Genomic DNA, 72,089 nt, shown 5'->3' on the forward strand with positions numbered 1-72,089 from the left:
TGTTTCTTTTTCTTTTGCGCTACCTTTTTCTTGGTCTCCTTGACCTGCTTTTTGCTTTTCTATTCTTCCCCTTTTTCCTCGGTCTCAGTCCTATCAATGGACCTCTCTTGGTGTTGGTGAGGGGGTGACCTGTTAGGTGTTTCCCCCTCCCCCTCTTCTGCCTCCTATGTCTCTTTCACGGCCTCCTGGATGAGTGCCGTTAAGATGCTCGCATAGGTGATGAACGAGGCTTTGGAGGAGGCCTTCTTTCTTTCTGCGGCCTTAGACGTTGGGGATTCTCCTCCTGCGGGCATGCTTTCTAAGGCTAGCACTCTAACTGCCTGGTTGATGGTTTTGCGCACATAGCCATTCCAGTCGACTTCATGCAGGGTATGGGCCGCCACATTCTCCACTATCGACACACTAATCCAGTGCATCAACGCGTTGTAGCGCTGGCTGGAAAAGAGCACATGTATGAGTTTTGCCTGCAACCTGGTCTCTACATCGGGGATGTCTTGGATGCTAATGCCGTTGTTTGTCAGCATGTCCTCCTTTCTCATCCCCAGCATGGTGTACACATCCCTCTTCTGCTTCTTTTCCACTTTTGGTTCTAGTCCCAGTGCCTTCTCCACCAAGGCTGGGGTTAGGCGAACCAATACTTGCTTGGCATTCTGTCCCCTTCCCACTGTGACGGTGCCGCATTCATTGTCGGGGTCGTAGGACCTGAGAAATTCCACACAGCTCGTGCGGTCGGGTTCTTGTGCGAATCTTTCCAGGTACTTCTTGAAGTTGCAGCTTTCCACGACTCTCCTGGCTGCCTCTTCCTTGGCCACTAATCCTTCTATGTTATGAATAGTTCGGAATTTTAATTGGTTGTAGGCGCGGCTCTCCAGGGTGATGTTGTACTACGTTCTCTTCTCTTCCGTGAACGGGAGCCGGTGGGCTCAGTCTTGCTGCGACATTTTTCGTTCCTGTCATAAACCGAAATTTTCATTAGTGCTTTCCACATAGTAATTTGCTGACTGCTGAAAAAGAGAAACTCCATGCTTTTTGAATGAATTCATTAAGAACCATTGTAGATTTTCATTTTCAGCCTTTAACTTTTTGCCTATTTTTCATAATATATGTTTATGTGTTTCACTAATTCCCCCTCCCCTTCCAGCTTGAGAAGAATCCTTCCTAAGATTTAGGATCAGAAAGGCAAGGGCATTTGGCATGGTGGCATAGGATTTACTTGTGAAGGAGCCAATCATAGAATTGGGGGTTGTACTCTAAGTGAGCATCGCAGTCCAAATCAAAGGGTTTAATCCCCACTTGTGTGATGTATGTCAGAACATCTGTTAGGAAGTCACCAGAGTTGACACGGCTAGCAATGTGTAACTCTTCCTCAGTCAACAAGCGGTCGAGGTAGGGGTGTCCTTTGATGTGTTCTTCTATGGGATGGCCCCGAAGAGTGGTTAACACTTGACATGAGGTTGGTGCGACATATGTGGGGTCGTATTCTGCCATTTTGATAGCGCAGCGCTGCTCAACGTTGGTCATTATGCAGTACCCTTCGATTTCCCATTGCAGCCTAAGAGTGTACCAACGCTTCAAGAATGGGGAGCCGGTATCAGTGAGCTTTGATAATACTGTGATTTCTTGCTCAGTGATCATAGAAGTGGTTCGCTGATCGTATGATGTGATGAGGCGCTGCTTGATGGCTTGCTCTGTGGATATCTCGCTGTTGAGCAATTCAGCCAACGGAGTGAGAAGCGTTTGAGAATGCAAATTCAAAGGTTTCCCAGGAGCAGGGCATGGTTTGAACTTTAGTTGCAAAGGGTTCCTCCAATAATCCTAAGTCCAAGAGGTCGTAGCTTAGTGCTAACGAAATGAAGGTGGTGTCTAGTCGTTAAATGCATTCCACCACGTCATCCCCGATGTCCTCCGCGAGGTCAACAGGCCAGTGCTAAAAATGATTTGCGTTCATAGGAGGGTGTAAGGCCGACGGGTGGTCGCGGTTTGCTAGAACTAGCGCTGGTGGCAATGATGAGTTGTGGTTGGGTGTGTGTTTGAGTTTGGGGTTGAGCTGCACGGTTTATGGGTAGATTAGGGGCAGCCACGAAGAACGGGCTACTGCATTCAGGATGGATTGGAGGAGTCGGGTTGACTTGGTCGGGTGATGACTCATGTAACGGAGTCTGTTGTTTGGGCCGATAGGCTTGTGTAACTTCCTGGGTCGGATGGCTATGGTTTTGGAGGGCGCTGCAGCGAATGGTTTGGAGGGTTTATGGGACTTGGGTTTATCAAGCTTGAGGGCGGCGTATGAATAGCGCCTTTGGCCGTGTAGGCCTTAGGGATCCACAGCCAGGTGTTGCCTATATAGTAGCCTTGCGCGTGCAAGAGGGTTTTAGGAACCCATCTTTGCTTGATCATGCGGCGCTTATTGTGACTACGTCATGGCCTCTTAGATTTAGTATTTTTGGTTTTGTGAGGATAGGAGCGGCGATTCTTAGGTGGCGATTGCGGCTACTTAGGTTGCCATTGAGATCTAGGCTATTGGGCTTTAGGTCTTCCTGTTGCGGCCTATGATTCATGAAATCTGGGCGGTGGTGGTCACGCACTACCCCCCTCCTGGGAGTTGGTTACGAATATTTCTACCTGTGGCATTGTGGACAGTGATGAGGTCGCGCGGCCCTTATTGAAGGCTGTGACAATGCGAACGTTGCCTATTGCGAGGTGGATGCGCTACAACTCATAATCAACATTGCAGTGAGTCTGCTTTTTGAAAGTTCGCCCCAGCAGCGACTCCGTGCCTGCATGTTTAGCATTCGGCAATACGTAAAAAACCATTGGAACAGTCTTAGACTCGATAGAAACGGCGGCTCTGCACTTGTCGAGAAGTGTGTAGGAATGGGCCCCATATAGGCTTAATTTTGCATTAGTGGATTGAAGTTGCGGTCTGCTAAGTTGAGTCCAATGATCGTGAGTTAAGACATTGAAGTCTGCTCCCTTGTCGATCAAGGCGTTGAAAGCACATGTTTGTTTTGCCTTGACCGTAATATGGAGGTATGCGGGCTTTACGGCTTCCTCATCCTCATCATCAACCTCCGTGATTGTGGCCACTTGTATCTTGACAGGCAGTTCTAGCATCGGGGGCTTGTGCAAAGGATGGGTGGGGGGGTAGTACTTCTTGATACGACTACCATTGAAGAAGCCTATGCCCTCACCATCTAAGGTCTCGAGCTCGACATTGCCTGTGTGACTGATTGCACAAACCTTGAAAGGTCCAAGATCTCTAAATTTCATTTTCTATTTGTGCCTCTTAAGTGAGTAGAGGAGCACACTGTCACCACGTTCAAAGTCACGCTGCTTGACATACTTGTCAAACCAAATTTTGCATCGGGCCTTCTCACATGTAAGCGCATGGGTGGCTAGAAGGTGAGTCTCTAAGAGGCGCTCGAGTTCGACCAGGCGTTGCGTCCATGTCTCCTTTCCTTCCCATTGTTCTTGAAGTACTATTCTCATGCTAGGAACAAAGAATTCTAATGGTAGAACCGCTTCAGTTCCATAGGTCAGCCTGAAGGGGGTTTGACCGACAGCCATTTTATAAGCTATGAGGTAATCCCACAGAGCTACCCCATCAGCTTGTTGTTCCAGCCGCTGCGTGAGGCTGAGACCACCTTGGTCAGGACATTGATAATAATCTTATTCGTGGATTCTGCCTGGCCGTTTGCCTGAGGGTAGTATGGCGAGGATTTGCAATGGATGATGAGAAAGGTGGACAGGAGATGTGCTATCACTTCGTTGATAAAGTGCGTGCCTTGATCACTGACCAGTTCGATAGGGCAGCCGAATCATGAGATCACCTGCTCCCATAAGAACTTGGCAGTCGTCCTAACGTCGTTTTTCCCTGTCCCTCTTGCCTCTGTCCATTTTGTGAGGTAGTCCATGGCCACAATGATGTACTTGGCCTGTGAATACTGGGCAGCAGGACTGATGGGTCCGATGAAGTCAATTCCCCATTTCTCGAAGGGTTGTCGTGCAATAACAGGGGTCAATTCCATCTGGTCCTTGCGAATCGGGACTTTTGTCCATTGGCACTCGTCACAATGCTTGACGAATCGGGCTGCATCGCGGAAAAGCATGGGCCACCATAGTTGAGATTGCAACATTTTTTGTGCTATCGTGTCTCTGCTAAAGTGCCCTCCAACAATGCCGTTGTGCGCTTCTGAGAGCACATCGTGTATCTCATATTTGCATACGCATATGCGCAACAATCCGTCTTTTCCTAGCCTGTAGAGTTGGCCTGCGATCAGCTGATAGGGCTGGATCTTAAGGATCAATCGCCTAAGTTGAGCTTTTTCTATCGATCGATCAGGTAATCCGTGTTCAAGCACTTGGACTATATCATCCTCCCAATATGGCGTTAGATCAGCCTTGAATAACTCTCTCCCGCTGGACAGGGTAAAGAGATGGGGGTCGAGCAATTCGTCAATAATGCCTTGTCCAGCAGCCTCTTTCGTGGGAATGCGTGACATATGGTCAACCATGTAATATTGTTTTCCTTTTCGTACAACCACAGAGAAGTTGAATTCCAAGAGTAGAAGGAGCCACCGAGCTATGCGTCCTGTAGCGCAAGGTTTGTTTACTAGATAGAGCAAGGCTTGATGGTCCACAAAAAAGGTAAAAGGTGTAGCCAATAGATAGTGCCGGAATTTCTTCACAACAAACACCATGGCTAACCCTTCTCTTTCTATCGTCAAGTATTTCATTTCCATCTTAGTGAGTTGTCTGCTATAAGAAAGCTCACTGGATAGTCTAGGTTGTGTTCGCCAAGTTGGCACAACACTGCCCCCATGACAAATTTAGAAGCATCGATATGCACGTGGAAAGTAATGGTCCAATCTGGGGCTTGTAGAATTGGTGCAATGGTTAGAGCCTTTTTCAACTCTTCATATGCTCGTTGGCATGCCTCGGTCCATTCGAAGACGATACAAGGGTCTCGCAATCAATGCATAGTTCAGTACAAACCGCCGATAATACCCCGTATGGCCTAGGAAGCATTGAACTCCCTTGTAGTTGATTAGGGGTGGAAGGTCGACAATAACCCTGACTTTCGAAAAGTCTGTGGCAATGCCGTTCTTCGACACCACGTGCCCTAAGATGCATCCATGCTTTACCCAAAATTGGCACTTTAAGGGGTTCAAGGAGAGATGATATAAGCGACACTGCTCAAAGATTGCGTGGAGTTTGTCTAAGTGTTCAATCCAGGTTGAGTGAACACAGAGGTTGTCAACAAAGACCTCCAACTCCTTGTGAAGCATGTCTTTGAAGATGGCACACATGAGGCATTGGAAGGTGGCAGGGACATTTGTCAACCCGAAGGGCATGACTATGCAAGCAAAGACGCCCCACTCAGTGGCGAAGGCAGTCTTGTGCCTGTCTGCGGGATGCATTTGCACGTGGTTATACCTTGAGAAGCTGTCCAAAGAACTGTAGGCTTCCTTGCCCACCACTCTCTTAAGCATGTGCTCGGTGTACGATAATGGATAGTTGTCTCTCTTAGTAGCAGCGTTCGTCTTCTTGTAATTGACGCATACTCGGATTTTTCCATTCTTCTTCATCACAATGACTATGGGTGACACCCAGTCTGTGTGTTCAATTTCGTAAATGAATCCCTCTTTCATCAGCTTATCAATCTCCTCTTTGACAGCATGAGCGTGTTTTGGATTCATAGGGTACGGTCGATGCTTGACCGACGTCGCATCAGGCGTCATGGGTACGTTCTGAGTCACGACACTCGAATCTACCCCCTTAAACTCGTCTAAGGACCAGGCGAGCACATCCATGTACTCTTGCAAGAGAGCGACAAGACTCGTTTCTTCTTCCTCACTCAAGTCATCGGCAATGAATACAGGTCGGGGTGTTTCCCCTTCCTGGGCTAGGTTCATCTCCTTGACCTTGGCTGGTCCCTCAATTGGTTCGCTCATTTGCCCTTGACACTTGGCACCTAATAGAACTACTACCCTATCCCCTTTTGTGAATTTCGTAAATCGTCTAAGGAGGTCCTGCGGTTTTTGTTGTTCTTCTGTTTGCGTATCCTTGGGTTGTTTTGCCTTTTTCTGCCTCAATCGTCTACGCCTTAGGTGGACGGGTAGACCCCCCTTGGTGTGTCTAGCCGTAGGCAGCCTAGGGATTTCTGGGTCACTATTCGAACTAATCTCAGACTCGGAGTTGAACTCCACGCCGTTGACTAGAAGAGGTGGTCTCCCTTGGTGGGTGTAGTTTGGACAGCGACTCTGTCCTAAGCACTGATGTCGTTCCTCTTACTTTATCCTGAAGATACTCTTTTTCTGCGGCTTGGAGTCTGCTCGTATTTGCTCTATTTCTTGCCCCTCTGTGTCGTATTTCACGGTGTCTACCTCGCCCTCGCTTTCGTCACTGAAGGATTAGCAATCTTCATATTTGTCGTGAGAGTCCTCTCTGTCAGACTGCTCGTCGTCTCCTAGGGCTTGGTATATCTCTTGTCGTTGGTCAGGAACTAGGGCCCACTTATACATGAGTTTTAAGTCATGCACTCTGGTCCATTGCCACTTGGATTCACCCAGGAGATCCTGGAGTGGTTTGAAGTTGGCCGCTGGATTGTTGCCAGCTAGTTTGTCCGTCAAGTATTCCACTATCTCCTGAAGTTCCCTTTTGTTGGCTGGGGCTTGGAAGTTGACAGGTTTAGGTTTCCCCCGAAGGGTTCCTACCATCATGTAGATTGGTGCGGAGGATGTGTTGTTAGACTTGTCGATTGTTTTGATGGTTTGCTCATATGCCTCGTGATCGGAGAACGGCAGGTCAATTGTAGCAAGAACGTGCATCCAATCCCACTCATCCTCTGGGCATGGGATATACTTGGTCAGGGGCCTATAGGACTTCTTAACCCGGGTGTTACCCCTAAGCATAGCAGAGATGGCGTCTAAGTTGATTGTGAGGTCTCCCAAGTGTCCATCTCTATTCTCACGGCGTCCGTTCTATTGCCAAAGAAGATCAAGTCGTTACCCCAATCTTCGATGACTCTAGCGTTGCACATCCAGGGTCGGCCTAATAGGATATTGTAGTCCACTCCCTTCATGACTATAAAGTCCACAGAGAATTGGATGCCTGCGATCTTCACTGGCCAATTCTTAAGCACCTCGAATGGCTTGACTCTCATACCATTTGCTAATGTGACATTAAACCTAGCAGTTTTGGCACGCGGGTTTCCCCAAGTCTGAAGCATTGCGTGGCTAAGCACACTAACCCCAGCTCCCGTGCCCACGATTCCCTTTCTCATTGTATCGCCTAGGGCTAACATCGGTAAGACCACATGCATCTCGGAACCTTCCCAGAAGGCATTAATGTGTAAGGATTTGAGCATAGAGTGTAGCGTCAAACTCAGTATTTGCGTCTCTGCATCATGGTCATGAGGGTCTGTCATGACCTGCTCTCGTGACCCTTCAACCCACTACTTAAGATCTTGCCATAGGGTAGGGTGTTGCCTAAGAAAATCTCCCATGCTAAGTGTTACAGGGGTAGTTACCAATGTGGTCATGAGATCGTTGGGTGCTCGTCTCTCTCCTAACCTGGATCGTCCTGACCAGTGGTCGTGATGACTGAACCGCGGCCCTATAGCACCAAGGCTTGGCCTTAGCGGCACTGCCTGTGGTGTAGTTGCTTCTCCCGACTTTGGTTGAGGAGGTGAGATTGGCGTGCTTATGTTGGAGGGATCATCGATTTCGTCCTCTAGGATGGGCTCAACATCTTTTAGATGCTCTTGAGCCTCCTTCACCCATTCCTTCACTTTTTCTATGGCCTCTAACTGTCACTTCGGATGCAGGTATTCCCCTACCTTAGCGCTTTCCTTTTCCGCCGTCTTAAGGGTTGAAGTCTCTGCCTCTGCATCAGAGACCTTCTTTCCAGCAGTAGGCAGAGTTGTAGCACTCTCTGTTTTTAGTGCGATCTTAGCTTCCAAACTCTTATTCTTCCGCCTGCGACTTTTCTTTCCTGTTGAAGTTGTGTCAAGGTTGCTAGGTCCTGGCAGTGACATGCTGGCCTGCCTTGTCTAGGCACGTGTCATGACCCGTAACAGAATAGGTGTTGCCTCCCCATCAAGGTTCTTGACTCCAAACAGCCCCGATGGGACAGATGGTACGTTGGTTGAGCTAGAAGACGGCTTTCGCTTTGGGCAATCGACGAAGAGATGGGTGATTCCGCACTCATCACATCTTTGGTCATCCTTGTCTCTGTTTTGCTACTCCCTTTTGGGGCAATGTGATGAGACATGACCAGGGTGACCACAAGTCCAACAGGCGATTGGATCCTGTGTCTGCCCTTCTAGGCCTCTACCTCGCCCTTTTCCTAATGCCATCACCAGCACGGGGCAATAATCCATGAGGACAGCGTTGCCCTCATCGTCATGCGAGACGTAAGGGCATATGTAAGCTTCTTCCTCATTTGGTTCTTCCACATAGTGGACTGGAGCATCGCTTGGTGGATGGGTCATGTAAGGACCAGGGGGTCTGGGTATGCCAGTAGGGTTTATGTCCATCCTAGGAACAGTTGGCTTAATATCGTTAGGCGCAGGAAGGGCTAATGGGGCCCCCCTTTCCGAAGAATGGCTGCAGCCTAGTTACTAGGTAAGGTTGGCCGTAGGGTTGCGAATACGGAAGTCTTATTGGCAATCTACAATGCGCGACGTCATGACCAAACCTACTGCAGTTAGCACAAGATCTTGACCTAGGGTCTTGACACTCGGCTGGCAAGTGGTTTCCACCATAGTACACGCATTGGACGTGTGGGCGCATTGGTCGTCTCAACATGTCTTGCAACCTGGCTAACTCCATCTTTACGTCAGCCAAGTCTTGGTCTCAGTGGCCTTCCCCTTATCTTGGGATGATGGGCCTGATCGCTCACCAGAGGTTGATGCTCTCTCTGAGCTTTGCGAGTTGGTCTCTTCTAGGTTCGCGCTCCTAGAGCTCCGCTCCTTCAGAGCTGATCATCGACTCTGATGGCTTCCTCAAACACTCTAGCTAGCGCGTCTTGCTGCAAACTCGAATTGCTTGCCAAAGCCTTATATAACTCCTCATCTCGGATTCCGCTGATGAATACAGTCGAAACTGCTCTTTCAGTTGGTCACTCGCCCATAGGGATTCTCTTAAAGAGACTCCTCACGTGGGTTATGTAGTCGCGAATATCCTCCTTCTCTTTCTGCTTGACGTTCATCAAGTGCACTAGCAGATTGTCGGAGTATCTAGGCTCGGCAAATCTCTTAATGAAGAGATCCTTGAGGCCACTGAAGTTGGCTCATTCTGCGGCATCTAGGCTTGTATACCAAGTCCTCCCCTTGTCACCTAAGCAGAGCCCGAATGCTTGAGAGTGTTGAGTCAAGTCGTTGAGGCCGTTGGCTTCATTGACTTGTTCAAATTGCTCTACAAAACTGTATGGATCGTCGTGGGGTTGGTATTTGTCGAGTTGCTTGGCAACAATGCCAAGGTCGCTAAACTAGAAATATATGAATCTACCTACCCATACTTCAATGTCCATCCATCCCTTCTTGAGCAATGACGATATTGTCAACAAAGGCTCAAATTTCTCCATGTCATCACCAATGCACCAAATTGACTATGTAATCTTACATGAAAACTCTAGAAACCATAAAGAAATCAAATAAACTTATGATTGTTGTTTTATAGGCAATAGAAAATTGTAATGTCAACAAACTTGATGCAACACTCTATTGCTTTGAACTCTAAAAAAAAGTAAGTATTTACATTGCATGTAACAACCATGATGAAATTGGCACCACAAAAATGTCAAGTTGCCCAACAAGGTAGCAATCATGACAAAGAAGGCACCACAACAACCACCAACCATTTCCACCACACCAATTGATAACTCCAAGAACAAAGAGAAGTCCAATGAAGAATCAACAATTACCAATAGTAACCCTTACTCTTCTCATTCTTCAACCATTCCTACTGAAAACTAAAATTCATCAAATAACAACTATCAATGGCTACCCCACCATCACCAACTATTGGCACTACCGGCAACAACCTAAATTGAAGAAGATAATAATCATTGACGAAAGTGTAGAACTCATCAACTAAAACCCTTCCATGTTCCTAGGAGGAGTGTGAATTTATATTCACCAAATAGAGCATCATAATAGAGGAGATAGTAACAAGAGTATTAAGAGAAAAAGCTTGGCAAGTTTGCTTGATCACATCAATCCTAGTTGTTTTAGATACAACGTAAGAAGACCTCGATAATTGGACCATCTATTAGAATCAAAGTCTTCCTTTCTGATAGATGTGGTTTACATCCTTTAGGGTGATGGCTATGACTCTTAATCAATCCATAAAACATAACAATATTATGTACCACCTCTCTTAGATAGGATATTGAGTGAAGAAGAGCTTTACATGACAAGTAGATTAGGGTCAAATGACTTCCTAATAGATATCCTAACCTATATCACACGTATTGGCATAAGGTCATATGACATGGATCACTACACGTTGCTAGAGTATAATCATCACTTCTTCAAATGATCGCTATTGGTGGGGATTGATAGTTGTTGCTACTAAATAAAACACCGTCATTCTATATATAAATAAGTTTTTCCTTCCTTTCATCTGTCAAATCCATAGAGCAAGAAGGTATTTTCTACTCATTCCTTCTTCCCAAGGTACTATAGTCCTTGTAGCTCCAACTTCCCCTATCGACATGATAGGCTTTTGTCCATACAACAACTTTACAGGCATATAACTTGTAGTAGCACTATGGGTAGTGTGATCAACCCACAAAGCATATGGAAGTGGCCTTGGACACTCCATATCTTCCCTCTACATTCTTTTGCACGATTGATGGGTGGCCTCTTTCACTCTTCCCATTTCCTTTAGGATTGTATGCCAATGTAAGTACAAGCTTAATTCCCATCCTAGGGAATAAATATTTAGCTTCATATCCATCCATGAGAGTGGGTAAATCGGATGTAAACCATCATGGTATCTTATAGAAGAATAGATTTGACAGGTATTGCAAGTGCAAGATATCCCTATACATGCCTTTCTATCGATATCTCTCTTTTATATTGTCAAATGTGGCCCAAACTCCTTGATGACTAAGTCATAAGCTCTCATGAAACACCTTCATAATTTGGAGTTATCTCTGTTACATAATACCACTCATAGTGGGGTACCTCTTCTATGCTTTGAATGCTTTCATAGAGAACTGTTTTATGAAAAAATATCCATATGATTTTTCCTGGATCCTCTTAAACTCTAGATCTATCCACCCTTCCCTTCTTATCAATATGCTCAAATATAATTTAATTTGCAACAATTCACCTTCATACAACTCCTCTAAAAAAGTTTCAATTGAAGAAACATAACATACGCGGTGAAGTGCTCTCTCTGCACTTTCAGCTCCTTCATCATCTACAACCATATCTTCCTCATCCTCATATCTTGCTCTTGAAAGCATATTAGTAACTAGATTGTCCTTTCGTACTGTATGTTGAAACTCCTAATTCAAGGATATAATGTAGCCAATCCATTGAAGCATAGCAATGTTAGGAGTGAAACAACTAGTGATTGTACCAAGAAGCCATAAGCAATCTGTCTCTATAATAATCGGAGCCCCAATAAAATACTCTTTATTGCACTTCAAGGCTATAACCATTCCCCACAGGTCTCTTTTGATCTATACCTTCTTTGACATTTCTTGGTCACTTTAGCCCCAAACCTTATAGCATACATATTTCTCTCTTCATCATTCTATCCAATGGCCCAATGAATCCCTATAGAACTCATGTGTATAATCAATATTTCTCAATGTAGGTGTTGTCTGTAACAACTTTTTAAGCTTTCTCATTGCCTTTGTGTGCATTTCTTCCCATTGAAAATTTTGCCATTTCTTAACAATTGATAAAGGGCAATGTGGAATCCATATGAGATAAAACACATGAGCTCCCTAAAATCTCTATAGTTTTGAAACTAATGTGCAAGTCTCGTCCATTCTCTCAATAGCATCCATCTTCACTCAAGATGGCCATCTTCCATATGGACCACACATCTGACCCACAATTAAGACCTCATTTACCCTAAAGACAAACTTATGTTTTGAAAGAGTGAGATTCACATCTTTCAATCTATTCAAGATCTTTAGCAATTAGCTATGCGATCCTCAATTTTGTGGTCTCTTAGATTTGACTGACAAGAAGCTAATTCAATCTTCTCCTCACTATGAGAAGGCAATGGTAGTGTAACATGCTTAACCTTTTTGGCTATAGTTTTGTACTTTGTATTAGTCCTTACTTCAACCCTTTCATCTAAACATATATTCATCTAAACATATATATTCTTGTTTTACAAACTCTTCAATCACCTGATACATATCCAAGGAGCATACTTTAACCATACTATTTCTAGTTTTCTACCCAAAATTTGGCATAGCTAAAAGCTCATCCATGGTATTGGCATAGGATAGCTCATCATACATTCTTGATATACATTCTTCTACTTTAAGCAATCCATATCTCTTCATATTTTCATATATCTTGGGGATATATTGGTTTGCAGACACCCTTTCTAAAGATTGGATTGAGTGGCAATCTACTTTCACATAGAAGAATTTTCCATCTTTAAAGAAAATAATATTTCTATCCAAATCATCGTTATATGTTTTGTAATCTTTGCATTCATGTTTCATACTATCATACCAAATACATCTACATACAAAGCCTTCACGAGTCTAAAACTTTGGTCCCATAGACCACCCTTTTTCTTCCAATTTTACAATTTTTAGTTATAAGTCTTGCATGCCTTTCACCAATTCATCCATTACATCATCCTTCACCAGAGTCATAGTAGAGATCAATGGTTTATCTATTTTTCTTATTTTCCCCCATTATTACAGGTGAAGGAATACCACCTACATGCTTGTTTGCTCTCCTTTATTGCGTCACCATCATAGACATAGTACCATTTACATATTTCTAGTCTAACTTTAATCCTTTCTCTATGGTTTCATCCTCCAAAAACAACTCAAGACTTGGCTATAGTATAGAGTCTGTTGTGATTGAATAAATAACTCAATCTTTTCAGATTCAAGACATTGTTACACTGTGTAACTCATCTAACTGGGCATATATGTGCTCAAATTCACGAACCAACTTTGTTATAGCCAAAACTTATGTTGGGATGCAACCCCAAAAAGGTTCTCTTTGTAACCAACCATGTATCTTCTATAAAGTATTCTTCCTTTAGTGCTTTCTTGAAATCATACCATATAGTTCCCTAAATTACATAAATTTCTTTTATGTGCAGCTTCAATTCATGAACTACAACTCACACAAAATGTCAATCGAGGTTTGCAGGATTCCCAAAAAAACTTAAAATTTCTACATAGGCTTTCATATACTTTGATACATTCCTATCATCAAATAATTTCGCTTTATTTTCCATAGCCCGCAATGCTTTTGTTGGAATTGATTCAAGCTTAGTAGCAACCTATTGTTGTTGTTGTTGTTTTATAACTACAACTATTGTTGTCGCTGTTGCATAGACATATTGAAGGTCTGAAGCAATTGCCTTATGTCATCCAATTGTAAAGTATTATCTTCCATCTTGCAAAATTGTTCCTTTGGCCTTTCACATCAAGTTCAGCAAATATGTTTGGGATTTTTTGTGTATGCCCAAAAGTTATAAGGACTCAAGTAAGTAGAGCTCAATGCAAGGGGAAGAATTTCTAGACTTGTGATAGAGAAGAGAATAAATGCTAGTTATGAGACAACCGTTCAAGAAGTAGGGCTCAACATGGATCTATATTTCATAGAATCATCAAAGATTCACAAATCTAAGACATAACTAGCATATACACCAATCATGGGTTCCATATTTCATCATGGACATGGCCAATATTAGTTGGAAACCATATACATCAGTATGCTAGACAACATACCATGATTTTATGCTTCATGAATAGTCCACTGAATAGTCTTACTCTATATTAGCTGATATACATGCAAAAATCTCTACATAAGAGCGAGATCAACCCACAAAATCTTTCCAAATTATTTCTTTTACCTTTAAGACAATATACATACAAGGGGACTTTAAAATAGTCCACTTATCTTCTCAAAACAAGGCTTTCATGAGCATGGAACTATAAGAGAATATGTATAATAGCAGTGTTTCTGTAAACGCCCCGAACAACGTAGTATGCTTAACAATTATGATATTTGCTTGTTTTCGAGATTTAATAGAAAAGAGAATGAACACTTAAAGCTGAAAATGAAAATTACTCACAAAATTACAGCCATAAAAATGTAAAAGTAATGGAGACAAGATTGAGGGTTGAAGATGGGCAACCCCCCCCCGAAGGAATGTATTTCTGCTCAACCCAAGTCCCTTAGGGAAGAGCTCAGTTACAATCAACCTGAGAGTGAGAAGAAGTAATTCTCACTCTCACAAGATCATGCAAAGATGTACAAACACACATGCATTATCTATTATGCAATGATAAGAACTGATTTCTTTACAGTATGAGAGAAGAAAAAGGGGAATTCAGCCTTTCTCCATCGTTGATCAGCAGTACAGGGATAGAGCTTGCTTCTTGTAGCTAAAATGGAAGAAAGAGCTCAAGAAGGAGGTGCTGTAATGAATTTACAGGCTTGCTGTCTTGTAAAACAGCAGTGATAGAAGAGGGAATATGGAGGAATTTGATAATGGAGAAGTGGGGGATGATGATGGGGATGGATGGGGCTAGTTTCTGGCTATCTGTGGGTGCTGTACATGAGTTTACAGCAAAGAAAAATGATGCTCAATGAAGAAAAACGAGCTCTTATTTATAGGAGAGGGGAGAGCTAGTACAAAAAGGGGAAAGTGGAGTAGCACAAGACAAGTGTCCAGCCACATGTCATGAGATGTGACAAGTGGTGGGACACTTGGAAACTTGTGTGACAAGTGTCTTGACACTTGTCTCTTCTTTATGGCCTTCCTTTTTGGGTTGAATACTGTCAAGAATAGAAACAACCAAATTTAGTAAGCACAGTCAGAGTACAGAACTTACTATTTTTAGAATGACATCCCTATTTTATAGGACTAGCATTTTTAGGCTAATTCGAGGCTCCTAAATTTTAGGAGGTTTAGGGACCTCCTAAAATTTAGGGATCTCCTAGAATTTAGGGACCCCCCCAATATGGGTATCATATGAAAGCTTTTTCCGTGTACATCGCAAAAATGGTATCCGAATCTTCATGTGACTTTCCTATGCAAAGAAATGTGCATTTCAAGCTTTCAGCCCACACATGCACATTATACAAGCATTTCATGATCATGCCATCTTGTTGATTGTAACTGTCTGTTCTGGTGGATCTAGCCCACACTTCAAGGCATCAATCCTTTCTGTGTGCGAGTCTAACCCTGATATGCGTGAGTTCTAGTCACAGGCGCCCAATCGGGTCATATAGGTGGAAGTGTGAACTATCTTTTCTCTAACCCACCGTGTGGGTCCACCATAACCTGTGACCACTCATCAGTGGCCAGCTCCAATGCACTTTTCTTTATATCTAATTAGTGCAAAGGAAATAAATTTAATAAATCATTATATAGATAAATTAATGAAAAAGGATACAAATTCTGTTTCTATAGAGTTGTGACAGTTTCCTTAGTTTCCTATGTATAAGATTGTATATTTTAGTATGCAAGAGACTACAAAGTAGTCCCTATTCAGCCTTGAAGGATATCTCAAAGCTTAGCGTCATACATGCAGTGTATGCCCTATAGAATCCTTATTCCTTCAATCCTAATCATGAGCATCCTTCTACCTTGTAAATCCTTCAAAAATCCACACTTGCAACTCTCCAAAAAAAGCACAAATTGTCGACGATAACAACCCACATTTTTTCACTCTTACACGTGCTTTTCCACACAAAAAACATGCCTAACTCAAGTAAAGTGTCCCCTTTTTGTTCATGTATAAAACTATGTATATTGGTTTTTTTCTTGAGGGTTTAAGGTACATAATAGATTTCAAGTTTCCTTAGCATATTGGTCACTTGGCAAAAAATATATGATAGGTTATTTAATTGGCTCAATACTTCATGCGGATAGGCAACTAGTGTCCCATTGTCATGTGAAAATAGTAGTTGAAAACTTATAGGAAGTCTAGTAGTGATAGTGTCTTACCTATGTGCCTATGGGATTGCTCCACTAGTGCTCGTGTTGAATTTACATTAGTTGTGGTCATTTGTCATGAAGTTGGAAGTGGATTTTTAAACCTTAGTGTGAATGAAAAGTGACAATACTTATTCATGGACATGTAAGTGACCTTTCTAATGACCTTGGACAAGTGGGAGAGTGGTTTTTTAGTGTGATTGCTCTAGGCTACACCCCTGTCAATTGTATTGTGATTTTTGGGTGGTAATAGGCTACCCTCAATTGGTATTATTTAGCATAGGAAAAAGCATGGGATACGGGGTAAGATAACGAAAGAATGGGATACGGGGTAAGATAACGAAAGAAGCATTAGAGAATGCTCAAAATACTTGATAAAGCTTTTTGTGTGCATGCTAGGAATGATCTAGGATCTCTTGGATTGTAGTAGGCTATTCTAAAGAGGGCAAACAAGGTAATTGCCACTTTTCATGTAGGGAATACTTTGATCTACCTTGAATTTGTGAGAGATTATTGCTTTGTGTTGTTCTGAATAGGGATTTTTTGTGGACTATGTTGGGGTATTCTTATTCTACTATTGTAGTGGATTAAAATAAATATTTATGGGTTGAAAGAAGGGTATTTAGAAGCTTCTAAATAGGGTATTATTGATCTATGCAGGCTACTTTGGTATTAGACTATTTTTATACAAAATTGGGCATGTTTTTGAGCCTCATACCTATTGTTCAATGCTTGATCTCATGTGTGACAAACTTTGAATCATGTGGGTTGAGTTGAATTGGACTTTCACTGAGCCATAGCCTAAATTTTATAGTCTTATGTGGATGCATATGCTATACAAGGATTGAGTTGAAGCTCATATGCGAGAAATATATTCTACAATCGGGTTTCTTTTGTCTCTTGAATCTCTTTTACTTCTTGTCTTCTTCTACTATAAATCCTCTTTTCTCTGTGTTGTGAACTCTTCTTACTTGAGTCTTGATGACTTTCAACTATACACAATAAATACCTCAACATTGTCTATATATAGGTAAAACACTTGTATAAATGGACACACACACACACACATTCTCTCTCTCTCTCTCTCTCTCTCTCTCTCTCTCTCTCTCTTATGGATGTCTACCTCTCCCATGGGATACATAGTGCTATTGGAAAGATACATACATCATCACACCAACTCAAGATTGAGACAAGACAATACACACACGTTAGAGGATGCATGTATTAGCTAGTTATGCCCTAGGAAATAGAGTTAGAGGAGTGCTTTATTTGCAAATGTATTGCACGTATTTTGGGGGGTTGTGGGCCCCTTAGTAGGGTGATGGAGTATGAGGATCAATGATGCCTAAGATTATTCTTATTGGAGCTTTGGACACATAGAGAAAAACTTTTGGGGAGTATGACAAAGATAGAGGTAGAGCCAGTGAGATAGTGAGCTCTTATAGATTTCTTGAATGCTAGCTCACTAGACACTACTACTATAGTTGCATAACTACATCATCCACGAGTTCTAGGGGTCACCATAGACTAAACAAACACAGTTTGTACAACACATTGCTCGCCACCCTATCATTGTGCTCAATGTCCTTACCTTTGATAGATTCAAGCCATCTTTACTTGCCATCAAAGATAAGTACCCCCTCACAATGGACTTACTATCTTAGACCACCCCATGACATGTATTCTTGCCTCAAGGAGAGTACATTGTTTCTAGGGAGCCCTATTGATTAGGGAGGGATCCTCTAGGTTAGTTGAAGGATAGATCATTTTGTACTAGATGGTAGCTTCTACTTGTTGTCCTGATAATTGTAAGCATTAACATAGTTTGTCATTTTGAATTTTCATTGTTGTTCTCAAGTTAAGAAGACATGTCCAATTGTACTCATTTCTTTGTCTCACAGGCCATTCTAGCTTTTTGGAGATGTGTGTGTGTGTGTGTTTCTATCCCAAAATTGGCAAACTAGGGAGGATGGATTGTAGGATCAAAGAAAGAGCTGTGTGTGTGTGTGTGTGTGTGTGTGTGTGTGTGGTGAGAGTAAGGAAGCAACAATAAGATGATTATTTTCTCTTTTTTTTTTGGGGGGGGGGGGGGGGTAAGTGTGCACGCACTTGTGGTGTAGCTCCACCCTTTTATCCATTGTTTATTTGCCCTATTTTCTCCTCCTTTTCCTTGTCATTTTTCTCATGCTCTCTCTCTTTCTCTTGTGCCATGATTTAAACATGAGGGAGGAAAGGCTTCCCTCATACATGTAGCTTGGTTGTGTGAGATGGAAAATTTATAGTTGAAGAGTCAATGTGGAAAGAAAATTCTAGGCCCTCACAACTTAGTAGTAGTTGAGTTTGGAAAGTAAAATATAAAAAGAGAAGTATTACAAAGCTAAGGCAAACCTTACCCTATTGAAGCTATTAGTGTACCAAGTTATGCCTAATCAACATCTCATCAACACTATCCATTGAGTTGACAACATAGATCTTACCTTAATGAACCCATTGGTGTACCTAGCTATGCCCAATCAACGCTATCCATTGAGTTGGCAACATAGACCTTACCCTAATGAACCTGTTAGTGTACCAAGCTATGCTAACCTAGAGCTTTCAAAAAAGGCAAGGGAAACCTTACCCCAATGAACCCATTAATGTATCAAGATGTGCTTAATCAACACCCTCTATAGAGTTAACAACTTAGAGCACTTTGCATTTTTGTTCATTGTAGCAATGTTTGAACCCAAGGAATTATTGGTCTAATATGTGATTATTTTCTTTACTTAATTGAAGCAAAATTTAGGACATGGGGAGAAGAAGATGAGCAATATTAACCTATCAATAAGAATGGGGCAAGGTACTTAGCGATTGGCTTGTAGTTCCACAAATTGAAGGATCAACTATTTAAAAGCAACCTTAAGTGGGGTGGAATATCTTTATAAAGCAACATGGCACAATTCTTAGTCTTTCCAAATTATACACCTTTGATGCAACAATACCACAATGATATAGGGTAGAGGGGGCCAATCATAAAATATGTGTGAAAAAGGAAACATTTGGGGGCTAGTAATGTGAGAAAACAATGGAGCATGCTAAGAATCGTGCTTAGGTGTTACTCATTTATTTGCTAAAAGGTTTTACATTACTAACTCACAAGTGTATCACTTCCACGAAAAACCCTCGAAATGGTATTTTTCAAATTGTGTATAAGATTCTAACAACAAGATTTTCAATGTTAGACTCATTCAATTCTTCTTGATGCCACCTATACACTCACATTCAAATCTAAAAGAATGTAAAATGTAAAATCACCCCAAAAATATAGTTTTTCTTTAGGTGTACCATAATTGGCACCCTTACCTTATAGGTATGTATGTGTGAAAATGTTAAGAAAGCATTGGAATCGAACTCCGAGCGTGTGTGTTGGTTATGCCAACCTTATGTGGAGGACCAATGGGATCGATCGTCCTCTAGGCCCAAATCGCCAAGGGCTTGTGGTGGCAAAGAGGAAATTTGAAAAATTGGGCGAGGGTTGAGTCCACACTGCAGAGGCAGCGGTCCCATTAGCGAGCAGGCGAAGCGAGGCGTGTGCCCTCATGATCATCCTCGTCCTCCTCCTCATCTGAATCCGCCTCGCCTCCCTCAGGCATGGCTCCCCCCCCGGCCTCCTACCGCCTGCAGCTGCGCTCCGCCGTCAAGCAGCTGCGCGAACGCGGTCTCTATGCAGCTGCCAAGTGGTAAGATCGGATCCTTCCTTCACTCAAGAATCGGGTTTTCTGCTGCTTTTCTTGCACACACTGTGACCCATTTCCTGTAAATGCTGTCTAATTCTTGCCTGGACCCTCTTCTGATCCACTGCATAAAGGAAAATTTCATGTTTCTCGTTTTTAATCTAGAACTGAACGGATTTTTGAAATGCGGAACGACTTAATTTTGATGGCAATTTCAAATAAAGTGCACATTCGATGTGCATTTTGTGTTCCTTGTGTATCGAGTAGGTTGTGCTGCATTTGATGCGAGTTTCAAATAAAATTCGCATTTGATGTGCATTTTGTGTTCTTCGTGCATGCAGGGCTGCAGAGCAGTTGATTGGGCTCCCGGATGAGGCTCGAACCTCTGGCTCTTCTTCAGTCCTGTTCCCTTCAGAAAGATCCAGTTCCAAAAAGACATTATGGAAGCGGGAAACTGTTTCCCATGGTGGTGCAGGGAGCAATATGTCTCTACAGGAGGAGGAGGAAGAAGAGGATGACATATTTCTGCTGGCCAAGTCATACTTTGACATGCGAGAATTCAGACGAGCTGCTCATGTGCTGAATGGTGTCCCTGGGAACAAAGCATTGTTCTTACGTTGCTATGCAACTTACTTGGTGACTCATCATACTATTTTTCTCCGTTCACTCATGTGTGCCAGCATTTAAGTATATGCACATACAAGGCATTTCTGTTGTGGACTGCAGGTGCATCCATTTTGGTATTGAAATAAGACGAGGGAATCTTTTATTACATTTTGAAAAAGGCCTGCACACACTTTGATACCGTGGTTAATGAGTGAGGGTAGACACAATAAAGTTTATGAATCTGATAACCAAAGACTTCTGTTTTCCTCTCAACTCACAAATTTTAATTTAGATTGTTCTCATGTCCTTCATAAAGGTCGGATATAGACAGAAAAATCCTTAATGTACAATTCTTAGAGTATAGGTGATCTCTAAAGTCCTGTGACTGATAGCTTTTCAGCTTGTTGTAAGTAGTAGTGGCTAAATGGTATGAACACCACTAAAACACGACAACTTAGACAAAAACACAAACAGACAAAGAAAGATAACTCAGAAGTAAATGAATGAATGCTGTAAATGAAAGGACCACCTTAGAGAAACCAAGTTTTTAGATAAAGGGTGCTCATATCGGGACTTGCAAAGGCAATGCTAAATCACTTTGAGCTTTTTTTTTGGGCGAATATAATGGAGTAATTGTGTCTATGGGTAAAAATAAAAGGGATGGTCAAATCCATAATGACAAAATAAAAGATTATCCCAACCACTTTTCTAGGGTAAGGTGTGAAGAGGTATGAAGGGATGGTAATAACAGAGTTGCTGATGGAGATAGCTTAGGATCCACTCAAGTGTGCTCTACACAATGAGATGCATAGAGGAATGCTATATGATGAGATGTGCATGCAGCAAGGTGCGGTCCATGGTAATCGTGAGACACATTTCGCTAGCATTGAAACGTGAAATGGGTTGAGATGCTTTGGCTTTTCGCTTTGGACTTGACCAAAGGCGAAATGTTTTAGGGCAAAACGCAATGTTTCAAGGGTGAAACATTTTGTAGTTACCTTGAAGGTGCTACTTGGATAGTGTTGCTCATGGAAAAAATTATTCACTTGCCCAAGGATCTTTTTTACAAAGACAATGATCATGCGATGCAAAGGGTGAGTATGTAGGGAAGGGAGGTTGATGTTGAAGACAAATGCCAAACAATGTATTTTAAGTGAAGGGTAGGAATCCCCTCTCAACCATGGATGTTGATGCCGAAAGAAGAGGAACTGAACATTAGTCTTCATGTGGTGTTGAGAACCATGAGGAAGGATCAAGATGAAGCACCCTAGTTGAAGGAATTAGGGAGAAACAACCACCGTGGTAGCATTGAGAGATGCTTGGAGATTTGCCTTGGGAGAGGAAGCCTCGATGTTGACAGATGAGCAAGTTGCAAAGTAAGATGAAATCTCACGAAGATATGGTAGGTATCCCATGTCTCTAGTACAAGAAGCACTGGTGCAAACTTGCATGTTAGGCCTAGATTGAAATACAAAGCTCTACAAAAGAGATTAGAATTTGTATATTAGGCCTAGATTGTCAGCTCATGTGTGAGTTTGTGCATGCTTGATGAGCTGGGCACATTGTAGTCATTTTAGGCATTTTGTTTGTGGTCATTTCGCGTGGTTTTTGGCATTTTATGCTGGTCGTTGAGCATCTAATGTTGGTTGACTAACTGCTTTTTATGGCTTATTTTGGGTCTCCTCCTCCCATTTAGTCATTATCATTCATTAGGTGGACTTTCTGTTGAAGAAAGGAGCTGGTGCCAATGCCCATGCAGCAAATGGCTCATTGTTGTACGCGATTGTCTCATATTTGGTATATGGATTCCATTTCCCGAGCGTTCTTTTGAGTTCTCTTCTTTTGCAATGTTCTTCTTTTCTCTCTGTCTTGTGTTTAATAGTCTATTTCAGCATTCTTATATGCTTCCATTGTTGTATCCACTTCTGACATGGTTTTAGATTGCAAGATCCAGGCTCTTGCTGTGTGCTTCTTTGTTGATTATTGGTCCTCCTTCTCCCTGTTGATCAAGCAATAATTTGTTGTTGCAAATTGATCTATTTGTTGCTAGTTATATCTGCGTTTTTTGCATTTGCTACAGTGACAACATCAAGGGCATATGTACAAAGCTCATTGGCGTTGATGATGTTTGGGCCCGCAAAACATTGGCTACTCCATCAAACCTTGGAGGGAGCTTGTAGAGCATAGTTTCCACCAGAAGAGCTTGTGGAAGGGTGGGTTGCATGTGACAAAGTTGATCTTGTACCTATGTAACTCGAAGTAAGAATGATTGTATAGTATTCTTAGGCTCAAGCTTCATCTGTTGGAGTTGTCCGTAGAGGGTAATGGCATGTTTGGTCGAGGAAGTCTCATACAATATCTAAAGCTTCTTCCATACCATTGAAGCTATTCTTAGGTAGTGGCCATTGATAGAACCTCTTTAGAGATGCATTGGAGAAGAACAAAATATACATGGGCATCATTAGAGTCCCATGTAAGCACAACTTCCTCTCGGCTGTTTTGGTCGCAATCAATAGGAAGAGGGCAGGAGGTTGAGGATGCTCAATAGCTCTAGAAACAACGCACCATAATCACTTTTGCACAAACCATGCTTTCATAACAACACTCCATATTAAGTAATTAGGGATGTGAAGTTTGTCATCAGGAGAACAATATGTGTGAAGATATGCTAGGGTTTGCATTGAGGAAACACAACATGTATGACCAAGATTGAAACACAAAGACTCAGACAGAGAGAAGCAAAACTCAAACTCTAAACGCAAAACTCAAAAACTCAAAACTAAACATAGAGACAAACACAAAGAGAAGAAACTCTGAAGTGAATGAATGTTGTAAATGAATGTAAGAGTGAACAGGCTAGAGCAATGCAGTGTCAAAGAGTGATGTCCATTGGAGATGGATGCCAAGTGCAATAACACTAGTTGGAGATGAGAGAGTGTTGAATAATGAAGGGTAGTAGGTTGGTCCCCAAAACACAGTAGTTGGAGGTTGAAATCTAGGAAATGCACCACTAGAGGAAGGCTGAAAACTGATCACCTGAGCAAAGAATTGTCAAACAATAATAGGAGAGGTGTTTGTTGGTGTAGATGGCCCATTGGACAACAAAAACAAAGGTACTACAGTAGTCGCCCGAAGGGTGAGATGGTAGTAGCTTGTCGCCTAGCACTAGATGCTAAAAACAGAGGCTGATCAGGTGCTATGATGACATAGCATATGGAGACCTCCAAACAGTAGGGTGATGGTTGAAAACAAGCCGCCTAGGGTTGGATAGTGATGGGCTGTAGTCGGTGATGGTTGGATAGCAGATGATAGGGGGTTGATCGCTGAAATCTGCATGGTAGAGTGAGAAACTTGGACAAAAGGATGAGATTGAAGTTGGGCAACTAGTCTATTTATAGATGTAGAAGTGTGCCCCAAAAAATTAGGGTTTTAGGGGACCATTGAAACTCTCTTGAACGGTGCGCCAAATTTGCGTTTTCTATTAATTAAGCATGTTTTGAGGCAGTTTTAAAATTCTAATCAGCTGTAAAGTGTGTTTTAGCTCAACAATAGGGAGGAGCCATCTAGAGAGGATAAAGAATAGAGAAAAAGCACAGCCAAACGCAACACAGATTGCATAGAGTACGAGTTCACACGCATTGTCAAGAGGAGCTGATTAGTAAATGACAGCAGACTTTGAGATAATCAGGGTGAGAACAATTAGAAAACATGGTTAGAAGGCTGAAATCACTATCATGCAGCTTACACAGGCATTAAATGCAGCAGCTGCAGATCAGATGCAGACAGACAAGGATTAAATGCAGTGATTAGCATTAAATAATGCAGAAATGCCGGTTTGTTGCAAGGACAGGTTGCATGGCTGCAGCAAACAGTAGGAAGCTGATCAGCAAATAGATGTGTGAGGGCAGACTGTCCACAGCAGAAAACAACACCTAGAGCTCGAACATGGACATCTAATACCATGTCAGAAGCGATGCAGTGATGGAAGCGTAGGAGACTGCTATAATAGATTGCACAAGAGTAAATAGAAGAAAACAAAAGAACATTACAAGGGAGAACTCAAAAATATGCTTGGGAAATGGAATCCATATACTAAACACGAGACGACTATGAACAACAGTGAGTCATTGGCTACGTGGGCATGGGCACCGGCTCCCTCTCTCCAATAGGGTTTGCACTGAGAATTTGCAAGTGATGAATTATCTGATTGAGGAGGAGGGAGCCGTATAAATAGCACAAAAATATGTCAATTAGAAGCTTAGGTTGGCCAAGCATTTGGGGCAACCATAAATACAGATCAGCCAACAAATAATGGGCAAAATCACCATAATAATGACAGTAAAAAATGCTTAAAATATTTATAGTGCCTAGTCCACAAATAGACATGCTTAGACTCACTCATGAGTTGGCTAATCTGCTAACAAGGGGGATACCCAACACAACCATCCCAGGATAGAGTCCATAGTGTTCTGGAACCCCAATCATTAAGTGCATTTCTTTTTTTAAATTTCCATTTGGTTTCACACTTATGTTAGAGTGAAGCAGTGCAAAAGCAAATGACAGAGAGAGAGAGAGAGAGAGAGAGAGAGAGAGAGAGAGAGAGAGAGAGAGTCTGCATTTACGAAAAAAAGAGAGAGAATCTGCAGCAAAGAATGCTATATAAGAATGTAAATATATACATGGGTGCAGAGAGAATGTCTGTCTATGTCTCCACCTTGAAGATCTCACACTTCGTGAACCTCGAGGGCAATCTCCACGGTCTGGAGCTTGAAAACTGAGAGCACAACCTTGTTAAAGTGTGGAGATTGGGGCCAATAAATAGGCCACAAAAATACATCAAATAATGCAGGTTGGTTGCATTAAATGCAGTTGATTGGACAAAACTATTTGACCATTGCAGTTGACCTACCTTGCCACGTGTCTTGCTGACGTCAGCTCCTGCGCTCTTGCCATGTGGACTGCCTGATGCATTTGTTGGAAACTGCACCTCTGTCCAGGGGAATGCCGATCTCTAACACCCCCTCTCAGATCTTGGACATGATAGAAGACTAAGGGATCTGGAATGTTGTCAAAGTAAAGCCTGAGGAAGCGCCTTCGTAAACAAGTTTGCAAGATTGTCCTCTGTCTTGCAGTAGATCAGGAAAATAGTCTCATCTAGAATCTTTTCCCGAATGAAATGGTACTAGATCTCTATATGCTTCATTTGAGTATGAAACGTAAGGTTCCTAACCAAGGCAATGCAACTCTCATTGTCGCACTGAAGAACAGTAGGACCTCTCTACGGGTAGCCAAGCTCCTCCAAGAGCTTGTGAAGCTACACTGTCTTAGACTCGATACTTCACTTTAGTCGAAGATAGGGCAACCATGGGTTGCTTCTTGCTGCTCCATGAATCAACACCAGTATCCAAGGTAAAACAATAATCTGTCGTGGATCTCTCATGATCCATATCGCTAGCCCAATTTGAATCATTTCATCTTGTTAGGACGAAGTTTGTAGCACCTATACTGGTTGGATAGTAGATTCCAAGATCAGGGGTTCCCCATAGGAACCACAAAATCCTTTGAGCAACTTGTCAATGCATGATCTTGGGTTCACTCATGAACTTGGCCAACACGCCTATAACATAACATAAGTCAAATCAAGTATTGAGAAGCCATATCAAGGAGCTAACCAATTGTCTATAGTGGGTAGCATCCGCCAAAGGAGAATCGGAATGAGCTTACAGCCTTTCAATTCGGGTCCATAGGAGTTGTAAGAGACTTGTATTCCTCCATCTCACATGTAGTCAAGAGTTCCTATACATACTGTTGTTGGGAAATGAATATCCCCCTCTTAAGTTTGATAGATCTCATGATTGAGAAAGAAGCGAAGAAGTCCCATATCCGTTATCTCAAACTTCTCATGAAGTGTTGCCTTCGTCTACTCGATCATTTGAGTATGATCACGTGAAACCAGCCTTCCTTCTTGGAATGGGTGGTGATAACCTGATTTAAGAGTTAATTACAGCAATAAATAAATGCACATAAAATGAAATACACACTTTACCATAACATTCTTGGACAGTAGACACCGTGTTGGCCCCAAAATTGGTGTCCCTTGCGGTATTTCTTTAGCTTTCATTCAATTGGAAGGAGTACAACTTGAGATTCTTCAATCTTCTCCTGCTAACCAATTGCTCTTGCTGTCATAAATGACCAGCAAGCCTTACCCTTGGCTGGCCAAATGTTGCCCCAAATCAATTCGGGATGGGTTGGCTCTTGAAATCCCTTGATAATCTTCAATTATCAGCTATGCTGATTTCAATCCCTTTAGCCTTCAATCTTTGGCACGAATCCCAAGGTGGTTGCTAAACCCAAATTTCTACTGTAGATTAGGGTTTACTGCAGAAATTACAAATCAGCCCACAAAAAATGGCTGAAATCTCCTCCAAATGGCTGAGAATTGCTGAGAATGGCTGAGCATAGGCTGAAGGAGATGAGAGAATGTTGTAAAGAGAGAAAATTTTGAGATTTGTCGCGAAGAACTGATCAAAATCAGTTGTTGTTCTGTTACTAGCCCCAAACGGATGCACCAATAACAATAGGAGTATCAGAGATTGTGATCTTCAGGAGAAAGTGCATCAGCAGCAATTACCAGCTTCCCAAGGTCAAGAATATGCAATCTCCATCACCAAAATGGTCTCCAATGGCTGGGAAATGGCTCCAAAAGCTGGCAGCAACAGTCCAACATCTCTTTCCAACAACTCCAAAATGAAAAAAAGAGATTTTTCTCTCCCTTCCGCCCTATTTAGCCTTTCCCCCACTTGCATGGGAAAGTTTTGCCAAGTGGTCGCCTTCTTAATCCATTTTCAGCAATTTCCAGCCATTTAATTAATTTTCAGAATTAATTAATTCAGCCCTTAATCCATGCCTAGAAAATTGACCTTGCCCATCCAAAAATTAATTGGCTAGGCCATTTGCAACCCAAAGTGGTCCCATGCATTAATTGACCCTTGGACAAATATTAATCCATTTATTAATGCCTAGTCCCTAGTGTTACCACTGACACTTAATAGCCAATTAATGGTCCTAGGGGCAAACTAACACCAAAATTTACCTAGAATCTAACAAGTGTAACTTGTTACAACTTTTGCCTTTGACACCCATCTTTTTCACAGGGTCCTTCGGCCTTCAACTGTGAAAAAGTAGCTTGCACCTCACATATGCAACACATGTGCATCTTTTAATTGCACATTTGATTAATCCTTTAATCAAATGCCAATCAAACATAAGCAAAGCATCAAATTTTCACGTCCTCATGACAGACCATCCCCTTGAAATCCTTGCAATCGTCCTGGATTGCACTGTAATGTGTCAAAGTAAACAATAGTGCAGTGGAATTTCCACAAGGCATCATAGTCAACACAACATTGGCCACTGTTGGCTAACTATCTCATATGCCCACCATTTGCTGAAAATTTCCAGCCAGCATAAACATAGCATAAAGCTCAACAATAGTCTAGAACTGTTGTCAGAAACTCATCGGATGCATCCTAAACTCTTGTTTCTCAACAATGTTGACTACACAACCATAGTAAAGCATAAACTGAGCTGAAACCATGGCTGAATTGTCAATGGCATTCGGTACACATGCTGTTGTCCATAGAACCAGTTGAATACCATTGAAACTAATGATCATACATTGAAAACCAGCACTTGGTAATCAGTCTCTCATGATCACATCTTGATGCAAATGTACAGTTTCAGAGCTGCATTGAAAACCATACCCATCTGCATACATACTACAGTGACTAGTACATTGATTAGTGACCTCATGGTAGACATACTATCAGCACAGTATCTTAGATGCATGCTGAATACATCCGAGATCCACTATACACGAGAGCAGTCCATTCCTGGAGGAGTGGAAGTGCTACCTCTCCCTTGAGTATTAGGTGGTACTCTGGACCCTTGCCTTGCTGAGCCTGAAAGAGCTCAACCCAAAGTCGGCTCTAACTGAAAGGCATCAAGGTAAAGCTGCAACAACTGAGGATGGTTTGCCAAGTCATCCTCTTCCATCCATTTAGCATCCATTGGTGAACAATTGTGAAACTTCACCCAATAGCTTATGGAAGCTTCACCTTTGACCTTTTCTCTTTATGTGCCAAAATCTGCTTGGATACCAATATCTCATTTAGCTCCTCTACATTGGACTGAATTTCAGCATATACATCCTTAGGCACATCAGCATAACAAGGCCTCAACCAGCTCACATGAAAGGCATAGTGTATCCTCTAGTGTAGAGGCAATTTCCATGATAGCTAGTATTAAATGGAGCATTTGCATGACCAGCACTTATTCCTTGAGCCCCAAAAGCACGACGGGGTACCGATGCTTGCCCATATGTGTGATTTTGCACACCAAGCATCATACTGATGCCGCCATATATCGGATTATGCATTCCATGAGCCATACTTGAGTACATTGGGTTATGCAAGCCATGCATTGGTTGTTGAAAGTTATGGGGAGGTGTGCCATACATTCCCACATTCGGTCGCTCACCCACCATAGCATGAAAAATTGTGCTACCACCAAAGTAAGCTGATTGCCCCAAATTCTCATGCAAACTTTGCTGTCCAAAAACCATAGGATTAGCATTTACATCATGAACTTGCATTTGCATTTCTTGCCCAACTGGCACCAATTGCTTTTCACCATGAGCATCTTTAGGAGCATCTTGAGAAGGCTTTGGCTTGTTCTTCTGTGCATCTTGTTGTCCCGAAGTTCTAGAAGAGGATTTTCTCTTCTTGCCCTTTTTGTCCTTCGCAGGAGTGTTCAAAAACTGAGTAAATTGAGGATCTTTTGCCAATTCAGCAAAGATATTGGCTGTTGCCCTCATTCGATTCTTGAATGCATCATCGAATTCCATTTTCCCTTGTTGATCATCATCCTCTTTCTGCATTGAGGGTCCAACATCTTGGCCTTCAGCCACATTTTCAGCATGTTGTCCATGATTCGTGCCTTGTCCAAGATCAGGCATTGCATTTCCTTCTTTCCCGTGTGAATGTGCATCATGAGAGGCATCATTACTGCTTGATTGCATCCCACTGTATGAAGACATCTTGCTGTAATTTCTCAGCTGAGCACAAAGATCAACACTAGCACAAAGCTTTGGCTTGCAATTAGGTGCCTTGGGCCCACCAAATCAAGAGATTTGATGTATCTCGGCAAGGGAACCTTGAAACCAGCCTTCCTTCTTGGAATGGGTGGTGATAACCTGATTTAAGAGTTAATTACAACAATAAATAAATGCACATAAAATAAAATACACACTTTATCATAACATTCTTGGACAGTAGACACCCTGTTGTGTTAGACAGTCATTTCTTGTGTTAGACAGTCATTTCTTGGACAGTCAGCAGGTTGGTGGACAACAGGCTCCACGTCAGCAGTACGGCAATCCATGTCAGCAGTACAGCAGGGCACTGGTACAGTCGGCCAGATTTGCTGATACAGTCGACCAGATTTAATGCAGTTGGTTAAATGCAGCCGACCTGCTCCAATTATTTCCCATTTTTTCGGCTATTTATAGCTGGTTTCGTGGCTCACTCCAGCATTCATTATTCAGATTCTGATCTTGAGATCTGTTGGTTAAGACAGACTATTCTCGGGCTAACGGAGATTGAGGTTATCAAGTCGGAGACATACACAGATATTTCCTTTGTCCCCTTGTGTATTTTTGCACTCTTATACAACATATTACACCGCGGATTTTCTGCGTTTACATTGTCTCCTTTTCTCTCTCTCTCTCTCTCTCCTCTCTGTGTGCACTCTCTCTCAGTCTTTGTCCTACGCTTCCGCATCGCTGCACTCTGACATGGTATCAGAGCGGTGAAGATGGACTGACCAAGGACTGAACCTATCTGAAGAGGAGATTTCAGCACGACACAAGGTTGCGATTTCAGGTTTCGAGGGCGAGTGGGAGGGCTGCGCATTGGATCAAGAGTAAAGTGAGCGTGGGCGTGTGGGAAAGGAGTCTAATCGGTGAATTTGCTGCAGGTTATTGCTGTTCGAAGAGGAGGAAGGCTGCATTTAAGGCCTTCCATTGCAGATTTTACATTTTCATCGCCTTCGGCGGGTGAAGAAGGTTTGGGCAGTGGAGGAATCAGCCCTAGAAGGCTGCGATTTCACAGTCAGAGGGGGTTGCTTTTGCATTTGTGCAGGTATTGCAGGTTAACATGTCTTCAGAGACTGATTTGGAGTTCCAGGCGATCATGGACAGGAAGGTGCTTGTCCTACTAGCTCTTCCAACGGATCAAAAGCTTGATGGTGACAATTACCGCATTTGGCGGGTGATGATGTTGGCCATTTTAGAGTCTTATGATTTGGCGGAACTGGTGATGGAGGAGATTAACAGGCCCTCGGTGAGGGATGAGTCTAAACTCTCTTCCAATGCTCGTGCTGAGTTGACCAAGGCCCAGTCTCATTGGGACAAATTGAATGCCAGGATTCGATATTTTCTGTTTTTGTCTTGCATCACAACTGTGATAGCTCACATCGATCACTTGACGGTGGCTCGTGAGATATGGTTGGAGCTTGATCAGTTGTACAACCGGATGACCCTGATGAAGAGGGTTTCTTTGGAGGTGCAGATGCGGACTTTGTTTGTGAACAAGTCTTCTTTGCTTCGAGAACACATCAACAAGCTTCGGTAGCTTCAGATGCAGGTTTAAAATGCGGGGAAGCCTATTTCTTCCGAAGACATGGCGATCACCTTACTATCCCAATTGCCATCACGATTCGATACTTTTTATTATGCTCTTATTGCTTCAGGGCGGGAGTCGACTTTTTGGTGGGAAGAGTTGGTTCCTATGGTCTTGGACCAAGAGGAACAATTGAAGGGATAGAATGCTTCCAAATCGGAGGCATTGGTTGGTCAAGTCTCTCAGAAGAAGGGGAATGATCGAAAGAAAAAGAAGGACAACAAATTCAAGAAGGACAAGGAGAAGGAATCAACTTGCCATATTTGTGGCAAGATCAGTCAACACTGGAAGAAAGATTGCCCTGACAAAGACAAGAAGGATACCAAGAAGAAGGACATGAAGGACTCTGGAGCAGTGGTTGCACCCTCATCAGCTGCTTTTCTACACTTAGTAGTCATTGAGGACTCCATCGACAACTTTTGATGCTGCGATGACAGCTTTCCAGGCTTGAGAGTGAATTGTGGACAGCGATGCCTCATGGCACATGACTCCTTTTTCCGTTGGTGTTGCTCATTTGCGACCTTCGCGTGGGCAGATTCTCATTGGAGACAACTCTTCTGTGTCTATTGCTGTGCGGGGTGAGATGCAGCTTATTCCAGATGGACGTGGTGGTACCCACATCTCTGAGGTATTGCATGTGCCGGGATTGGGGTATCATTTACTTTCGGTTCATAAGATTTGTGCTCTTGGTCTCTTGGTGGAGTTTGATAGTGATACTGTTCGAGTCCTCAATCGTGGATTGAGGAAGGTTCTCTTTGCAAGGTATGAGGAGAATGGAGCCTACAAATTGAAGTCTTCTTGAGCTCTTACTTCTCTTTTTTTTACTTCTCAGACACAGTGCGAGCTATGGTATGCTCAGTTTGGCCACCTGAACTACGAGTACCTTCGGAAGGCGTCGCGAGGGTCATTTGTTCGAGGTTTGCCAGACATAGTGGTGAGCCATCAACAATGTGTCTCGTGCCAGGAAATTGCATCGAGATGCGATTCCCAACAAAGCTTCTAGGCGGTCTACTTTACCCATGGAGCTTGTATTTATGGATCTTTGTGGCCCGATGAGGACCGAGTCCCTGAAGGGGAGCTTGTACTTCATGTTGATCGTAGATGACTACAACAGGATGACTTGGGCCTATTTCTTGACTTTGAAGTCGAAGACTTTCTCTCATTTCAAGGATTGGCTTCTTTTTGAGGAGAATCGTTCTGGCCGGTGACTGAAGACCTTGCGTTTAGACAAGGGAGGTGAATTTATGTCTAATGAGTTTGCTCGTTTTTGTGCAGACAGGGGCATTCACCAGGAGTTTGCTAACACCAACACTCCCCAAGAGAATGGCATTTTGGAGCGGAAGAACAGAAGTGTGATCGAGATGGCATGCACCATGATGAAGCATCGACAGACACCTCAGTTTCTGTGGGCCGAGGTAGTGGCTACTGTAGTTCACATTCTTAATCGATCTCCTACTTTGGCCGTTGACAGGATGACACCTTTTGAGGCTTACTTTGGGACTAAGCTTGATGTCTCTTATTTCAGGATCTTTGGGTGTGACGCTTATGTGCACATTTCGAAGACGCAACGTGATAAGTTCGAGGCGGCTTCCCGACGACAGATTTTTGTTGGCTATAGCTTCCAATCCCAAGGTTATCGTTTGTTTGATCCCGTTAAGTGGGATGTCTACACGAGTTGAGATGTGCGGTTCGTGGAAGTATTGGCCATAGAGGGGGGTGAGGAGCACCTCGTCTTTGGAGATCCAAGGGAGAGTTGGACTCTCGAGATAGTTTCTTTGGAGCCAGAGCCATCTTGATGGAGATTCTTCTTCGGATTCAAAGTCTTCTTTTCCATTGGCTACCCCCGAGAAGCTTCCGTCGGTGGATGTTTCTGAGTCTTCAGCAGATGGAAAGCGACGGAGAGAGGTTCGTTCTCCTCCTTGCTGGGCCCATGACACCCTTCGAGATTCAGGGATCGAGGGGTTCCTGAGGAGTGGGAATTGCAGGATGGACCGCGGAGGTCACGGAGGAACCAGACACATTCTTCGAAGCTTGTTTGCTCCAACTATTGTTTGCTGACCCGTGTTATGCAGGATCGAGAGCCCACTTCAATGAAGGAGGCTTTGTTGTCTGATCATTGGCGGAAGGCCATGGAAGCCAAGTTGGAGGCTATTGAGAGGAATGGTACTTGGTCTCTTGTGCCTTGTCCCTCTCACAAGAAGGTGATTGGTGTCAAGTGGGTCTTTAAGACCAAGTACCTTAGCGATGGTTCTTTGGACAAGCACAAGGCTCGTCTTGTTACTAAAGGTTTTGCTCAGCGCCCAGGCATTGATTTTCATGATACTTTTGTCCCCATTGCTCGTATGGTGACTATTCGAGGTGTTGCCTTGGCTGGCCATAGGAGATGGCCTATTTATCAGTTGGATATGAAGTCGGCCTTTCTGAATTGTGAATTGCAGGAGGAGATCTATGTTGAGCAGCCTCCTGGCTTTGGATCCTCGGATGGGAAAGTTTACAGGTTGAAGAAGGCCTTGTATGGCCTCAAGTAGGCTCCGCGTGCATGGAACTAGAAGATTGACTTGTTTCTTCAGTTGAAGTTGGGATATCGGCGTTCCAAGGCTGATCCGCAGCTTTATGTGCACACTTCCGCGGTTGGTCGTGTGTTGTTTGTGTTGTATGTTGATGATTTGATTTTGACAGGGGATCATGCCAAGAAGGTCCGCGAGACCAAGACAACTTTACATCAGGCATTCGAGATGATGGATTTGGGGCTTTTTCATTTCTTCTTGGGTCACGAGATTTATCAGTCTGAGAGGGGGATTTTCATCTCTCAGCAGAGGTACATTCAGAAGCTCTTGGTGACTTTCGAGATGGAGATTTATCGGCCCATTACTACTCCTATGGATCCGAATTGGAAGGCCTTTTCACACTTAGATTCTCCCGTGATGGATGCTTCACGCTATCGTCAGTTGATTGGATCCTTGATTTGGCTTCTCAACACTCGTGTTGATCTTTGTTTTGCTGTGGGTCTTTTGGCAGGGTTCACGACGGAACCCAAATAGGTGCATTGGCAAGCTGCCTTGAGGATTCTTCGGTATTTGAGGGCGATCTTTGACTTAGGGATTTCTTATCTCGCAAGTACAGATGCTACAGATTTGGTTCGTGTAGGTTAGAGTTACTTGGATTGGGCTGACGATGTGGCCCACCGTCAGTATACTACAGGCTATTGTTTTATCTTGAGTACAGGTGTTATCTCTTGGAGTAGTAAGAAGCAGCCCACGGTAGCCATTTCTTCTATTGAGGCAGAGTATCGAGTTGCATCTTCCACCACATGTGAGGTTGTGTGGCTTCAGAGATTGTTGGAGGAGCTTGGCTGCCCCCAGACTCGTCCTACTCTTCTGCGGTGCGACAATGAGAGTTGCATTGCCTTGGTACGGAATCCAGTATTCCATGCTCGGATGAAGCAAATTGAGATCCAGTATTACTTCATTCGGAAGAAGCTTTTGGATGGGACCATTGATGCGGAGTACTGCAAGATGGAGGATAATCTTGTAGATTTGTTTACGAAGGCACTTCCCCAAGCTCTTCTTCGGCAGTATTCCAAATCCCTCAGTCTTTTGCCCTATCCAGGATCTGAGAGGGGGTGTTAGACAGTCATTTCGTGGACAGTTAGCAGGTTGATGGACAGTAGGCTCCACGTCAGCAGTATGGCAATCCACGTCAGCAGTATGGCAGGGCACTGGTATAGTCGGCCAGATTTAATGCAGTCGACTGCATTTAATGCAGCCGACTTGCTCCAATTATTTCCTATTTTTTCAGCTATTTATAGCCGGTTTCGTGGCTCACTCCAGCATTCATTATTCAGATTCTGATCTTGAGATCTATTGGCTGAGACAGACTGTTCTCGGGTTGACGGAGATCGAGGTCATCAAGTCGGAGACATACGCAGATATTTCCTCTGCCCCCTTGTGTATTTTTGCACTCTTATACAACATATTACACCGCAGATTTTTTGCATTTACACTGTCTCCTTTTCTCTCTCTCTCTCTCTCTCTTCTCTCTGTGTTCACTCTCTCTCAGTCTTTGTCCTACGCTTCCGCATTGCTACACTCTGACATGTTGGCCCCAAAATTGGTGCCCCTTGCGGTATTTCTTTAGCTTTCATTCAATTGGAAGGAGTGTAACCTCAGATTCTTCAATCTCCTCCTGCTAACCAATTGCTCTTGCTGTCATAAATGACCAGCAAGCCTTTTGGGTCATTTGCTCCTTGATTCACCCAAGACCTCTTCTCCAATTTGACCCTTGGCTGGCCAAATGCTGCCCCAAATCAATTTGGGATGGGCTGGCTCTTGAAATCCCTTGATAATCTTCAATTATCAGCTGCTGATTTTAGCCCCTTGAGCCTTCAATCTTTGGCACAAATCCCTAGGTGGTTGCAGAAATTACAGATCAGCCCACCAAAAATGGCTGAAATCTCCTCCAAATGGCTGAGCATAGACTGAAGGAGATGAGAGAATGCTGTAAAGAGAGAAAATTTTGAGATTTGTCGCGAAGAACTGATCAAAATCAGTTGCTGTTCTGTTACCAGCCCCAAACGGATGCACCAACAACAATAGGAGCATCAGAGACTGTGATCTTCAGGAGAAGTGCATCAGCAGCAAGTACTAGCTTCCCAAGGTCAAGAATATGCAATCTCCATCACCAAAATGGTCTCCAATGGTTGGGAAATGGCCCCAAAAGCTGGCAGCAACAGTCCAACATCTCTTTCCAACAACTCCAAAAGGAAAAAACGAGATTTTCCTCTCCCTTCAGCCCTATTTAGCCTTTCTCCCACTTGCATGGGAAAGTTTTGCCAAGTGGCAGCCTTCTTAATCCATTTTCAGCAATTTCCAAATTAATTCAGCCCTTAATCCATGCCCAGAAAATTGACCTTGCCCATCCAAAAATTGATTGGCTAGGCCATTTGCAACCCAAAGTGGTCCCATGCATTAATTGACCCTTGGACAAGCATTAATCCATTAATTAATGCCTAGTCCCTAGTGTTACCACTGACACTTAATAGCTAATTAATGGTCCTAGGGGCAAACTGACACCAAAATTCACCTAGAATCTAACAAGTGTAACTTGTTACAACTTTTGCCTTTGACACCCATCTTTTTCACAGGGTCCTTCGGCCTTCAACTGTGAAAAAGTAGCTTGCACCCCTGTGCTCGCCCTTGAACATTGAAAATGCAGCCTTTTATGGCATTGAAATCTCCTCTTCAGGTAGGTCCACCCTTGGTTAGTCCTTCAATGCTTTGATACTATGTCAGAGTGAAGTAGTGCAAAAGCGAATGACCAAGACAAAGAGTGAACACAGAGAGAGAGAGAGAGAGAGAGAGAGAGAGAGAGAGAGAGAGAGTGTGTGAAACCATGAAAATTTGCAATGAGGAATGTTGTATAAGGATACAGATATATACACGGGTGGAGAGAGAATGTTTGTGTGTGTCTCCACCTTGAAGATCTCACACTCTATGAACCCCGAGTGTAGTCTCCACGGTCTGCAGCTTGAAAACTAAGAGCATTACTTTGCAAAAGTGTGGAGATAGGGGCCAATAAATAGGCCACAAAAAATACATCAAATTATGCAGGCTGGCTGCATTAAATGTAGCCGACTGGACAAAATTGTCCAACTAGCTGCAGTTCGACTTGCTGCAGCTGTCCGACCTGCCTTGGCACGTGTCCTGCTGATGTGAGTTCCTGCGTACCTGCCATGTGGACTGCTTGATGCATTTGCTGGAAATTGCACCTGCTTGTCCTGTTGACGTCAATTCTTGTGCTCGTGCCACTTGGATTGCTTGATACATCTGCTGGAAATTGGACATACCTGTCTAGGGAATGCTGATCTCTTACAACTTATAGCCCCAAAACGGTTGGGTGCCCATATGTTGGGGCGTTACCCTAGACAAATTAGTGTCTATAAATAGGGTACAGACTTTATTCATCAATACACACACTTCATTCATTCTTTACTCATTCCACCATTCTCCTCTTCATTCCTTAGCCTCTACATTGCTGTCCATGGAGGACATCTCAGCTCGTGGAAAATTCATATGTGTTGTTTGCCATTGGTGCCTTGTTTCTTCATCATCAGGGTGTTTTTAGGGCATATCAAACTACTTAGTTGCAACTCCTCTTGCTGATTGGCAATCTTTTGCACGTTGGGGACATTAGATTGTGTGCTAGTGACAATTCTTTGGGCAGTTTGAATATGTGTTTTGTTGTCTAGCTCCCTTCTGGCTTTGCATGTCATGAGTCATAAATTATAATTTGTTTTGTTGTTTAAGGTTTTGAAAATTGTGTCTTAACTGTGTTAAATTGTCTTCACCATTGAGTTTCACTCGTGACACGTGTAATGAATCATGATTTCGATCATATGACATGAAGAGTCAAAAGTTTTGTATAAAATTTGGATACATTTTGTTGTAGGATTGATATATTTATATATCCATGTAATGACATATTTATTTTAGTGTATAATCTGAAACATTGTTTTCCCATTTCCAAAATTTGGTTGAAACTTCGAAACTTTGGTTTTTGCCGTTTTTGTTTCTCCCGTTTTCAAAACTCCCCCGTACTATGGTACACGCACATGCGCATGCACACACATGTGCACACATATATACATGTGTGTGTGTAAATATGTACGTAGGTATGTGTGTATACTATGTTGAATCTCCATTTGCATTGTGCATTGTATAGAATCATGAATTATGATAAATTACATTATATGAGTCATACATGTATATATCAAGTTTTTTCTATCTCGAATGTAACTCGTTTTTACATTTTAGGAAACTTATATGGAGCCTATGAAATTTGTTTCATAGCTCTTGTTTTATAAACCCTTGGCAACTATGGGATAGACAAGTGTGCTCACTTGCGGGTGTGTGTAAGATATGGTGTTAGTGTATAGTATTCCTAATAATGATGAATTAGGGTGCAAAATGGCATTCACTTGTAGGTAGCTAACGTGTGGTACTGGAAAGGAAAAAGTGCTAGGTATGAAAATAGATGATCCTACTCCTATTATGCTTGTAGCTTGACACTGATGTGGAATTTAAACTTAAGCTATTGAGAGCAAATGAAAGAGAATTTGTAGAAGAGGGTATGATTGGAGGGGGTTGTGAATCATCAATATCAACTCCATGCTCAATGAATCGGGTACAATGTTAGGTATACTTGTGGATGTTTGTTTGTGTCCAGACCCTCCTCGATTGAAGTTAACATAATCAAACTTTTAATGATCCGGATTGTACAGATGAGATGAAGAAATTGGGAAGGATTTTGTTTCATATGATTCAAAAGGCTTATACGAGCTTGACATTAGGCTTGGTTGTGATGAAGAACGTGGGTTGCTAATTGTCTTGAATACATGTACCCCTTGTGTGGAGAGGTGGCCAGCCTCATTGATTCATCTTGATTAATGTTCAAAGCTCTTAAAAGTGTTTGGATTATAGTGGGAATATTTGAAACACACGAATTCTTTGATCTCCCCTTTTGTCATGATCTCTACACCTTGCTAAGAACAAGTTCATATGCCGTTCTTTTTGTTGAGACCATAATGTCTCCTCAAGGTCTCCAAACGGAGAAGCTTGAAAAGACACTCTAGGGTCCCAAGAGGAAGGAGTCTTTGATATTCTAATTTGGTTACATGTCATTCATGTATCTCACACAAACTAGGGCTCCACGATAGCTATAGTATGTTACTATCATAAATACTGTTCGCCTCATCGTCTGTGGTGTGAATGTAGTCAGAAACCATTGGAAAAGAAACACAATGGGCTAGAAAATTACTCAGCCAATGTGAACATGTAAATCCAATTGAAAAAGAAATGCAAGTTGTAGAAAGAGCTGCCTCCTCCATCAAAACACATGACATATTGAGTGTTAGAGCTTCTAATGTTCTTGTTTGACTTACACCGTTGAGGCTCATGAGTAGGAGATGATTGTGCGAGACACACATGATTGCTAACATTGTTAAGTTGTGTAGATGTGAGGTGCACATGTGAAGTGCAAGTTAGTCAAGTCATGTTGACGATTTGAGTACCCCAAGTATTAGTGGGTGACATTGGCTAAAGTTGTATATGTTGGATAGGTATTTGTGGTTGCCCGGTGTTAGTTTGGGTCTATGCCATTATTTGCGCCATTAAATATCTTGTGGTGACATTGTGGGGCTAGACATTTATTGATTAATTAATGCTACTCCAACGCCAATTAATGTTTGTGGCAATTAAATGTCCCATGTAGGTTAGCACATTAAATGTGAATGGGCACAAGTAAGTTCTTGGGCAAGGACAAAGGAGCAATTAATTGATTTTTCACAAATTAATATCTGAAAATTAATTAATTAATATGAAAAATTACAATTAGAAGGTTGCCAAGTGGCAAAACAAGCTTCTAGTTGTTGTCAAAATTACCTATGCAAAGTGAGGGAGGACTGTTTTGGGGGCTGGCCCAGGGACATTTCAACGATTTTTGAAGCTTGTGGAGGTTGAGAGAGACAGGAGAGAGGCTGCTACAGCAGGTCATCATTTGAAAGAGGCCAATTCTAGTTAGGAGACAAGCAATGGCTGATCGTTCAACACGAGAGGATAGGGGTAGCAAGTTTCCTTCTTTGCATCAATGAGAGGTTGCGGTAGAAGAGGAGGGCTTGGCTGCCACACTCAGGTTTTAACCCCTTTCAAGTTGGCTCCATTAGGATTGCCATTAGAGCTACCAATCAAAAGATAGTCCTTTCAACTGATTTTCTTTCTTGTCTACTAATCAGCCCTCAACAGTTCTCAGCCATTTACCTCTCCAGGAGGTGTGCAATTGAAGAAATTGCTGCCAAAACCCTGCAACAAGGGTTTCTCAACCACCTTATTTGTGCCCAATTATTGAAGACCTTGTACTCAATGTAGTAGCTGAAGGGAAGAAATTTGCAGCTGATTTGAGAGGTAGCCCATTCTCAATATATTGTGGTCTGCATGCAAGAGCTTGAAGACCAATGTGTGCTCAATTAGTGGCCGAATTGAGGGGCAAATTGATTCTAAAGGTTGCTGATCATCGTATTGAATTTATGACATGCCAGCTGTTGCGGCCAATCGGGTGTCAGTTGTCCAAGATTAAGTGGTAAAGTTTCAGAATTGTGTATTTATTACCTCTTGTAATGCGTAGTAAATCAGGTCATTCACCACCCTTGCCAAGAAGGAAGGCTGGTCTCAATAACCATCAGTTTGAGCTGAGATGGGTTGATGGAGACCTCCAAAATAGGGTGGCAGCAGAAGAGGCTGATACGAATCAAAATGCAGCAGTATCTGCTCCAAATCTGGTCGGGGTGGCAGCTTGGAAGGTCAAATAGGGGCTGCAGAAGTTGTGAAGTCTGTCCGGTCGAAGGAGAGGTGCAATGGCTTGTTGCTTGGCGGCAAGAGGTGAAAACACAGGCTGAACAAGTGGTGCAGCAGTTGTGTCAGCAGTTAGACTGAAAACCTAGCTGTGGACAAGGTGTCTAGGGTTGGAGAAGGCATGGCAGTAGTGGCCGGAAGGCTGTACAGCCATTGGATGAAGTGGGCTGATGGTTGGAATCTGCAAAAAGGGATGGAGCAAGTGGGTTGGACAGGCTCTTATTTATAGATGTGGATTCTCCCAAAGTTTGGGTGTTTGCTTATGGGACATAGAAACTTTGGTAAGTTTTGAGTTTTGGGGTTTTAATGAGCAAATGAAAGCTCAATGTGTAATGCATGTTTTTTAGCTTAACATTTCTTTTCCATGGAAAACTTGTAGAGCTCATGATGAGAATAATGACATTGGTCCTATCTTAAGCCGCATAATGACTAGTGAGATGAACCCAATGAGTAGATGCAAGTGGAAAGTGTTGTAAGTGAGAATGAAACTTGGAAGCGATCCTTGCTGTTAGATTTATTTATCCTCGTGTATGAACACACATTATCGTGTAAAAGTGCTTGTTTAGGTGTGAACACCTTTTACACCACTTAGCATTTAATATGGGTCAAAGGTGTAGATGGATACCTCAGCCTATATATTCACGCCCTATCATTTGTACTTTCATCACAAACTATCACATCAATCTATTAGCTTGTTGTATACTTGTAAGAGTTTTCTCTCTCTCTTTGATTGTGCTGAACATATTCTCCTAGCAAAGAGTTAGCAAATACTAGTGGATGTTCCCAATCTAGTTTTCTCTCTCTCTCTCTCCATAGCCTATTGGTCCATCTTCATGAGCTCCATATCCAATGGTGGTATTAGAGTAGGTCTTATTTGTCCAACAAAGGTCATAGAGGCAACTTGCTTGCGCATTGAAGAAGAAGACAAGGAGGAGAAGGTTTGTAGCCCACGACTATTGTTGCAATAGAAGAAGAAGAAAAAGAAAAAGAAGAAGGAGAGGGTCCTATACTAGTTGCTTGCCCATCTTCTCTGCGCATGCCACTTCTGCTTGACACGTGCCACAACTGTTGCTTGCTCAATGTCTAGGTGTCGCCTCTTCCCATTTGCTTGTTCAACCGTCAACACTTCTAGATCTGTATGTATTGAGCGCCATCAGACATTCATGATGTGTCTTGCCTGTTGGTCTCTATCCAAGTTCATTGTCGCATGCCATATCACCACAAGTTTAATATAGCTCGATTGTCGCCCTACCATCACGTCCTTGTCTTGACCATACAAGGGATAAGGTTTAAATTTAAACCTTCATTAAGGTGAATTTTATTCTTTCTAAGTCACTGTTTACATGCAGTTTGGGGGTTTTCAGCTGTGATAAAAAATTCTTTAAATTCATGAACAAAATTTGGGCCTTTTTCAAATTGCACTCGAATTCTTAAAAATTTTCTTCGAACTAAGGTGTAGTTCACATGAAATCAGGGATTTTCGATTTTTATCAAAATTTTTTGTCATCCACTCAATAAAAATGGGGCTTTTCAAATCTGAGCTTGCTTTCTTGAAATTTCTTCATGAAAATGCGATGCTTGTTTCAATTTGAGCTCTTTCCAAAGCATCTATCATCAGGATGTCGAGACATGGCATCACAATTGAAAAATTCTTGGGTGTAGGGTTCTCCATTTGGAAGACAAAAGTCCAGCTCGTATTTGTGTGAGAAAGCGCATGGAGAGTCATCTCCACTAACGAGCCGGAGCATGTTCGGGGCAATGCACAACTTCATCAAGAATGGTTCAACAAGAATGAAAGTGCTCTCGCCATCATTGGGCTTGGCCTCTTTGACAACCTTCTTTGTCACCTTGATCTTACAAAAACAACAAAAGGGGTATGGGACGGCCTTCAAACCACATTTGGGGGAGATATTAATAATTCCAAATTATTTGTGAAGGTGCAATTGTTTAGTATCTTCTACAATCCTTTAGAGACTCTTAAGCAATGTCTCGATCATTTAAGTCTTCTTTACCAACAATTGACCACTCTCAATAGTCGTTTAGATGATGATGATAAGGAAATATGAAGAAATGGTCACCATCCTTTTAGATGACGAAAGGTGCAAAAAGATACTGACATAGCACCGATAGCCTTTTACACCAAGAAACAACTGCCCAAGTGCCGATATTGCAAGCATATTGGTCACATTGTTGACCAATGCTACAAGAAGAAAGATAAGTAAACAAGCAACACACTCAATATGCTGTTGCTAATACCTTATTTAATAGTGACTCTGACGAGTCACCTACCACCTCTAATAAAGTCCTTAGTGTATCTATTTAGTCTTGTTGCTTGGCAATGATATACCGTATTGGTATGCTTTTTGAATCAAATTCTAAATAAATAAATGATGTGTTTTGGAATTAAACACTGACCATGCCAATGTATTGTTGGGAATAAAGGCTCTCGAGCCTTTAAATGTGCTCGGGTGTGAACACACCCTTAGCACTTGTACTTACACATATATATCTATCTAAAAACCTAAAGTGGTACACTCGTCATTGTACCTAAAATTGTGCACACTCTCTACTCTGATCTCTCTCACTCTCTCTATCTCTCCGCACCTAAGGAACACCTGTTGTCTCGATCTTCGTGCCTAACACGTCACTACAAACTAGTATCAGAGCTGCGGTTGAGGCGTTCATACTTCTTGGAATTTGTGCAAGAGTCTCAGGTGGAGTCAACGAGCAGAAGAAAGACAGTTGACAGGTCGTGCAGGCAGCCATTGAATAGGTCGTTAGGCAAAAGGCTTGTGTAGCTCAGGTTGTGTTAAAAAGGAACTAGTGTGTGTGGCGTTTGGGCAGTCTAATTGACTACGGAACCAGCGTCAAGTTGAAGGCCAGTGGGCAGCGACCAGACAACCAAGGAGCAAGCGTGGCAGTGCTGATGACAGACACTGATGGTTTAGAGGCGTGATTGGTGGGAGCTGTACACGACGATTGCAGTGCTGAGGACAAAGGCGTCTATAGGCGACTGATGGGAGCCGTAGGCGCGATCAGACATCACTTTATTTTGCAACGTGATTGTAGGTGACAGGTCACGACGACTGTGGTTGGTCAACAGGAACGGATCCCTCATTTTTCCTTTGCAAAATTTAAAAATTTTCAAAGGTTTCTTGCAAACAAGTCCTTTGCTCATTGATGGGCGTTCGTGCGTGTAGGCTCAGTCAAGATTTTGGGCAGATTTACTCCCAAAAATTTGGGGCTTTTCTCGAATTTGGGGATCTTAACACAGAACTGGACAATTCGACTCAAAATTTGCAAAGTCGGTGCACATTTGCTCGGGAATTTTTGGGGGCTTTTCACATTTTAGTGAAATTCTTTCAATTTTACTGAAATTAGTGCACCCAAGACTTGGGAAATTTGGGGATTTGTCCAAATTTGGTGCAAGCAAGATGCAAGAGTGATATCTCTCAGAAGTTGTAGGAATTTGTGGCATTTTGTCCTCGACATTTGGGGCTTTTCATGTACATGCACAAATTGGGCTGAAATTTATCCAATTTCTCGACATTGATGCACATTGGACCCTGTGCAATTTGGGGCTTTTGCAGTTTGGCAAAATCTGTGCAGCATTTGGTCATTTTATGTACATGCAGGTTGAATTCCATGCAATTTGGACATCAACACTTGGTAAAATTTGGGGGTTTTGCTGAAATTTCTCTATTTTGGCAAAATTGGCATGTTCTATGCATGACAGAGAAAATGCAGATGTGTGGTTGATGCTTTGAGCACAAAAATTTTGGGGCTTTTGACCGTTCGTGTGAAATTTTATGCCCGTGGGTACATGTACAACAGAAATTGCAGCTAAATTTTGGGATTTCTCATGTAATGTGATGCAAATGCCCTTGGAACAGTTGTAATCAGTTGTGGAATGCTATAGCACATGGTTTGGTGCTTCTGAAAATTTAATTACAGATTTGAAATCTGTGCTTCTAAGTCGTCATTTATTACTGGTGGTACTTGTTTGTACTTTGGTCACCAAGGTGACAATTTGGGCATTTGCTATTTTTTTGGTCACATTTGAGCTGAAAATCGTGGCTGACAGTAGTGACAGTAGTAATCTCATGCACATAAAGAAGCTTGAAGGAGCACATAACTTTGCAGTTTGACAAAAGCAGTGTTACAATATCTTGTTGCAAAAGAAGCAGGCAAAGCCGATCAAAACACAAGGGGCAAAGCCCGCAGATTTGGAATAGGACGATTGGGATTAGGTAAATGAGCTTGCACGCTCAACCATCGAGCTATCAATTTCTGATGCCTTGTTGTTTAACATTGAAGGTTTGGATTTTTCTTATGCTATATGGACTCAACTAGAAGAACTGTATGCATAGAAGAGTGCTGCAAACAAAGTGTATTGATTGAAAAGGCTTATGGATTTGCGTATGAAAGAGGGTACAACGATGTCTACTCACTTGAGTCAACTCTATTTTCAGCCAGCTAGTTGCCTTGAAGTTCATGATTGATGAGGAATTTGCTCACCACTATGTTTGACAAACCTTGAATAAGCGATCCTCGCGACGTCTTTCGAAGATACTCATAGTTGAGGTGGCCAAACTGAGCATGCCATAGCTCGAGATTGTGTCTGAGAGGTAAGAAGAAGAGAGGTAAGAGCGGAAGAAGACTTCAATTTGTAGATGCCATTCTCCTTATACCTTGAAGAGAGAACCTTCTCGATCCACGATCAAGAATGCGAACAACATCATTGTCAAACTCCACAAAGGGACCAAGAGAACAAATCTTATGTATCGAAAGCAAATGATACCCTAAACCTGACACATGCAACACCTCGGAAGTATGGGTACCACCACGTCCATTTGGAATCAATTGCGTCTCACCTTGTGTAGCAATAGACATAGAAGAGCTGTCTCCTATGAGAATCTGCCCACGTGAGGGTCGCAAATGGGCAATACCAACTATCGAAGGAGCCATGTGTTGTGAGGCACCACTATCCATGATCCACTCTCGAGCTTGGAGAGCTGTCATTGCAGCATTAGAAGTCTTCGGTGTAGAGTTCTCAATGAGTGCTAAGTATAGAAGAGCAGCTGATGAGGGTGCAACCACCGCTCAAGAATCCTTCGTGTCCTTCTTGGTGTCCTTGTCCTTGTTAGGGAAATCCTTCTTTCAATGGTCGGTCTTACCACAAATATGGTAAGTTGATTCTTTCTCTTTGTCCTTCTTAGATTTGTTTTCCACATTCTTTTTCTTTTGGTCCTTTCCCTTCTTCTGAGAGGCTTGACCAATCAATGCCTTCGATTTGGAAGCATTTTGTCATTTCAACTATTCCTCTTGGTCCAAGACCATAGGAACTAACTCTTCCCATTGAAGAGTCGACTCTCGCCTTAAAGCAATAAGAGTGGAATAAAAAGTACCGAATCGTGGCCGCAACTGGGACAATAAAGTGATCGCCATGCCTTTGGAGGAAATGGGCTTCCCTGCATTTTGAACTTGCATATGAAGCTGCCAAAGCTTATTGACGTGTTCTCAAAGCGAAGAAGACTTATTCACGGACAAGGTCCACATTTGCACTTGCAAAGAAACCCTCTTCATGAATCATAAGGGTCATGCAGTTGTACATCTTGTCAAGCTCTAGCCATATCTCTCGAGCCACCATCAAGTGCTCGATATGGGCTAAAACGGCTGTTGTATAAGACAAAAAAAGAAAAGAACAAATCTTGGCGTTTAGCTTGTTCCAATGAGACTGGGCTTTGGTCGACTCTGCTCTCTCATCGAGGGCCGGTTGATCTCCTCCATCACAAGCTCCACCAAATCGTAACACTCCAATATGGCCAACATCATCGCACGCCATATGCGATAATTGTCACCATCGAGCTTTTGATCTGATGGAAGAACCGGTAAGATAGGCACCTTCTGGTCCATGATCGCTTGGAAGTCCATGTCAGTCTCCGTAGACATCTTCACCTACGATGCTTGCACAAACGCAAAAGAAACCCCTTCGTATTGTGAAAACGCAGCTTGCTAGAGTTTGTCTTCGATTCTTGAACCTTCTTTAGCCATCAGAGGCAATGAAAAGGTAAAATCTGCACTTGAAAGCCAAAAACACAGCCTACTTTCTTCTCTAACAGCAGGAAAACAACAGTAGCTTCAGCAAATCTTCTCTTTTTTCACACGCCTGTGCTTGCCTCAGCCTTGTTTTGATGCGCAACCCACCTGCTCGCACTTGAACGCTGAAAACGCAGCCTTGTGCCGTGCTGAAAACTCCTCTTCAAATAGGTCCACCCTAGGTTAGTCCTTCAATGCTCTGATACCATGTCAGAGTGAAGCAATGCAGAAGCGAATGACCGTGACAAAGAGTGAAGAGAGAGAGAGAAAGAGATAGTGAAACACAGAAAATCTGCAGTGAAGAATGCTGTATATGGATGTATAATTATACATGGGTGTAGAGAGAATATCTACGTATGTCTCCGTCTTGAGGACCTCAATCTCTGTCAGCCCTAAGTGCTGTCTCTGTCACCAGCAGGCTGAAATCTGTCCAATACAAGTGTATAAGTCTGCTGGAAACTCAGCCTTAAAAGGCTGAAAAGAATACTGGAGAAAGTGCCAAAAATAGGCAAGTCGGCTGCATTTAATGCAGCATGGCAGTTGGACTGTCAGCCACGTGGCAATACTGGAGAAAATGCCAAAAATAGGCAGGTTGATTGCATTTAATGCAGCCTGGTTGGACTGTCCGACTGCAGCCACGTGGCAATACTGCCACGTGGCAGGAGATGACTCTTAACAAGTTGCAAGAGCTGGATACCATGGGGGAACCCTAGACTATCCACGTGGCTCAAAAGTATGGAGATAAATATATAGAGGGTAAGATAAAGTTGTCAAGGTGGTGGTATAGACACTAGAAACAAATGAGAAGAGGGTGCATGTGTTGGGATTCGAGAATGCGATGCATCAAAAATATGTTTACGCAAGGCAAAGGTAAAGTCTAAGAAACAATATCTATATTTGATAGGACATCCTTTGCTTCTAGAATGTCTTCTTTTTGTACTTGCATAATAATATACATTTGGCCTCCTAGGCTACTTACAACGATAACCACTAGGAATGGGGAGCAGGAATAGGAAATGGCATAGAAGAGGTTCCATTTTAGTAAAAAGTAAAACCAACATGGACGACACACTATACATTAAGTAATAATATTGGTTAATGCTAATGGCACACCAACATTAAGTAATAATATTGGTTGATGCTAATGACACCGATTGTGCTTAGATGTTCATTAGAGTTTGATTCAATAGCTCTCTTATGACCGCAAAATATTATTTATGAAAACAAGTAAACAAAAGTAGATCTCTTTATTTCCTTCTTTTTTTGGATATATGATACAAGTGGCATAGTCTCTCTTTGGGCACTAGCAAATAAAGTCTACTAGGATAGGAGTGAGAACCACCTCCACCCCCAAAATAGCAAGAGCTTGGGTGACATCCTTTTAAGGATTTGGGAATGTCTCAAGGTAGGTAGATAGAGATATTCGAAGCTACCCACTCTTATTTGTAGCTGCAAGCTTGATCATATTTTCTCTCTCCTCTCCTCTTTTCTTTTGTATGCAAGGAAATCTTCCTTTCATGGAAATTCTTGAGGAGCTTGTGTAGGTGCACGAAACCTGTTGGAGAGGGAGGGAGAAAACCCGGTTGATCCTTGAATTTTTTTTTTTTTTTTGGATGATTTGAATGCTGTTGCTGCTGCTTCCTTTCCCATCCCCTCTTTCTTCTCCTGTTTTCTCTTTTATGTGCACACTTCTACCTTGTGAATAATTTTGGAGCATATGTATTGTGTAGGAACATGTCATATTAAAGTGCATCCTTTCACAGTTATTATTTTTGTTCAGTTGCTTGCATTACTCTATGGAGAGAGAGAGAGAGAGAGAGAGAGAGAGAGAGAGAGAGAGAGAGGAGCTCTTTGGCTTATTGTTTAGGCAGGTGAGAAAAGGAAAGAGGAAGAAATTATCGAATTGGCTGGCCCATTAGGAAGAAGTGATGTCGTGAATCTGGAGCTGACAGGTCTGGAGCAGGAGCTGAACAGATTGCATGCAAAAAAGGTTCTTGATCCTTTTGGGACATACTTATATGGGGTGGTGCTGCATGAGTTGGACCGTAAAGTGGATGCTCGTGCAGTACTTTGTATGTCTGTAAATGCTTATCCATGGAACTGGAGCGCATGGCTTGAGCTTCAAGCTCTCTGCACTGACTTTGATATTCTGGGGACCTTAGAGTTACATGATCACTGGATGAGAGATTTTTTTGTGGCTAGTCTGTATTTGGACCTGCAGAGAAATACAGATGGCCTTTCTTGTTATCAGTCTTTGCACACAGTTTTTCCTAGCAGCGATTACATTTTATGCCAGACGGCTACAGCACATTATAATTTGCGAGAGTTTGATGAAGCTGAGAGCCTGTTTGAAGAGCTTCTTAGAACAGATCCTTACAGAATTGAAGGCATGGACACCTACTCTAATATCTTGTATGTAAAAGAGTGCTTTGCAGCATTAAGTCATCTAGCCCACAAAGCAGTTCTGACTGATAAGTATCGCCCTGAAACGTGCTGTATTATTGGCAACTACTACAGTTTGAAGTCTCAACATGAAAAAGCTGTCCTATACTTCAAACGTGCACTAAAGCTAAACAGAAAATATTTGTCAGCCTGGACACTTATGGGACACGAATATTTGGAAATGAAGAATACTCCCGCAGCAATAGATGCTTACCGAAGAGCTGTCGACATCAATCCTCGTGATTATAGAGCCTGGTATGGTCTTGGGCAGACATATGAGATTCTTGCCATGCCTTATTATGCTCTTTACTATTATCGTAAAGCCACACAATTGCGGCCACACGATGCTCGCATGTGGTGTGCGATGGGTCAATGTTATGAAAATGAACAATTGCAAATGCATGCTGCTGCCATTCGTTGTTACAGACGAGCTGTCAGCAATAATGACAGAGAAGGCATTGCTTTACATAAGCTTGCTAAGCTCCATGATCAGCTAGGACAGACAGATCAAGCTGCACATTACTACAAAAAGAATCTAGAACGGATGGAAAATGATCAGACAGAAGGACATGATATTGTAGAGGCACTGCTTTTCTTGGCTCAACATTGCAGAAGCCAGAACTTACTAGTTGAAGCAGAGAAATATTGCACAAGACTACTTGATTATGGAGGACCGGTATGCTGTTTACTGAATATATTGCTTTTAATGTGGCTGGTAATTGTGCTTATTATCCCTATTTTAGCAGTGATATATGAGTCACTTCTGGTGACACAAGAATCACTTCTTTAGGTCTAACTTGCTTTTCATTTTTGAATAAGGAAAAATTTTTCTATTGTGTTTCATATGGAGATAGCATGGGAGCAGCAAAGGGCTTGTTTCTTTAGGGGAAGGCCTCTCCAGAGGATGACACGATTTTGCTTCTTGTTATAGAGATTATTTATCTTGTTTCTGAAGTGTTATGCTTGAGTAGTTGACACTGCTAATTTAGACACATCAAGTAGTGAGTTTTCTATTGTATGTTGATGTTCAATGCTGAATTTTAATTTTGGAGATTTTCAGGCCAAGGAAGATGCCAAAGCTTTACTTCGAGATATAAGAAGCGTACAGCAACATTCATCCTCGCAACCCTCTATGGATTTTGAGCAGTTTACCCCTTGATTTACATGGTGCCATGACTAGCTTTCAGCAACCATCATACAAGAGCCAGATGTTTGATGTCTTTATGCAAAACAATCTGGGGTCTTTGATCTTGATTAATCAAGATTGCCCTGGTTCAATGGCTATACTAACAAGTATTTCTACCCGGAGCACACTTCTTGTTGATATAAAACTCTGCCCTTGTCCTGTATAAGTGCCTCAGGTCTCAGCATCAGCTTGTCATTCTGGCCCTGGTTTTGTTGCATGGCTCAATCTGCTCATAGTCAGGATGTCCTGCCCTGTTATGAGTCTCAAAGGTTTCAGTATTAGCTTTTCACTGTGCCCATGGTTTTGTTGCGTGGCTCAAGTTGCTCATCTGGGCTGATTGTCTGCATCTGTGTCCAGCTTCAAGAAGGTAAGCTAAGCTCCGATTGTTCCCATTAGGAGCTTTGAAATGCAGTGTCCCTTCTTGAAGTTGTCATGTAAATCTGGCTCAGACCTGGAACTTTTGTTGTAGAACATAGCGAAAAAGTTAGATGGTCAAAAGTTCACGGTTGCTGTTATTTAAGCAGCACTGCTTGCAAACTTTGATTTCAAAGAGGAAGGCCATGTGGACTCACATGTAACATACACCCATGGGAGCTGAGGTAGCTCCTCCCATTGATCATGTAATGCAGAGAATTCAGCCAAGGTAATGGAGGCTTACAATTTTGTAGCGACAGGATTGTTCTGGTCGTTAGTGATTCAACCTTTACAAGTGTTCAGACATTATACCTTATCCAGGGGCTTTATTCTACAAATGTGCAGTGGGCTTTATGTGTTTCTTGCAAATGCCTTTCAAGTCATGTTCTGGCAATTTGGCATGTGCAACTGGTTACAACCAAGCTCGGACTTCTTTCATGAAGGGGTACATATGTACAAACATAGCTTTTAAGCCAAGCTCTCTTCACTGCCTCATGGAGTTTCTTGCACATCTCAGTTGCACCGATGATTCATAGCCAGCAGGGCCATACATCCTTCCATCAACCTACCTGCTGGTATATGCATCTGAAATTGCTTTTAAAAATGTTTCCTGTCAGTTGTGCTGAACGAAAGTCATGTTGCCCATACATGGGAATCAGGTGGACAATGTAAAAGTTGCTATCGTAATTGAGGAACAGAATACCATGTTTGCTGTCCAAGTTTGATGATTGAACTGTAAAACCTTGGAAAATAGTTATGGAAATGCACCCATCCAATGTAAGCCAGTTCATGTTCTATGTGCTTCTATGATAGGAGAAAAGGAATGTTGAGAATATCTTCATTTTGTCAACTCTTGAAAGAGCAAGTTAAATAGAGGTAATATGTAATCAACCAGTTGAATGAAGTATGGGATGCTTACCAGGTGCAAAGTCAACTTGTCTATGCATATACTTCTTGCATTATTGCTTTGGATCCTTGGGACATTTTGTTGTAAATCTACTGGGCCACAAATGTGGCTGTCAGACGTGTAGCTTGGGCCCTATTTGAATGCATTTGGATAACATGTATACTAATGAAAATGTGTTGAGACGTACACCAACAGAACACTAGAAATAAGTTTCAAGTATAAATTTTAGTGTCAAAAGTTGGAGATTAAAAATGCATTAAAATGATTCATTCAGCACAACTATTTAGAGCTTGTATACTGAATAGCTTGTACACAATTGCAATTATCTTGATGGGAAACATAGGGCTTACAATATCAAAACATTTTTTGTATCATATCTAGTGTTGGAACAATTAGACAGCTAGCTAGCATTCAAAATTCCAAGTTCTTTGCAGAGTAGAGGTGGCTGTGAGTGGATAAATTTTCAAGTCCTTTTGGTAATCATTGTTTCTCAATTGTTATCATGTGGTAGTTTTATGAAATGGGTGTTGAAGAGGGATCTTACATGATTAGTCTAGTTTCAACAAATCACATCCATAGCAAGTCTACATAGTTTGTGGTTCTTGGAAATTTGTGCTACCAAAATATTCAAAATGACTTTTACTTGTAAACATTATCCTAAACATTATCCATACAATATTGATGTTGCGTGTTTATGCTTTTGATGCCAAACGACAAAATACTCTCCCTTCTCATGATTAATCAAGGGTTTTAACACAATTTACTAAACTTGCACTATTCTCAAAGGTGAATATATAAGGATGTTCCACAACCTAGTCTTGACTTGATAGAGTTGCTTAGAATGCCTCTTTCTCTCAATAATCTTTCATGTTTGGTTGGTCTTAGATGTTGAATCGAGTGAATATCTTTGCTTGCGGATTGTAAGAATATAAATTTGTGAATAAAGCCTTTGTCTTCACATCATATGAGTTTTGAGTATGCATTCTATTATTACTAGCTTTATAACACTAACATTAGTGTGTAGCTTGCTTTCTTTTTTACAAGAGCTAATGAGTGGCTATAGTTGTGCCATATGTGCGCATGCGCACACACGCACGTGTGCACACACACACACACACACACACACACACACACACACGCACACACACACAAATAATAGTGACTTTACCATGCATAAAAATAATATGATTGTCCAAAATTGATAAGTAAAAGTAATAAATAAATAAAGAGAAATAAGGATGAGTAAAAAGCCAATTTGTTCTATATCATGCCCTCTTGAAGAGGACTTGTCATGTTTAGTAAAATGCTTAAACTTATTCGCTACTTTTCTATTGATTCACCTTGTACACTCATCTCTTTAGTAGTCACGAGAGAGACTAGCTTATCAAAATCTAGAAATGGCTTTCGCACATGTAATAAAAGATTTTTGGGCCTCCTTATTAGTAAGGCTATCCCAAGTAGATGAAACTAAATTATCATTATTACGAATCATATCAATAGCTACCAAAGCATTGGCAATGTTTCTTATCTTTAAAATATACTCATTTATAGAGAACTTTCTTTTCTTCAAAGTATCATTCCTTGCTTAAGCTAAATCTTTTACGCCTTAGTATTGATTGAAAATATATTTAAAAAGGTGGTTTAAGTTGTAGATGAACTCTCTATATTTTTGACAATGGTAGTACATAGCCAATACATCTATCTAGACAACATTTTTCATAGATTGATCAATAACGTATACAATTTACAACTTGGTAAATGTAAGTTGTGTTTGCTTCTTAGTAAATACATTAAAACTTATTGATGTGAAATTTGTAACGTGTACACAAGAATAATCAACACAGTTGAAATTGCTATCTTGCAACCTTGTGGAGGTAAAATGAGGCTCAAATTAGCCTTAAATGGCCAAAAACATAATAGGAAAGCCCTAAGGGATCTATTTGTAAAATATGTACCATTTTGCTTATAAATTGAATCTCATAGTAATATGAGATTTTCACTTTGCCCTACTTGCGATGCCTCCACAATCACTCGCTAAGAGAAAGATTGAGAGATTAGTCTTCGTAATTGTCTTCTTCTCCCTTCATTGCCAAGGGCTTTGAGGGGAAAAACAAGATTTGTGGGCTTATATTGTGATTATTCATGATCGAGGTACTTTGTGTATTTCAACCATTTAGCTCCAACTTAACTTTTGACTATTCCAATATCCATCAATGGTATGATAGATTTTTGGGGCCTTAGATCCATATGGATTTGCACTATTGTCTTGCTAATGAAGTTGTAATCTCTAGAGTCATTGTCTTGGTGATCCTCACTATCATCCGTCTCCATGGTATCACTCTACTTACCCTCTTTAGATTCTTCCTACTTTGTTAGTGATATTACTAGGTCGTTGTAATAAAAAAGCGTTTGATACAATTTGGTTTGTTTTCACTCTCATCGCTAAAGTAGCTCTTTAAAGATGAGTAGGTTGGATTTAGGATTGTCCTTGAGACACCATCACCATTGAGTAAGGATTTTTCCTAGCTCCTAGTGGTTGGCAATAATGTTGAATTTCTTGTTTCAAGGTTGAGCAACATTTGGGTTCAGCATGAGTATTGGTACAATCAATTCACTAAGACTAGGTTTGGCCATATGTGCCATGAGTCCTTCCCCACCTTGCTGGTTCATTTGTTCATAGGCTTCTTGTATTCAATTTCTTGTGTAAATGGTAAGTCTAGTGTGGCAAGAACGTGCATCTAGTCCTACTTATTGTTAGGGTAAGGCATATACTTGTCTAGCATCTTTCTTTTGTTGGTGGATAGTTTGTGTCTCCCTAGAGTATGCTAGAAATAACATCTAAGTCAATGAGCATAGTCTTGTAGTTTTCCATTGCCACTTGCCCTATGCCTCAACCACAAATTGTTTATACTTGCAGCATGGGTTTAGTTTAAAGGATATGAGAGAGAGAGAGAGAGAGAGAGAGAGAGAGAGAGAGAGAGAGAGAGAGAGAGAGAGAGAGAGAGAGAGAGAGAGAGAGAGAGAGAGAGAGAGAGAGAGAGAGAGAGAGAGAGAGAGAGAGAGAGAGAGAGAGATCCCAAATCAAGGAGCGAGGGATTTGTAGGTTAAGGATGGCCCAAAAGATAAGCATAATTGGCCCAAAGGAAGATTGATGAAAATATGAAAAGAAAATCAGAAAGAGACTTGTTCAAAATGTAAAGGGACATCTTCCATGAGGTCCTATGTTTTTGTGATCCCCATTGGAGATTAGATAAGAGCTCAATCTATAACCTAGAATGGACACATCTTGGAAATGGAATGAGAGGCAATGAGACCAAAAAGTAGAAGTAAGAAGTAAAGCTCAATCTATAACCTAGAATGGATCCATCTTGAAAATGGAATGAGAATCAATGAGACCAAAAAGTAGAGTGCAAGAATGAATTGTTATTCATGAGTTGATACCTCTCGTGTAGGCTGAAAGGGTGAGCATGAGTGAGAGCGAGAGAGAAGCACAAGCGAAAGCAAGAGAGTAATGGCCATGGAAGTTTGAACTCAAGAGAGCAAGACCAGCATGTGGAAACTCCAAAAGTCACAATGTGTAATTTGCCTTCACTTTATTTCTCCATAGTAAAAGAATAAAGAAAAAACATGATAGTGATGGGTGGCACCTACAGTGTACATGCGTGAGGCTACTAAGTACAAGATAAATATAGGAGGCTAGGCTCAAGTGGCCTTGAACCCCCGAAAACCTCCCTCTTAAAGGAAAATGTGCCAAGGGTAAGAAGAAGAAAATACAAAATGTATAAAGTATAACTAGATGAGGAAATACATTATCTCATCCTATATCCATCAACTTCCTAAGGGCGGCATAATGTTCCTAGGAGACTTTTAGTGAGAAAGTTAATAGGATTCTTGTCTATAGTGATCTTGATAAGCTCTATCTACTTATCCTTAAGTGGTAACAGATATCAATTTGCTTGGTCTTACATGAAAGATGGGTTAAATGGCACTCATAGAGTCTGAATGCAATTTAGGAGTCATAGAAGTGATACCAAGGTCTGCAACCAAATGGCCTAACATAGGGTCTCCTTGCAAGCCTCAATTGTGGGAATGGAATGTACTCAGCCTCGGTGGTAGACAAGGTAATGCATTTTTGCACTTGAGACATCCAAGAAACAATACCTTTAACAAAGCTAAAGACACAACCAAGGTGGACTTTCTACCATCTGTATATCTTGCATAATCTGAGTCACTGTAGCCCATGATTCCAATATCTTGGCTACCATAGCAAAGGCACAAGTTTACAGTGCTCTTAAGATATTGCATGATACCCTTCATGGTATCCCAACGTTGCTTGCCAGGTGTCTCCATATGATGAGCCACAAGTCCCATTGCGAATGCTATGTTAGGTCTAGTGGCTATCATAGCATACATCAAGCTACCCATTACAAATGTATTTGGGACCTTGGCTATCTTGGCCTTCTCATCATTTGATTAGGGATAATCTACTCGACTAACCTTCACATGGGAAGGTAAAGGGACGCCAATAGGCTTACTACCTTGTACATGTAACTTCTCAAAAACCTTGTGGATGTACTCCTTCTATGACAAGTAGAGGAGTCCCTTAGAGTATTTGCGCGTAATGCATATACCAAGTATGTGAGAAGCATGCCCCATGCCCTTCATCTCAAAGATCTTCTTGAGCTTAGTCTTCAAAGCATCCAAATATTCTCATGACCACTCCTAGCAATTATCATACCATCAACATAAAATATCAAAACGATAAGGCTACCATCATGGGGCTTCTTTGTGTAAAGACATAGAGACATAGCATTGTAGGAATAAAACAGTGGATGCTTGAAGGCATCAAACTTATGATACCATTTCCTAGGTTCTTTCTTAAGCCCATAAAGACTTTTCCTTATAGCTTGCACACTAGGTGTTCCTTGCCCTTTTTCACAAAGATGTTAGCCTTCTACATATAAATATCCTCATGCAAGTCCCCATGTAGAAAAGTTGTCTTAACATCCATCTAGTACAAGCACAGATCCGACTATGCAACCAAGCCCAAAAACCAAGCAAAGGGTTGTCATATTGACCACTACAAGAGAGAATATCTCATCAAAGTCAACTTTGTTCTCCTATTTAAAACCCTTTGCAACCAATTGGCCTTATATGTTGGCTTAGGGTGACCAGGGGTGCTCTTCAACTTTTACACCCACTTGCATGGAAATGGATGTTTTCTACTAGGCAAGGAAATTCAATTCCAAGTATGATTCTTTAGTAGTGAGTTAAACTCAGATTGCATAGCCCTTTCCCAAGAGGAACTGTCACCTCTATGCATAGCCTCCTCATAAGGATAGGGCTCATAAAAACCAATCACTATGGCATGATGCATAGAAGGGTCATACCGATTAGGAGGATGTGAGGCTCTAGTAGGTCATTACAATCTAGGTTGTAGAGCTAGTATATCCTATCCTCTATATTCATTATAAACATAGTCTTGCACAATGGTGGGTAGATCTTGGGCCATTGGAGCATCAATAGTAGTTGTACTGGGGCTAGCTATATGCTAATAGGAGGCTCCTCCTGGAAGATCACCTTGTGCACCTTAATCACTTGCTTAGGTTTCTTATGCATCTTTTTCTCATGAAATGCAACGTCATGGTTGTCTACATATAACTTTCCTAGTCTATGGATTCCAAAGAAAATATCCCATCTCACCTATATCACCATATCTAATAAAGATGCATTTGATAGACTTTAGATTCAACTTGTTGCACTTGTCTCTAGGAATATGGTAGAATGCCTCACATCCAAAGATTCACAATTGTGTATATGAGCGAGGTTTACCAAACCATACATCCTTAGCAACCCTACCCCCAATAGCACTACATGGAAATTTATTAATCAAGTGAACTACAATAGTAATTGCCTCAACCCAAAATATATAAGGTAAGCCTACACGACCAAGAATATTGTGGATCCTCTCTTGAATGGTTCTATTCATGAACTTTGCAATACTATTCTAGGGTGGGGTGTAGGGGACATTCAATTGATCTTAATATTCCAATCATCACAAAACTTCTTAGAAGTTGAGACATACTCAACCCCATTATCATACCTTAGGTATTTTAGTTGATACCCAGATTGGTTCTCAATCGAGGCAAAAAAGCCTAAAATGTGGCTAAAACCTCTATCTTTTGTTTTATAGGATAGGCCCACACTTTATGTGAAAAGGTCACCAATAAATCGGACAAAGTACTTAGAACCACCCAAGGATTGACAGGGTATGGGACCATAGACATCCAAATAGACAAGAGCCAAGGGCTCACCCATATGCATAGAACTTGACTTCTTTTGAGTGTTATGTGTCTACATACCATATAAACAATGACCACAAGAGTCAAAATATGAATAATCCAAGGGCAGGAGAAATTGCAAACGCGTCAAAACTTTTATTCCTTTCAATGATGTATACCCAAGGTGGTGATGCCATAGAGATACATGAGAAGATTAGTGATAGCCAATACATAATCAGTAGATCCAATGACAAGCAAAGGCTAAAGAGTACTAATCTTGGCACCTTTGTCCTATACAGATAAGGCTTTTGGTCAAAGCTAGTACATGATGTACATTATGGAAAACAAAGGAGGTACCAATGTGGGAAATTGCAAACAAACATAACTGATGCCAAAAATATCGTAGACATGATCATCCCTAGGGCATATTAAACTAGAAATAGTACAGTAAGTATAGACCCAACTATGATGTAGGGTCACATGAAAGGAAGCACCTGAATCAAGTAACCAACAACAAGAGAAAGAAGACTAACCATTAATCAAGTGCATGGCACCAAGTGAAGAAGCAACTAAAATATAATCATTTGAGCTATATTCTAATACATTAATCTCCTCAATCTTTATAGTTGACTTGGTAATATACTGATCATTAGATGTCTTAGCATTATCAAGTACTTTTCCTTTGCCTTTCTCATGTTTATCTTGGTGCATTTTATGGCACTGTGATCATATATGTCCATGTTGCCCATAATAATGACAAGTAAAAGAAGAATTAGGGTTGTAGGATTTATTGTGACTCTATCTATGAGGTCTAGACTTAGATCTATTTTGCATGAGTCTCTGCCATGATTTTCATAACTATCTCTAGTATTATTCCTACCTCTAATTGTAAGAGCAAGAGAGGCATGGGATGCATCAACATTTTTGTTGTTCACCTCCTTAGTAAAAGCAAATCTCCCTTTACGTTTGAGCATTTAAGACACAAGCTTAAATAAGCTCTACCTAGGAGAGCTCTCAAAGATAGGGTTAATATAAGTTTGAGCACATAGTTAGGCTCTCCTATCTTGAAGATACCCCAACGAGAGAGTTGACATAAGCTTAAGCAGCACAAGGTCTAGCTAAAAGAGATAATGAAAAGAGGGTCGATACAAGCTTGGACACATGGCTAAGCTCTATCTCAAAAGATCTTGATGGGAGGGTTCAAGCATGTTGCTAAACTCTACCTCTTTGAAGAGATCCCAAGTAGAGAATTCCCATAAAATTGAGCACATGGCCAAGGTCTATCCCCTCAAAGTGAACTCAAAGAGAGCATTGCTCTTGGTCCTAACACATGGCCAAGATCTTCCTCAAAGATATTTTAAATTGACGATTGATACAAGCTTGGGCACATGGCCAAGCGCCACCTAGAAGAGATCTCAAAGATAGGGTTGATACAAGATTGAGCACATGGTCAAGCTCTACTACCTCTAAGACTACCCCAACAAAGAAGGTTTCTATAGACTTAATCACATGCTCAAGCTCTCTCTCCAAGATATCTAAAATATGAGTAAGAAACTAGGAATATATATTGGGAAGCTCCTCCACTGGAAAGGAACAATTGATACAAGATTGAGCATGTACTCAAGCTGTATCTCATAGACATCTCAATGAGCGAGGAAAAACTACCATGCTACACTCAAAGATAGAGAGGGGAAAATATTGCCAACCTCCTCTCACATAAAGAGTGGGTCGATACAAGGTTGAGCATGTGCTCAAGCTCCATCCCAAAGAGATATCAAAGTAACATAAAATTGGAGAAGGTTGATATAGGCTTGAGCACATGCTCAAGCTCTGTCCCATTGTCTTACCAAGTTGCCCCCCCCAAAACAAACAGAGGGTTGATACAAATTGGACCATGTGTTCAATCCCTTTTCCAAATTTATCTCAAAAAGTCTTATAAAAAATAAGATGGTTGATACAAGCTTGCACATGTGCTCAAGCTTTGTCTCAAAGGCATCTCAAAGAAAAAGGAGAAACCACAATCGATGGTCATATCCAGTTTGTCAAATGAAGAAATGTAGGAGCACCTAGAGAAACAATCTTAAAAGAGCACCTTAGAGCACTTGAGAATAATGTAAATAGGAAGGGAAAAGGGAAAGAGGACCTAGGCTAAAATGGCTGGTCATGTAAAAAAAGAGATGGGTGCCCAAGAGGAGTAGGGCATGTATACAAAGCAAAAAGTAAATGAAGAAGCTCATTCTTGTGTGTGGCCAAAACTAGCTCTTTTCTTCTTGTTCTTCTTGCTTGTGCTTGTTTTTGAGAGAGGGAGTGTGAGGGAGTGAGTGTGTGAGAGTGAGGGACCGTGGTGGAGAAGCTCTCCATCTTCTTATCTCTTCTTCTTCTCTTCTCTTCTAGGTAGCAATGGAGCTTGGAGCTTGGAGCTTGAGGATCAAGCTTGCTTGAGCTTGCACCTTGGATCGTGGAGCTATTGGAGAGCTTGTGGGAGGCGACGACTTGATTGAGCATGAAGGTAAGCTCACTACCCTCGTAGGTATGAGAGTGTACACTACTATGTGAGATAGCCATTGCACTTGGCTTGAAATGCTTGAAACAATAAGCAGTCCATGGGTCATGGCGATTGAGCAAGAGCCCCCACATTTTGGTTCCGTTGTTGATGGGACCATAGATTCAAGATTTGAATGCTTGCGTGCTCCGAATCAAGCATAGGCATAGGCATAGGCATAGAAGTAGACGTAGACACAAGATGAGAAATAGGAGAAGTGGATGGAGCAACATGAGAAGTAGGAGAAGTCGAGGTAGGGGAAGACATCGTTGGTGGTGGTTGCATGCCATTATGCAAGTGAGCCTTCCATCTCTGCCTCTTTGTAGTGTAGAAACTACATCGATAGCCTCTTGCCAATCCGTCTTCAATCCCATAGGCTGTGTACGGTCTTCAAGAAGCTCTCCCAACTCATCCTGAAGTGCAAGATAAGCTGCCTGCAAGAATAACTCCACTTTCTTCGAGTTTAGAGCTCTTTTCTCTAATGCATCCAACTGGTTATATCACTCTTCAAATTCCTGTAACAACTCGGAAGCAACAAGTTCTTTGTTGGGTTGATAGATACACTCTCTAAATATCTTTCGCATGGCAATACCATAATCCTCTAGAAAATATTCGTCTTTGAGTGATTTCTTGAAAATATTCCAATTTGAGTCTTACATAAATAAATTGGTCACTCTAATCCGCAAAGCAGGCACGACAAGTTGTAGGAAATAGTTGCTCCAATTGGATGGAACTCCAAAGAAGCGCTTTTGGCTTTCAAAGTCTTTAAGATAGGTTGAAACATTCTGACCATCAAATAATTCGCACTCACTAACCACAACCTCGATCGCTTGGTTGCAGCATGCATATGCTCTTGTTCTTGATGCAACATTCATTGTTGATCCAATTGTTGCTGATGTAGTTGATGTTGCTGCTGCATTGATAATGTGAAATATGCGGGATCTAGAGCATGGCAGATGCGGAAGCTATGGAGGTTGAAAGAGGAAAAAGAAACTCATGAAGACATTGATCCTGACTAGGACAAATTGTTACACAAGTGAATTAGGTTCCAAGATTGAGACTTGGACTCATAAACACAATCTTGTGTATTGACAGTGACATGACACTTTACTGGAAAGAAAAGAGTACTATCATTGCATTAGAAAAAGAGTGCAAGTACAATGCTTTAAAGGAATTGAGTGGTGGTACTTTCTCCTAATGTGCTTATGGGATTCTAGTCATGAGCCCTCACTGCTTCTCACAAAGGGACTAAAGTAGGTGTGATTGCAAATATCTCAACACCCCTCCTCAATCACAACCAAAAGTACAAAGTGTGTAGAGGCTTTAGTGAAAGCAACACCTGCAAAGTGTGGGCACACCATAAACATGGCAAAAATGCCAGAGGCTGTCGCAGAAAAGGCTAAGTGTGGGTACCACAACATGATGGACATCTAGAGGCTGTAGCAGGGACCTCACAAAGTGTATAGAGGCTGTAGTACAAGGATAACCGAGGAGTTTGCAAGTTTATGTTTGAGGCATTAGGGCTAGGAAATACAAAACTAAAAAAGTCTATCTGAATAGAAGGACTGATGAGGTTTGTCCTTCTCCTGGTGGTCTTCTTCTTCGTCTTCTTCTTCTTCTTCTTCCTTTGCTCCATTTTCTTCTTCTTCTTTGACTGCAACTAGATAGGCCATTTGGGACCTCTTTTTGGTGTGGCAGAACTTCTCGGTGTGTTCGGTTCTTTTGGAGAAGTCACAGAAGAGCTGATCCTTCTTGCCTTTGTACCTGTTGCCAACATATAATGCATGCTCATCTCTAGAGGTACTTGGTTCTTTCTTAGTTTTTAGCTTATTTTTCTCCTCTAACAGTGATGCCTGGATATCAACAAGTTTAGGATGGCATGTTGATTAAAGTTGTTGATACATTATTATATTCAGGACACAAACTCTTAAGTAGAACACTAATGCAAACATCTTCTTCCATTTTAATGTTGATTCCTGCAAGTTGGGTTAGAAGTCCTTTCATGTAATTTAGATGTGTGGCAAGTGATGTGATGGAATTCATTTCAAGCCTGAAAAACTCAATTAGGAGACCATACTTTGATGATTTAGATTGTGCACCGAACAGGGTGTCAAGTCTCTTCCATGTATCCTGTGAGGTCTCACAATTGTCCACATGGTGGATATAGCTGTCGTCTAGCTCCAGTTTGATAATGGCATGAGCCTTATCATCGTTCTTTTTGTCAATTGACAGCAAGATCCGCATCACGAGGCTTCTTTTCTTTTCCAGTGGTAATGGCCCAAAGGCCCTTCTTCATCAGGATCAATTTGATGCGGGTCTGCTAGGTATGAAACCTGACTCCTTTGAAACAAGCAGTTGGAGAATCTTTGCCCATGTTTGACTTGAGAGACCAGCAAAAAATTAGCTTCAAATGACTAAGAATAACCAGGAATGAGTTGATCTTTGTATGTGTCAAAATACACAAGCAATGGTAGTGAAGTATCAAAAGATACTAGTTTGAAATTTGATGTTTGTTGCTTCAGTTTGACTTGATGATCTTAAAAAAATCTTCATAGCTTTTCCTCCTTGCTGATTTGATGGTTAAATACTTGCTGAAAACTTCAGATTAGAGTGGCCTTGGCTTGGTTTAAGTGGCAAGAGAGAGAAAATGAAGGAAAAATGAGCTTAAAGGTAAGTGGCTATGGCTGTCTTGTCAAAACAAGGGCCAGCAACTGGTAAATGAGCTCCCACGCGCTCCACAGGTTGAATCTGCTCAAACCCTTTGAGATGGAGGACCCTCACTAATGGATCTAACTCTCCCTAAGAGGGTTTGTACTCATTATGCGCCAGTTGAGAGATCTAAGCCTTCAAAGTGGTCGCTGTCAAAACTACGCCCAGATTTGGGAAAATGCAAATTCCGGGCATGGTGTGCATCAATCTCCTTGATTTTTGTGCCAACAAGTTACGTTTGATCTGAAGAACAACTGTCGAGAAGAAAGCTTGAAGAGATATGGCCTGGTTGATGAGATATGGCTACTCCAATAGAGGTAGGTAGGTGCTGTTCACAGACACAGTTATGGCAACAACTCTGAAAAGAGGCAATGTTGAAGCTATAGTTGCCCAATCTCAATGATTGAGGTGCCAAGAAGGAGCTTTGGAAGTAGAGAAACACTTCTCCAGAAGGAAGTTCAGAGAGATTTGGCCTATGGAGAGAGATATGAAAGCTTCAAACTGACAGGGTGTTGTTGTCTATGGCAGCCATGGAAGCTTCATTGAAGGTAGGAATGCAAATGAAGTTGGAGATAGGGTCCAATACTCAAACTGAGCTAAGAAGAGATGGAAAGGAGCTGAGAGGAGTGAAATGAGAGTTGGGCCATGCTCAACTGAGCTCTGATACCATGTGAAATACGCGGGATCTAGAGCATGGCAGATGCGGAAGCTATGGAGGTTGAAAGAGGAAAAAGAAACTTATGAAGACATTGACCCTAACTAGGATAAATTGTTACACAAGTGAATTAGGTTCCAAGATTGACACTTGGACTCGTAAACACAATCTTGTGTATTGACAGTGACATGACACTTTACTGGAAAGAAAAGAGTACTATCATTGCATTAGAAAAAGAGTGCAAGTACAATGCTTTATAGGAATTGAGTGGTGGTGCTTTCTCCTACTGTGCATATGGGATTCTGGTCTTGAGCCCTCACTGCTTCTCACAAAGGGACTAAAGTAGGTGTGATTGCAAATATCTCAACAGATAACCGCATCTACTGATTTTGCATCATAATGGCTGAAAAAAGAGTTTGCAATAAAGTCTTCATCTCATTGATCGAAAAGGAAGTAGTCGATGATGAAGGTGGATTGTTCGAAGAGTCTCCCATCTTGATGATTAGAAGTGTTGCTTTCACCTTGGGTTCACCAGATGCCACACTTTGTGAATGTCGCTCATCGCAGGGACGCTAAGCGAGATAGGAATAATGGATAAAGAGTACTCAAGATAAATTCATGGATGTATACTTGTTGTACATGTTGAAGACCATAATAAAGAAGACGTTTTGTTTGTTGTTGATAATGATTGGGAGAAAAGTGAAGGTAGAGAGATCACCTTCCCTTCTTACGAGCTGTTTTTGTATTTATGCTCAATGGATCAAGACTTCTCACACGACATTTAACTTTGACAGTGGAAAATTGAAGGCCAACTCTTGGAGTATTTTCACTTTGGAGGTATCTTAAATTTCAAACTTGTGAGATCTCTTCACCACCATAGTGACAGATTTGAATTGAAGACAAGTCCATAAGGTCAGTCAAACTCACAAGAAAAGCCAAGGCCTCCTGATAGGTAGCACAATCCGTTATCTCATGTTACAAACTATCACACCATATGCATCTTTTTCCTGGCTTAGGGGTTGCTGCCCGTCCCCTTTCCTCTTATCCTTTTTCATCCAATTTTGCAACCTTCAATGAAAGATCCTGCATGCCTTTGACCAATTCATCTAATACATCTTCCCTAACAATGGGAACAACATGTACAACCATAGGTTTAGTCACACAGAAGTGGGTGGCTTACCAGATACATCAACTGTTTTGCCCATAATAGTGGGCAAGCTAGAGACATGCAATCTTTCTCTTCTTCTATGCTTTTTCACAAGTGCAATAACAACTTGACATGTCTCCACTCTATTTTATGACCTATCTCTGTAGTTTGATCCTCTAGCAAATCATCAAGCTTCTCTTGAAGCTCAGGATTTGTTGCTTGTAGAACAATTCAATTTTCTAACTTGCAAGAGCTAGCTCTTCTCTACAAGATCCAACTGCTCAAATCGACTTTCAAATTCTCTTAACAATTTTGTAGCCACAAGACCCTGATTGGGTTGTAAAACCCACTCCTGAAAAATCTTGCGCGTAATCAAACTGGTATCTTCAATGTAAAATTCTTCCCTGAGTGTCTTCTTGAAAGCTACCTAGTCAACATCATGCATATACAATTCAGTAATTCGCGCTTTTAGTTCATGTACAGTGATCCGAACAAAATATTGGCTCCATGCAAGTTGAGCCACCCCAAAGAATTCCATCTTTTGAGCATAGGTATGTACATATGCAGATACATTCCTGCCATTGAATAACTTCATCTCATGCTCAATTGCTTTGCAGAGCATTCATCACAAGACTTTCTATTTGAGCAGAAGCGAGCATCACTTGTTATTGTTGTACTTGCATAAGCATATTCATATTCTGCACCAACTGTTGCAAAAATAAATGAAAATTGTGCTCGAAGGTTCTTCCATCTTGTCTTTCCTTTTGAAAACCTTTCACATCGGGTTCACCAATGTCGGAGGGGTTTTTGTTGAAAGGTCGTATCCACCAGGGATTAAAGATAGAAGGAAGTAGAGATAGGAGATAGAAGAGAAGAAAAAGAATAGACAAGAGGTAAACATGATAAAGACAAAGCACAATGAATCAAATCAGTATGTATTGATAGAACCTAGAATCCCTTGTCTGGCTCTACTCAGAACCAATCTCCAAGCATTAGTTCTCTTAGAGCTCCCTTGTTAACCAAAAACATACATCAAAACAATAGCTTCCTCTCTGCTACTCAGAACCCAAATCTGATGGCTCCTTTGTCTTCGAAAGGGGGGTAAAACTCTAGAACACCTACTCTGGGATCTCCAGATCACTTCTTCTTCTTCTTCTTCCAGTTCAAATTGTAGTTTTTAGCCTATCAACTGCGATCGCAACCTGCGCGATTTCGTCCCTCTTTCTTTTTTATGAAAAATCCCATAACTAGCTGAAAAAGCAACTTGCTTTTTGCATGCCATCCTATTCTAGGAGTTTTCCTAGCTTTTTACGATATTAACAATCAATAATATCTAAAATATAAAAAATAGACTAAAATTGTCCAAAAATCTAGTATTTTTAGACCATCCATGCCACGGACACTAACACTAATGACTCAAATCCCATTGACTCTCTAGGTCAATAAGAAAGTTGGATGATGTTGCACTCCAGATTTTTTCACATTAAGTCCACATAGTGGCACGACAACGACAAAAAGCAGAAGCTCTCTTATGATCACGTACAACGTCTCCTCATCACCATCACCGTAGTCTCCTCACCACCATCACTGCCATCTTCTCCCTCGTTGTCGCTTTAGCTTCTTTTTCACCTTCTTGAACCGCTTCGACTTGCCTCTTTGTCTGCAAGTCGGTTGCCCCTTCTTCAGCTTTTGCGTCACCTTCATCTTCAGCTCATTCCTGTAGTGTTCATTGGTTGTCATCATCTTTTGCAGAGCTCACCGTTGTCTTTTCGTCTTCATTTGCAACTATTGTTTTCTTCTGCTGTGTCTTCAGATTCGTCACCTTCTTCATCAGTGTCTTTGTCTTCATTACCTTCTTCGTTTGGTTCTTTAGATTCATCACCTTCTTTGTCTAGTTCTTCAGATTCGTCACGTTCTTCGTCTATGTCTTCGTAGAGCTCTCTATGCTTTTTATAATTGTCTCCCTTCTGGTGAAGTTTCAAAAAAAGCATTGTTCTTAATATTGTTGTGCTTTTTCTGCTTGAGGTGCCACAAATTTCTTTTTATTTTTGACTCTTATTGTCATCAGTGATTACATCGACTACTGAGTAGCATTCGCAAAAAGAAGTGGGACACATAGAAGATTGGGTCTTCTTCTCCAACATCGTCGTTTATTAAAAGCTTAAGCTTTTTTGCCACTCTACTTATCAATGCTGTCATAGTTGAAAATATAATTAAATCTATAGTTGCAACTATGCTATTCTTCCTAAATCTCCTTCAGCCCTATCTGCATGCTGTGTCTCACTCTCCAGCTTCTCTCTCAGTAAATTGGCATTAACATGGAAATGTTTCATCTTCTGAGCTTCAACAACATCCGACTCAAAGCTTTCTAGCTCTTCAAGCAGATTCTTTACAAGAGTTTCCAATAAGAGTTTTGAGAGGGTGCCCTTGCAAGCTGCTTAGCTAGTTCTCACTTTTCATCCAAGCTATTTGCTAACAGCCTTTGGAAATCTTCAATTTAAAGCTTGGACTTTAGCTTTATCAAACTACATGCGGCTCTTCTCAGTAGAACTCTCTATTTTTGCCATTGCAAGGGTAGAATCAGCCTCTTTTCGAACTCGCTGCAGCCTTTGCATTTCGTTCTTCTTCCACATGATGTTCCATTTCTCGTTGCAGCTTCAACTGAAAATCATTGCACCATTCAAGTTGGCACACAAATTCTATCTTTAGCATGTTCCACTTCTAAAATATACTTCTCTTGAACAACCTTTTCTTGTGCACTTGATGCTGCTTCCACTTGCTTCAGCCTCTTGAGAGACTCCATTAAATCTTACTTCTCCATTTTAGCCATGTGAAGTGAATCTTGTAAAGGTTAGTTTGAGATGAGAGCTCCAAAATTCTTCTCTCTTGAATATCAAGCTTCTGTAGAAGCTCAGACTTTTCACCATTTGGCGACACTAGTAGGTGCACTACATACCGTCAGGGTTAGGCAATGCGCAGTCGAGGAGCTTGTCGCCATGGGAAGGGTCGTCCAGATGGTGGAGAGGATGGGTATGGGTGAGGCTTTGCTCCCCCCCATTGGGTTAGGGGATGATGCTGGGAGATGAGGCTGCTTCAAAGGAGGCCTCCTTAGAAAAATCCCACTTACAACTTGTTCACATGTGCACAACCCAGCTTACTACTTTGGTAGTTGGGAGGCCTAAGAGAAGGGAGTGTGGATGATGAGGCAATTAGCAAAATTCCAGTAATGAAAATCAGCTAGAAGTACAATACATTCGAATGTCAATTGAGGTAGGTGTCCCTCAAGAACCCTCCGATGCAAGATAATAAGTATTGGCATCGTGCCAATTGTTGGAGTTGCTTGCGATTGAGGAATTGCCCTCATGAAGAACCTCAGTGAGGTACAACACCAAATTGAGAGAAGTGCCATAAAGGGATACATATACAATACCTTGATTGACCAAAATGAATATAGAAGCCTTGAAATCCCTTGTCCTTCTTCTGAGAGCAAGCTTCCCTCTAAATTATATTCTTTACCCAAGGACTCCATAACCAATTTGTTGCAAATAGTAAATTGTATTTGCCTTCGATCCCACTCCATCATCAGATGACTAATACCAATATATCCTGTCCATAGTCAATGTCATCACCCTATCATAGTTGAGTCTCAAGGGAAGGTGCATCTTCCAAAAAGTATGCTTTGCCAATCTTGATGTTGGTAAATTGTAGTAGTAATTCTGACTTGCGAGCTTTTTCAATAGCTTCCAAGTTTGCATGGCCATCTTGAGCTTGTAAAACTTGAAATAGGACCCCACAATAGAGTAGGATAATGTCCAAGCCCAAACTGATCGCAAAGAGGAGTATATAAGTTTAGAGCACAATCAACCTATGCTAAGAAGACAATGCCAAAATGTGTAATCTTCTTAGTAGACAAAACCCATGTCTTTGAGCTTTCAACATGGATATCTTCTTACAAGCCTGTTTTTCCTTGCATTGTGCCCTATCAAAATTATGCTTTTGAAAGAGAATTTCGTGCCCAATCATTCATGCAATTAGCAAATTAAAATCCATGCAATGCAATCAATCAAATGATGCTTCCACACAAAAAAATATGAATGCATTGAAGAAATTGTGACTAGCCTAACTACAGGTGCTCGTGTGTCATGCAAATGCAAACAAAGAGACACACACAATGGAAAATAAACTCCTAATGATGCTGAATAATGCGATCAATTTCTTGGTGGAAAAAACCTGCCCTCAAATTTGCAGTGTGGTGGACGTGCAACATCATGACATTGCAACTGTAAAATCAACCTTATTACCTAGGGAATAGGCTGCTGCACTTCGAGAGGGGAGCTCCATTAGCTCTCCCATCACCCAACAACTCAAAGCCAACCATCCCTAAGATGGACATCAATCCTACAGGGATACCTAGACCACCACCTGGACCCATTGTGACCCACCCATTGAGCGATACTCTGATATATTATGTAGAGGAGTTGAATGAGGATGAAGCATATGTGAACCCTTATGTCTCGTACAATGAAGAGGGTAACCCTATCTTGATGGATTTTAGACCAGTACTGGTGATGGCATTAGGAAGGGGAAGAGGTAGTAGAGGTCTAGGAGGGCAGAACCAAGAACCCATCACGTGATGGACTTACAATCACCTAGGGCATATCTTATCTCGCTGCCCCAAAAGGGAGTAAGCCAATCAAGACAAAGTCGACTTGAGATGTCCTGAGTGTGGGATCACACACTTATATGTCGAGTGTTCTAGGTGGAAAACCTCCACTAATTCCACAATCATACCATTTTTACCATTGGGGTTGTTTGGTGTTGAGACACTTGATGGTGAGGCCACATCAATCCTATTGAACATCATGACCTGAGAACAAATGAAGTAAGTCGGTATCTTAGTAACCTTGACGCAACTTCAATAGGGATTGTTCAGCCTTAAGGATTCTCATGTAAAGACCATGTATGTGAGTGATTAGTCTCACATTTTCTCATTGTCTTTTTGGCTCACATTCATGAGCTTGATATCGATTTTATCTACATATTAGTCTTCAAAGAATATTTTAATGAGTAATTCTTTAAGCATGTCAAACTTATTCTTTTCGATTTCATTAAGATTCTAAACCAAGTCTTTCTCTTTTTTTCTAGACATAGCATAAAGGCTTATGCTCTTTTGTCATTGTTATGGAGGCTATTAGCATCATAAACCCAATCCAATTGTTTAATGAAACTATACAAGTCATCCCTTGCTTTGTACTTATCCATTTGATTGGTTGGTGACAATTGAAATTTTGGATTGGCCTCTTATGTCAAGGGTTACTCCAAGGCTAGAGCATCTCTTTGCTCTCCGATTGCCATTGTATCAAGTAGATACTTAATGTGAGAAGCTCTAAGGGTGTAAGATTTGTGTGTGATGGGCCAACACCCTCTGCTTCTTCTTTCGGCTTAGGTCTTCATGCTAGGCCTATGATTATTTAGTTTTGGATGTGTGAGATGCAATCCTAAGTGACCTAAGGTTAAGCATGTTTGTGCCTAGATGTGGTGTAAGATTGAAAAGGTTTGGTCCAGCCAAGTATCCTAAGGGCTAAATGATGATAAGTGGAGTGCACTTAAATGGGAACTATTCTAGGTGTATTTAAGTGTGGGCAGGGGGTGGGTTAATGTGAATGGATATGAGTTGGAATGTAGAAGGATATTTTGGTGGGTGAGACTAAGTGTGACTAAGGGCTAAGCCTTAGTGTTTGGATGGTCGTACAATCTAGGTCATGGCATTTGTGGCTATGATTTAGTTATCCTAACCTACATTATGTATAATGTAATGCACAAGGATCCAAGTGTGAGAAGTATGGGTGGCTTAGGGGTAACTAAGGGATTAACTTACCCCAACTAAGATTGAAGTGAAAGACCTAAGACTCACAACCCTAAGTGGAAGCCCTCATACACACTAATATGCAGGAGATTTAGCCTAAGAGAGGTGTGAAGGAGCTATCCTAGGGTTCAGGTGGATGTGCCAATGGGTGGGGTGGGTAGCTAATGGTTGGAAGTGAAGTGCCTATGGATGAGGTGTACCCAAGGTGTGGTATATGTATTAGAATGTAGCCTAAGTGTTTGTGTGGAATTCCCTATGGAAGGTAGTTGTGATTTATGGGTTAGTGTCCTAGATGGGAAAGGGTGTGTCTACCTTATGGACATGTTGATGTGCCTATGAATAGTTTTGGAAAATTTGTGCACCTTTGTGCTTATGTATGGCTGAATGTTTGAGAACATGTGAAGATGGTGCCTAGGGAGTTGTATGATGGGCTTAAGCAAGGCATGTTCCTAAACTAATATCGATGGAAAGTGGCTACGGTTTGTGGATGTGAGTAGAATGTGGCTACGATTTGTGGATGGGCTTAAGCAAGGCATGTTCCTAAATAATATCGATGGGAAGTGGGCTTAAGCAAGGCATGTTCTTAAACTAATATCGATGGGAAGTGGCTACGGTTTGTGGATATGAGTAGAATGTGGACTAGAAGTGCAATTGGACCTAAGATAAAGTGTGATAAAGGTTGGATAGGTGACTAGGGTTTGGTTAATTGATTTGAGTTATGAGATGGTCCTAGTGTTGAGGTGTGTGGCCACATCCCTAGATCTTGTTGAGTGCAAGGATGGTACTCTTCAACTCACAATGGAATCTATGACTCCTAAGAATGATAACTAGACCTAATGCAATGCCTATAATGTTGGTCAATAAGGCTAATAATATGGTGCTTAGTCTTATCGTGCTATGCAAGTATGTGGTTATGGATGTGGTGCAAGGTTGATAGATTTCTATGCATAGGACTAGGGAAAGACATTGTACCATATGTGTGTGTGGCTTCATGAATGCCCTAACTAGTGCTAGGGTTTGGCAAGCAAAGATAATGTGTGTATGACTTAAAAGCATTCTATGTGTGTCTATTTATGAGTACTTATGACTAAGTGAATCAATGTGCCTATGTGACCTAAGAGAAGTGTTTGTGAGTATGCACATGAGTGACCTAAAAGGTGGTTGTGACTAAACACTAATGATGTTCATATTCCAAAGGTGAGTGAAT

The 72,089-nt window shown here is 41.6% G+C and overlaps 1 protein-coding gene across 2 annotated transcripts; it reads left to right on the plus strand.

Moving 5' to 3' along the window:
- Positions 1-19,605: 19,605 nt before the first annotated feature.
- Positions 19,606-51,724, plus strand: APC8 (anaphase-promoting complex subunit 8). 2 transcript variants are annotated; one of them, XR_015692881.1, is made up of 5 exons: positions 19,606-19,888; positions 20,224-20,518; positions 48,601-49,851; positions 50,236-50,728; positions 50,831-51,724. XR_015692881.1 is itself a non-coding variant. In XM_087691213.1 (4 exons), exons 1-4 carry the CDS (start codon positions 19,800-19,802, stop codon positions 50,332-50,334), a joined length of 1,734 nt encoding a protein of 577 aa, XP_087547339.1. In that variant the 5' UTR covers positions 19,606-19,799; the 3' UTR covers positions 50,335-51,723. The 2 variants fall into 2 exon arrangements, 1 of the variants encoding a protein (XP_087547339.1); XM_087691213.1 differs by having other exon boundaries at positions 50,236-51,723.
- Positions 51,725-72,089: the final 20,365 nt, after the last annotated feature.

The sequence above is a fragment of the Lygodium microphyllum genome, chromosome 13, assembly GCF_053477565.2.
Source record: "Lygodium microphyllum isolate KBCC chromosome 13, Lygodium_microphyllum_v1.1.10, whole genome shotgun sequence".
Lineage (NCBI taxonomy): Eukaryota > Viridiplantae > Streptophyta > Polypodiopsida > Schizaeales > Lygodiaceae > Lygodium > Lygodium microphyllum.

Bases quoted from the DNA above. Each gene is read 5' to 3' on its own strand.
- APC8 (XM_087691213.1), top strand. From the start codon at position 19,800: ATGGCTCCCCCCCCGGCCTCCTACCGCCTGCAGCTGCGCTCCGCCGTC. The intron at 19,889-20,223 runs GTAAGATCGGAT...TCGTGCATGCAG, and splicing joins CTCTATGCAGCTGCCAAGTG to GGCTGCAGAGCAGTTGATTG. The intron at 49,852-50,235 runs GTATGCTGTTTA...GGAGATTTTCAG, and splicing joins TACTTGATTATGGAGGACCG to GCCAAGGAAGATGCCAAAGC.